Source organism: Lissotriton vulgaris, chromosome 4_1 (assembly GCF_964263255.1).
Source record: "Lissotriton vulgaris chromosome 4_1, aLisVul1.2, whole genome shotgun sequence".
Taxonomy (NCBI): Eukaryota; Metazoa; Chordata; class Amphibia; order Caudata; family Salamandridae; genus Lissotriton; species Lissotriton vulgaris.
This window is the reverse complement of record NC_141691.1, coordinates 887,395,386-887,467,474: the sequence shown is the minus strand read 5'-3', so window position 1 is coordinate 887,467,474 and position 72,089 is coordinate 887,395,386.

The window sequence follows — 72,089 nt, the reverse complement described above, 5'->3', positions numbered from 1 at the left end:
ATGGCTGTAGGCAAGTGTATTGCATCTAACAGAGCCTGAATGAGGGGACCATGCTGTATTTTGGCCCCATGAGAGGTCAGAAAACCTCTCTCCTGCCAGAGGAATCCGAAGTCGTGAACGACTCCGAAGGCATACTGTGAGTCTGTGTATATGTTTACTTTCAAGTTCTTGGCTCGTATGCAGGCTTGGGTCAGAGCGATGAGCTCTGCTGCTTGGGCAGACAATGTGTCAATTCGATGTGTCTCTATGACTTCAGTATCAGTGGTCACTGCATATGCGGCCACTAACTCTCCTGTGCTTGTTCTCATGCATGAACCATCCACATAAAGTGTCAGGTCTGGGTCTGGCAGTGCAATGTCTGTCAAGTCTTGTCTTGGCTTCGTTACGGTATTAACTACTTCCACACAGTCATGTGGTGCGGTGTCTGCTGTGCTTGAGGGCAAGAGTGTAGCAGGGTTCAGGGTGTTGCATCGTCTGATCTCTATGTGTGGCTGGAATAATGTCAGTTCATATCCTGTCAATCTTGCTATAGTCAGGTGTTGTGTCTGAGTCCTGTTCAAGAGAACTTCCACTGAGTGTGGAACCTGTACTGTCAGGGGGTGTCCTAACACTATGGAGTCACTCTGTCTGATTGCTAGGGCTGTTGCTGCAACTGATTTCAGGCACGCAGGTAGAGCCTGGGCCACTGGATCCAATGTACTAGAAAAATAAGCACAAGGCTTGTGTTTTCCTGCTTGATCTTGTGTAAGGACAGATAATGCTGTACCTTCGCGTTCAGTGACAAAAAGTGTAAAAGGCTTGCTGTAACATGGAGTCGCTAAAACTGGTGCTTGACATAGAGCTTGTTTCAATTCATCAAATGCGAGTGTATGTTCTTGAGTCCAGGGGAGGACAGTCGAAGACGCTGCCTCCTGTGTTGTCAACTGTATGAGTGGCTTGGCTAGGTATGCATACTGGGGAATCCATTGTCTGCAGTAAGAAGTGAGGCCAATGAAGGCCCGTACCTCCTTTTGTGTCTTGGGCTGTGGAAGATTTGTAATTAACTGAATGCGGTCTGGTGTCAGCTGTCTACCCCTCTTGGACAGCAAGTGTCCAAGGTACACCACTTGCTGTGCACAGAATTGCAACTTAGAAGGGGACACTTTGTGCCCCTTGTCTGCCAAGAAGTATAAGACTGTCAGTGATGCACGTTCGCAGTCAAGTTCTGTTCGTGCTGTAATCAAGAGATCGTCAATGTATTGGAGTAATGCGGTGTCGGTAGGCATGTGAATACTGTCTAGTTGTCTTTTCAATGCTTGACTGTAAATACTAGGACTTTCTGTGAATCCTTGAGGAGCCCTCGTAAATTTAAAGCTGCATCCATTTAAACAGAATCCAAAGAGGTACTGGCTTTCTGGATGTATTGGGACACTAAAGAAGGCGTTCTTGAGATTGATTACAGTAAAGAACGTCGCTTCGGAATCAATTGCAGTCAGTAATGAAGAAATGTCTGGGACCACTGGGTACTGGGGTATTATGCATTTGTTCAGTTCTCGGAGGTCAATCACTAGTCTGTAGACTGGTGGTGCATTTGGATCAGTTTGTTTAGGAATGGGGATGATCGGAGAATTACATACATTGGAGTCAGTTTCTACAACCACTCCCTGTGCAATGAGTTCGTCAACAATTTTCAGTAATGCTACAACGGCATCAGGTGGTAACTTGTATTGTCGGATTCGTGGCAGTACAACTCCTTGTTTGAGAGTGACACGGTGTGGCGTAATGTGCATGTAACCTACATCAGTCGGACCTTGCGCCCATAAATGCTGTGGTACATTCTGGAGCCTGGGATCAAAATCTCTCAACACATAATGTCCTTTAAAAACACGTAAAAACAATCTCACTCCTTCCGGAGAACAACATATCACTGCTCCTAGTTCTTTCAATGTCTTTATACCAAGCAGATTTTCTGGACATGACTTAGTAAGTAACAAGTCTGTAGTACGGGACAATGGACCGACTCCTAAGGAAACTGGCTTTGACACTTCGTTAACAATAGGCTTTCCTGAAAATCCCAGGGAAATATTCTGTGAGCCTGAGAGGGGTGCCCCTGGAACGTCGTCATGACTGATGGTAGTTCTGATCGCCCCTGTGTCAATCAGAAATTTTCTGTCTTTTCCCAATACACGACTATGTACTTAGGGACCCTCTTGATCTACAGGAACCTCAATAAGGAGCAAGCCAACCTCCCTCTCTAGGCTATTTCATGAGTACTGTTGATATTCGGGGTAGTCTGACTGTGCATACTGGTACATTTGTTGCGTGACATGTTGTGTGGCAGCAATGGGTTGCGGTGTAGCTACTGTCTGTTGTGAGTTCTGTGGCGTTTGTGTGTTGTGCGGTGTGTTATCCTGTCTAGGAGGACGCGGTCTTTCTTTTGTCTTGCCTGTAGCTATATTGTGTTTCAGGACAGCACATTCATTCACATAGTGACCTGGTTGCTTGCAATAATTACAGTTCCCTTTAACAGGTGCCGTGCCCTTTTTATGGCCATCAGCTGGTACTGATTGTGCTACTAGTACTTTCATTTTCGTATCTTTCATGCGTCTCTTTTCGTGTTCCTGTTCCTCTCTAATTCGGTTCTGGTGATATTGTAACATTTGTAACATTTGGGATGGACTGTTTGCTTGCCAGGTACTCTCAACCTTCTGTACCCTATTTTTGATCGGGGGTAGGGAATTCTCTACTAATTTGCTCACAAAAAGATGTGGGTACGATTCACTATTTGTCTTAAGGCCACTATTGATAATAAAACATTTTTCGAATCTAGAATAAAAATCACTGGTGTCTTCATCTGGTTTCTGTTTACAGGCTGAAATAGCATCCCAATCTTCCTTTTTAGTAACCAATAATCTCGGCAAGACCTGTATCAATAGTTCAGGTAGTGCTTTAGCTTTTTCCCCAAGACCAACACCAGGGCCTTGGAGTTTATCCTCATCTTCCAATTCTGTCCAACTGATCTTTTTCTCTCCCACCTCCCAATCTTTTTCTTTAAGCTTTTCGTAAATGCCTGCTGGTAACAGTACTTTTAATAATTTAATGATGACAGCGTATGTGTAATCCCCCATGCGGAGAATGTCTTTTAATTCACGGTGGAACCCCCCCGGGTCTTTATCATGACAGGGCAGTAATTTTTTCATTTCCAGTATCTCTATTTTCGTCAAGGGTGTGTAAACGTATACTCGTTGAAGCTCATTGGCTGAATTTCTAACGGGATGTACCTCTCGTAGGGGGTTCTGTCTGTCTATGTGGAAGGTTTTTCTGTCGCGGTGTGGGGCAGGAATCAAGTGCGTGGTCAGAAAAGTCAAGTACTTATGTCGTTGGTCTAGAATGACATTAATTAATTCGGTACCTAGGCCTCTCCATCTGTCTAAGAGTAAATCGTCCAGTAATTTATACAAGGGACCTGGATCAGAATGCTGGCTCTCGTACAATGTGATTAGATGTTGAACCATGTAAATACCAGCTAAGCGCTGTTCTTCCAGAGGGAGGCTTAAAAACGTTTGCGCCACTACGTCATCATTATATATTTTAGAATTACAAGCCCATTGAACGGCTGACCGGGCTAGTTCCTGTTCATGCATAGTGTGAGGTTCACCGCCCCCTACTCGTCTTTTCAGTGCATTCTCAGTAGCTTGGAATAGGTGTTCGAGGGAATATCTTTCTGGTATGGGAGGGCCATGTTTACTGTAATCTAGGCCCTTTGGCCTGTCAAACTGTCTTGCTCTACCTACGTAATTCCTTTTATCCACTTCCTCTGTTTCTGGCTCATCCTCTCCAGAGGCTAAGTCGTCCTCTTTCTCGTCTTGCTCTTTCCTGTGTAAGTTCAGAATTTCTTTACGAATTTTCCTGTACATACATTCTATCTTTGACATTGTATCATGTTTACCGGCAGCTATGTTGTCACTCCAATCAATCATACCTTTAGTTACTTCTTTATTTGGCTGGTCTTGTTCCCTGATCAGACAATTAATCAAAAAACGTAAAAGCATGCATTGAACCTCCACCTTTCTTTGTGCCATGGCCTCATGTATACTCTCGGGTCCCTCCCCCGTTCTAATGAAGTGATATATTTTGTCTAGATGGCCCTTCATGCCTGGTAATGTGATCAAATAGTCTGCAACGCGTCTTAATCGTACTGAGTACATGAGCATTGAGCCTACACCTGGTACTGGATCATATATACAATATGTAATCGTTACATTTTGTTTAAGTGGTGTTGCTGTCATTTTTGGCGTTCGTTGTAATGCTAATTCATGTAGTGTTCGTGATGGTGGTGGTGTGTGCAGTATGTCTGTGGTGGGCCCCCCCCCCCCCACTGCCCCTTGACTTGAGTTGTCTTTCACTGTCAGTGTCACTACTGGTGTGGGTTGATCCTGTGATACGGGCGGATGGCGAAAAGGATTGTTAGGATTGTTGCCAGGAGGAGGAGGGGGAGGAAAGCTTGCATTAACATAATCTGGAGCGGCGTCTTCCAAATAGGAGGAAAGAAAAATGTCCGCTGCTGTCTGTTTATGACTATGGACTTTGGTCGGGATCAGTGGTGGCGGCAAATTACTGGGTACTTCCGGGGTCTCTTTAGGTAGTCCTTCGGCGAGGACGGGATACATGCCTTTAATAAGGGCATTTCTTTGTCTATCTACTTGTTCTGCCTTAACCCGTTCACCTTCTTCCTTTAGCTCTTTTTCTCTGGCTTTTTCTGCTGTTTCTTTACTCCTCTCTGCTTTGTTGATTTCTTTCTCTGTTCTCCTATGCGCTTCTTTACGCCATAACTCAATGGCATCTTTCTGGGACTGTCTAGCTTTCTTTTACCATAGTGCTTCCTCTACTCTCATAATGCAATCATCATCCCATGTCCCTGAGACAGGCCATCTATATTTCTCGTCTAGATCCTTCGTGTAATCTACCCATAAGTCTAAAAACAGTATGGCATCTAACCCGTGCTTTTGGTACATAAAATGGCCAGGAGTGTCCCTAGGCGGGACAGGAACTGCCTCTTCGAGTATCCCTTTCCTAGTCCCTATCTGACGTAATTTCGAAAACAGTGGCATGTTGGAACTAACTTGAACGAAAACACAATATACACAAGAATAGACTGAAAGCAATCATTCATACCACAGCATTAAAACATTAAAAACAGATACATCCTAACTAGTACATAGAAAAACACAATCCTGAAAAACTTGTTTACTTTATGCACTGCAAAACAGTACAACCATACCGGTCTCGTAAAGAGACACGTCTTTACCGCATCCACCTAAATGGACACGTCTTTACCGGGTCTGTGTACCCAGACCCGTCTTTACCGAGCTCAAATAAATGAACCCGTCTCTATGCGTTCCCAATAACGGTACTCACCGGGAAGCAAAACTGAAGGCCTCGGAAACTCGATACTGGACTGGACTGCTGCTGTTGCTTCTGCTGCACATGCGCCTCGGAACAGGTGGGCCTCGGGATACCTCGGACCTTGCTCTCTCAGCTTGGGCTCTGGTCGGGATGGTCCGCAATCCTCACCGCCTCGTGTGGATGCCTGGTCGCAGTCTCCGTCTCCTCCGTGGACCTAAGGGAGTAGGCAGGAAGTTCCTCTGTCGTGTACACTTGAAGTCCGTCACGGCTGTAGAAAGGGTAGGGGGCTGGACCTACATCGCCGGCGCGTGGGGAAGGGGACTGGTCCCTGTTCGGGCGCCAGATTAATGTGGTAAATAATTAATTACCCTGTCGGAATTTCTATACATTAATAAGGATTGCTCATAAAATGAGAGGCAGAGTCCGTGGTGTCCGATTCAAAAGGGCTTTAATGCAATAGCTCGAGCTACTGGAGAATCGGGTTCCATCACCACTAAGGTTCAGGAAGGATCGTCATCTGAATTCTTTATTCACATAACACATTATATATAGTTAAAACATACATTGAAATGGATAGAGAAGGCGGAGCGCTCTAGGCGGAGCAAGTGAAAGAGAGAGATAAGAACACATGGGCGTGAAAGAAGGCGTGTGAGAAGGCGTACACATGGGTGTTCACTTGATGAGTCATAGGTGTGTCATAGGTGGGTGGATGCATAGAGGGGGTCTGCATGGTCAGCAGGAACCTTTACCCTACTTGTGCGTGCAAAACTTATCATGACGTGGAATTGACGTGTAACTGGGGAGAGCTGGGGGGAGCTGACTTTAGTGCTAGTAGGAGAATCTGGGATGTCAGAACGACCTGCACCTTTGGCATTATCTGATATCTTGCGTTTGGAGGATGTATTGTCTGAAGTAAAGGTCGCTCGAGCAACGGCTGCTCATCCCTAAATGCTAGTGTGTGCATATATTTCTTCGGGCATTGCGTGGGGGCCATGGGCCTTCTATGGAAACGGGTTCAGTAAATCACTTGAATGGAGACAGAATGGAGACAGAAAGGCTAGGCCCTATCTTCTGCAGGCGGAATATGTTTACCCCTTTCACTAGACTGGAATGTGTTTTCTGTGGAGCTGAGCAGATAACTGTATGCAAAATACTGTCTTTGGCAGGCCAGGCTGGGCACCTCTCGGCTGAGCAGGAAGTAAGTGAGAGGTCAGGGACACATAACTAAACTGCAGCTTTCAGAGTATCAGGTGGCTCGGAGCCTGAATTCGGGTCCTGGCTCGGCTGTGCCACAAAATCGTGTGCATCTTGACTTTCAAACGTGTACCATGTAAATGCATTGGCAACATAGGCCTCAGTGCAGAATTAACGTTTCATTCATGGAGGGCCTAATAACTGACATGCTAACATTGGACGGAAATGCAGAGGCATTATTATTACAGTCATGAGAAGGGAATTACATGATGACATGGACATACATGGGACATTAGTATATAGATAGGGTGCAAGTGGGGGACACACTGGCCAAGTAAAATGTCTATTTCCTCAGGTGCGTCAGGTTTTTAATTTGCAAAGTGGACATGTGAGGGGTGCGGGAATATTTACATGAAGTTGGTAAATGGGCAGTGATTTGACAGTCATGGTAGATGAGATGCAAGAGTAGACACCACATGGATGTGGTGACCCAGTCCATCAGACAAGTGCCATTGCCAAGGCAGTGTGGGGAAGACAGTCCAAACAGTCAATGCAGTGGGAAAGAGGGTTGCCATCAGGGCTGGCTCCGTGACTGGCGTGTGGCTGGTGCTTTGCCCCCGTAGACTCCCAGGTTCTTCTTTGGACACCCCCTTGATCTTTTTGGCAGTGGGGGGCCTGCTGAATGGCCAGTGGCGCCTGAGGACTCGCCCCTCTCTGTTGGCGCAGGTGAGGATGGTTGACTGTCATCCTGCGGCACAACAGAAGGGGCGGAGGTGTCGGTTGTGATGCAGGCCTGTCCCTCAGCAACGCCTCTTTCTGGGCCATGAGGTCTACCATTTGACCAATGTGTGTGTCAATGGACCTCATCAGCAGGATGAGCTCATGTAAAAGTTTGACTGGCCGGCCACTTTGTCCCTGGGCCTGTTCATATGCACCGATGACTCTGGTGAAGTGGTCCAGGGATGGTGTGCCAACCTCCTGAGTTCTGGGGGGACCCTGGCCCTCCCACCTGCCCTGCTGCCACAGACCTGTTGCCTCACCACGGTGGGTCCTCGCACTTCTCCCTGCCCCCCACAGTTGGTGTTGTGTCCTGGTCATCCCCTGGGACAGAGAGAGTGCTGGTGGTGGTGATGGCCAAAGTGGCAGCGGTGGAGGCACAGGCCGTGACTGCAGGGGTCTGCTGTGCAGTTGTTGGTGCAGCAGACATGGTGGTGGGGAGGATTGGGTCCTGGGACCTGTTGGGCCTTGGCACACCAGATGGGCCCGCCTGGAGTTCATCGTCCAAACTATCCTGGGAGTCAACATCCGAGAGTCCATGTACCGGGGGGGGGGGGAGACTGGCTCTGCTGGTCGTTGTCATCAGCAGCGAGTTCTTCATCACCTGTGGATTAGATTGTGAATGGTTAGTGTTGGTCTACTTGCAAGTGTTCTGTTAGCTGCATGTAATCAACTGTCTGTACACTACAAAATTGAGAGATCTTCTCTATTATTAGTAATGACATTACTGGTGGTAATTACATGGTGGAGAGGAACATGAATAACTGGTACATGTAATGCATCGATACATTTCATGCAACTGCTGCTGTGTGTTGGGGTACAGGCCTCCATCCCCCAAACAGAACTCTAACGCAAGATGGATACCTACCTGTTAGGTGAGGGTGGACAATGCAATAGTTGGTACATGCTCCTGGGTGGTGTGGGGGGAGGCCTCCATCTTGGTAGGCTGTGAGACAGGGGGCATGGTGGGAGTAGTAGTACAGGCCTCCCTCCCCCAAACAGACCTCCCATGCAAGATGGATACATACCTGTTAGTTTGTTTGGTATGCTGCAATGGCTGCCACTTGCTCCTGGGTGGAGGAGGGCTCCATCTTGATGGGCTGTGGGACAGGGGGCATGGTGGAAGTAGTAGTACAGGCCTCCCTCCCCCAAACAGACCTCCCATGCAAGATGGACACTGCCTGTTAGGTGAGGGTGGACAATGCAATGGCTGACACATGCTCCTGGGTGGTGTGGGGGGAAGGCTCCATCTTGGTAGGCTGTGGGACAGGGGGCATGGTTGGAGTAGTAGTACAGGCCTCCCTCTCCCAAACAGACCTCCCATGCAAGATGGATACCTACCTGTTAGTTTGTTTGGTGTGCTGCAATGGCTGCCACATGCTCCTGGGTGGGGGGGGGATACATCTTGGTAGGCTGTGGGACAGAGGGCATGGTGGGAGTAGTAGTACAGGCCTCCCTCACCCAAACAGAATTCTCATGCAAGATGGATACCTACCTGTTAGGTAAGGGTGGACAATGCAATGATATTTGGGTTGTGCAAGGTAGTACTTGACATTAGTTTGTACTTATCAGCCTCCACTCCCCCGGCTACTCCTGTGAGACTCTCAGAATGCAGTATGGAAAGCACCTTCTCCTCCCATGGTGGGAATGTTTTTGGTGGAATGGGAGGACCACCACCAGTCCTCTCAGCCAGCTCCCGGTTCTTGCTCCTCTTCTCCTTGACAACCCTCTTGAGATCATGCCACTGCTTCATGATCTCCTTCTTGGATCTTGGGGTGGTCCCTACTGCATTGACCCTTTGAACTATCCTTTCCCACATTTGTGTCCTTGTGGCTACTGGTGTCTGTTGGACCAGGCTACCAAACAGTTGTGGTTCCACTCTCACTATCTCATCGACCATGACTCTCAACTCACTCTCTGAATTTGGGCATTTTCTGTGCTGCCATGGTGCATGGTGTATGAAGTGTTTGTGGGTGCAGGTGTGTGTGTGTGGTGGGTGTGGTGTTGAGGTGTGAGGTGTGTTGTGTGGTGGGGTATTGTTGGTGCTGGTGTGTTGGTGGTTGTGATGGTGGTAGTGGTGGTGGTGGTGTTTGTGCTGTGTTCTTTTGCCTCTCTTGTCAGATGTGGTGTATGGCCTTCTCTTCTGGAGTGTTGCAAAGGATTGCAGTCAGTGAAGGGACTGGTTTTATGCTCAGCTGTGTGGTTGTGTCCAAATGATATTTTGATGTCAGGTGTGTTGTGGGTGTAGGCCAATGGATATGTATTATTTTTGGGGGATCTGTTCTTTAATTGTTATGTGTTTTGTGTATTTGTGGGGCATGGCTACTTTACTTTGTGCCAGTTTTGACATGTTTGCGGAGTTTTGGCATCGTCCGCCATGTTTTTCGTGTTTGATCTGCTGCGGTAGCTATGCTGCCGCTCTTCCGCTGTCTCTACCATTCACTCCTTTTTGCGACCGCGGCGGTCGGAAACACCGGATCGTACAGCGGGACCATCGGGGGATATACTAATTTCCTGTGCAGTGTCTCCACTTTGCTTGCTGTGGGTTGTGAGTTTTCCACTGCGTTTCCGACCGTCGCGGTCGGTTTTTGGACGTCTCCGCTCACGTCGAGCGTTTTTTCTTAGCCGGCTACCACCGCAGTCGGTCTTTTTTGGCGGTTGATCCTCATTTGACCGCCGGTTTATCCGCGGGCCCAGCGGGCTGTTGTTTTCCGCCTCCATTGCGGTCGGGGTGATTTTTCGCCCGCTATACTAATGGGGCTCAAAGTGTCTAGAGAGTGAGCATTGCCAAAGAGGAAGCATGACACCTGGTGGTGTGTGAGGACAGTCCTTAACTTTTTGTGAGATGCCAGGTACTCTGCCATGTACCTTTTAACCCTCGTCATTTTACATTCAGGGTAGCTTCTTTTGTGTGTACATGTTTAGTATGAAGGCCAGCTCACCCTGAATACCCTGTGCCTATAGTTCCCTCCCCTGGGACTCTCCAGGGTTAGGGTGTTGCACAATCTCCATTATTAAACATTACAAAGTGTGTATTTCTAAAGTATATATTTGAATTCAGTGTATGTTTATTTGCTCACCTTCGGATAAAGCTAATACACCTGCATTTAAAAAAAAAGAAACTCACTGAATAACAAAGTTTAAAGTGACGTTATAGTTAGAAGTTGAAATATTATCAAATGTTACATTCAAATTTTTTTTAGAAATGTAATGAAAAAAACAATGATTAAAGGATTGCTATTGCTAGGATAAATTGTGAGTATCTCAAGTAACTATAACTTATGTCCGCAAGTAACTATGACTCACATCCTTGCCATGCACTGTTAATTACCTCCCACATTATATCAATCATGATATGTTCTATGATGTTATTGATAACATCACTGCAACATTTGAAATGACATCATTGATAAGAACAATGTGCATGGCAGGGGTGTGAGTTATAGTCACTTTAGGGAAGGAGTTATAGGTAATTGTAACTGGTAAATTTCAGTGGCTTTATTAGAGTAAAGATTTATGTTTTAAATTACATTTTCACCTAACTATACGTTCCCGTTAAACTTGAAGATATATATATACCCCCCACACATAATCCCCCACATACACGCACACATATATATCCATATCCACTGAAGCAACCAAAGGTTGAAGTGACGTTATAGTTAGGCCATGAAATTAATAAAACTTTGATTGTTTTAAAACAAAAAACATACTGACATTTGCTGGTTATAGTTTACTGAATGAACTATAACTTGAGATGTCATGAGTGATGTCATTGAACATGTCATGAATGATGGAATACGTGAGGCCAGAAGCAGTGGTGGTGGCACAAGTTATAGTTGGCTCAGTGCACTACACCTGGGGAATTTCACTGTTTATTGCTTTAAAACAATAGTTTTTATATTACTACAAGGCCTAACTATAACTTAAACATTTTCTTATGTGAATTTCGGAAGTGTTTTTAGATATTTTTGCCAAACCTAACTATAACATCACTTTACCCTTTGATTTTTTATGTGAAGTTTTTTATTTTTTATTTCTCTGTAAGATCTTATTAATTTACCTGAATATGACATCCCTATAGTCTTTGGAGTATATTTACAAGGAAGTGGCGGAGCGCGGCATTAGCCACTTTGGATTAAAGCTGTGCTCCGCCACTTCTAATTTGCAGGGCTGCACTGTATTTACATGAATACACTGCAGCACTGCATTTCCCCCAGGCCTGGCGCTAATGTTAGCTGCATAGCACCGACACAGACACTTTTGTACCATAGTGCAAGGGTCCCTGCGTTGTAGGGGAAGATTGTTTATGTGCAGGAAGGTGTCCCTTCCTGCACATAAACAATCTAAAATGGCATTTTGAAACTTCAATGTGTGCTGCTTATTCCAGCACACATAGATAGTGTAAAACATCATTATTTATGATTAATTCTATGCAGGAAGGGTCACCTTCCTGCACAAAATGGCCTATTTCTGTTTCTATGTGTGCTGCAGAACGCAGCACACATAGAAAAGGCAAATATTAGCACAAATGAATGAAATATTTGTTGTAAATATGGGGCAGCATCAAAATCAATCGGTGTTGTGGTGAAACGCCCACCGCAACGCCCATTGCCCACCCCTTTCATGCTAAGTATAGCCTGAAAGGGGGCCTTATTCACAATTCAGCGTTAAACCACATTAAGTGGCTTATCATTGCTTTGTGAATAAGGGGAAAGCCCCTATCACCACCACAGCTTCAAAAAAAGTGACGTTGTGTTGGGGTTTGGGGCTAGTAAATATACCCCTTTGTTTTTTACAGTAAATTTCTTGTTTTTTTAATCATATTTTTCCAACTCCTTCAGTGAGCATATCTTTTGACTGTGCTCAGTAGAGGGTTGGACACAGGGACTGGATAAACGGTGGTCCAACCCAACCTCCTGTGGGTGGGCAAACCCCACTGTGCATGGTTAACCATTAGATCAGTCGATTGCACAGGACCTTACAGGACCCTTGGGACCTTCTCAGTCTGGTAAAACCAAACAACTGATGAGAAAAAGCACTCACAACCAGTCAGATTGCTCTAATTTTTTAATTGCTGCATTGCAGAATTCCAGCGGGATAAAGTGTCAATAAATTACTAACATTTGAAACTTGCTGTCTAAAATTCTGATTGGAAATTGCTTGGGGAAAACATATTTTGGACCCCCCCCTTTTCTCAGCCCCCTCTTGATGGTTGAAACTTTCCAGGAAGGCCCTAAGAGAGATGAATCATTTTTTTAAAGTTTTTTAAAGATTAGTCAAATGGCGCAATAGTTATTAGCAAAATCAAAAAACCTTCTCCATGGAATCATAACTACACATTGGCAGCTGCCAACATCATCATTGTGACTGTTATTCACATTACTCAATAAGGTCTCAAATAATTATAAAAAAGGAACTTGTTAGTAAAGAGCCTTTAGTCAACTACATCATACAGGTACTGTGCCAGATCCATAAAATGTATTTTGTAGTAGGTAAAATATCACTACAGTAGTAATGCCTACTTACTACTAACTACTAAATGTAATTCACAAACCTATGAGGTTAAACCTCCACATCCACCTGTCCTATATGTACCTTTACTGCTTAGAAGTACATTTGAGAGAGACCAGTAGGAGTGGCTAGAAAAAGGGGCATACATACTACTAAATGGGAGGGGCTTAAGGAGGAGTAAGAGGGGGTTTAGAAAGGATTATGGAGGGGTTCACGGAGCAACATGCATCTACCCGCATACGAGTAAGCCCACAGCTTTTCACAAACTGCACTTCGACACAGCCAAAAAAAAAAAAAGTAGTATATCTCCTATCACTCAGAGCTGAAGTAAGTTGAGCACCACACATGGCCAACCACTGGTACTGCAACACGGGTATAATATAACGGAGGTAGGGGCTGTAAATAAATCCACACAGGAAATAATGTTAAATGAAATGTAATTATTTAAGCAATCTAAAAATAGAAATACATTTATTTTAAGGGTAAACACATTTAAAAATAAAACATATATTATTTATTTTTAAATATATTAATAACTTTTGTAAACTAAAGACTATTTTAATATAATTTGTTTTTAATAAAATCTGACTGAATTACTTTTAACTAATTCTATACATCACTTTTAATAATTTTAATACATAGTTTTTTTTAACTTTGAGTGGGGGTTGTGATTCTAATTTAAACATCAGAAAAATAATTTAAACAATTGAGCTTTAAATGAAAAATAAGTCATCAGTGCTGTAAACATGTTATATTTTATGCTATATTTAAAATAAACATAGAACATCATTTTGCATTAAGATTTAAAGTAAAAATATGTTTTACTATTTGTTTTCAAATGCAATAAAGTGTTTTACTTTTCTCTATATTTTACCATAGGGAGATCTCTGTCACAGGGGAGGAGACCTTCCTATAGCAAAGTATAGAGAAAATATAAGCATCTATTTTTACCTTTGTGAATAGATGTGTACATATGGGGGTCATAAAATGGAAACAGTATAGGTCCTCGAGGCAAATGTGGTTGTCCATATTGAAAGTTTTATGGTAGACCGTTTTCAAACCAGTAAAGTTTGATGTGGAAGCAGTACTCCATGTTAAACAAGTAAATTAAATTAAAAGGAAATGTATAGAGCGCAAAGCATTCACCCAAGGGTATCATGGCGCTGTTTCAACACAGAACGTACTGGACCAACAAAAGCAGTCTCAAAGGTTAAAAAGCCATATCTTTAATGCCTTCCTGAATGACAACAGGTGTGTTTCTTCCTTAAGCCATACAGGTAATGAATTCCAAAGTCTGGCCACACTGACCAGAAAACTCCTGCCACCCAGGAACACTTTTTAAATCTGGGAACTACCAAATTATGAAGGCGCGCTGAGCGAAGCTGGCCGGGACATTTGGCTTCATTTTCTTTTTTTTTAAAATCTATGAGTGGCTTTGAACGCAATGCAGAGAGCCTTAAACTCTATCCGCCTCTTCACTGGCAACCAGGGAAGTTTATTGAGCACTATGGAGGCTGATAGAAGTTTTGGGACATTCATTAAAAAAGACGTGCTGCAGCATTCTGCACAATCTGCAGCTTATTATGGCATCTTTTGCGAAGGTTCGTGAAGAGATCATTGTAATAATCCGCTCTGGACAGAACAAGAGCCGCAAACACTAATTTTCTCAAATCAACTGGAATGAATGGAAGAATCCTTCTTAACATTTTTGAAATATGGAAGGAAGCAGATGTGACCTGATTTACATGGCCCTTTAAAGTGAGCATAGAGTCAAACGTGACCCCCAGGTTTTTAACCTTGTTTTTTGGAATGGGTAGAGAGCCCAACTCTGAAGGCCACAGAGCAGGGGGCCAAAAATTTGAATGATTGTCAAAAAGTAAGACTTCAGTCTTTTTTTTTTTAATTTTCTTTTTCCTCATTCGCCTCAAACCCTCAGCTAACAATAGATCAGAAGGCTGCCACTGCTACTCAAACCAGAGAAGTAGGCTGTGCGATGATCATTTCCGCCCTTCGTCCCACGCCTACCAGTAGCAAAAAACCGACTCCCTCCAGTTGCTGCCCTCCCGTTATTAAGGAGAGGGTGGTTGCACTCTCTTCAGGGTTTAAGACTGAAACCGGTGGTTAGACAGGCTGAAGCCTAAAAGGTTACAGTTCTCTCCAGCACAGTCTGAGAGTTCCACTGAGGCTTAATCATAGGACAAAAAAAACACTCAGACCAAAGTCCAATTTAGCAAGCTGTTCCAAATAGCATGCTTCTTAGAGTTCTTCAGGTGGGCTAGATCTATTTTAGAGGTTTTCTATAGCGAGGATAGCCACTCTGATTGTGTTGGGGGTGTTGTCTCAACCCATCTCTTATATATTTCCCATCTGGCCAACAGCATAGCAAAAAATAAAAAAATTCTATCAGGGCAAGAGAAGTCACTAGATACGCCAAAAATGAAAAGTTTAAGGGAAATTTGCATCGTACGTCCCAAAACAGCAGTTAAACAGTCTCCAACTTCTCTCCAGAATTTCAAAAGAGACGGGCAAGCCCAAAACATAAGCACATCTGGGACACTTTCCAAATTAGTTTTTTTACACCTTGCAGGTGGGCCTTTAGAAATTTTAAAAAGCCTGCCAGGGAAAAATAAGCTCTGTGTGTCGTGAAATAATGATTCCCCCTGAGCCAGGCTGGCTTCACGACTGAGAAGAGAATATTATAAGAGGTCTTCCACAGATCCTCCCAGTCTGTCTCCGGGATGGCATCCCCCATAACTCCTTGGCTATCTTGAGCTTGCCGTCAATAGCCTCTTCAATAGCCCAATGAAAAAAACAGATCTCTTTCTTACCTACAAGCTTATTAACCAGATGTTCTTCAAGGGGATTCTCCCAGCCTAACGGGCTCTTTAAATTCTGAGACAAACCTAATAACTGCAAGTACTCAAACTTTGATATGCCCCCCACCAACTTATCATATAACGTGGCCCAGGGTAAGAGAGATCCATCAACCACAAGATCCCCCCATATCAATAGCCTGCTGTTTTGAGAGGAACTGTCAGCTGATATTTTAGACACCTGGGAGTTCCTGGGCTATCCCACTTAGGAGCTAGCCTTGAGTAATATTCAAGATCAGTTCGTTTTTTGATCCTAGCCTATATTTGAGCTGCGCCACTTAGGACTTTCAGTCTACCTTTTTTGAAAAAAATGTCCCCATACTTGAACAGAAAGCCTTCATGTGAAAACCCCAGTTGTTCCAACATGGCTAAAAACATGTTACCTCTCCCAGAAGAGTCTGGAGATTTTAGCAGCATTCTGGAGTGCGTTAGCTGGAAAACCTAAGCATAATATTGGACATCAGGAAGTGCCAGGCCACCCTTCTCCCTTCTACGTCTTAGATTCCTCCATGATATTCTAGGAGCTGTGGAAGCCCAAACAAAAGAATTAATAGATTGCTGGAATTCATCCAACAATACTTTCTCAAAATTCAAAGGGATGCTGTTAAATAGAAAAGTTACCTTTGGCAAAATTGTCATTTTTATAAGATTTACTCTACCCAGGATAGATAATGGGAGGTGAACTCAAGATTTCATGAGTTCTTGACACTCCTTCAAAATATTAGTAAGATTGACTTTTGCTATTTTATCTATTTCTGGGACAATTTTAATCCCCAAGTAACGCAGCTCTTTTTTGGTTTGGCATCAGCATCCCGGTAGATTCCATGACATAAGCTAGGTTTTATCTGCATTAACATCATAGCAGAAACCCGGCCAAAATCTCTCGGTAGCTCAATCACCCGAGGAAAAGAGGATTCCAGGTCCGATGAAAAAATAAGAATGTCGTCGGCATACAGGGCTACCTTCCTCTCCCATGAGCCGCTCTTAAAAGGTGTAATAGTTGGCTCTTCCCTAAGACACTGGGCAAACAGCTCTATATAGAGATCAAAGAGGAGAGGGTAGAGGGTGCAGCCCTGTCTCGTTCCCCTTTTGATTTTAAATGGTCTAGTTGTTCTGCCGTTTACCACCAGCCTAGCTGAGGGCTCGCTGTATATAAGGCGGATGGTACGGCAACATTTTGGCCCTAGGTTCAGCGTCTCCAAAATTGCTATAAGGTAGTTCCAATCCACCCTATTGAATGCTTTAGTTGCATCCAATGTCATAGCCGCCAATGGAAGAGAAAAGGTGGACACAAAATCTATTGCACCAATAAAATCATGAGTCAGATCAAAAAGATTCTTACCCTTTACAAAGCCCTTTTCATCAGAATGCAAAAGCTTGCCAGCCATGCCCCCTAGTCTGTCCGCCAATATCTTGGAGAAAACCTTATAGTCTGAATTCAACAAAGATATTGGCCTATAGGACCCGCATTTTGTAGGGGGTTTACCTGGTTTTAAAATTAGGGTAATATTTGCTTCCCCCATGTGGTAGGTGGTGGAGCTCCATCTACCAAAATTTAGTTAAACATCTCCACCATGAAGGGAATCATTATTTCATCCAATTTTTTATAAATTTCCGCAGGGAGGCCGTCTGGCCATGCAGCTTTACCCTTTTTACAATCTAAAAGAGCCTTCCTGACATCTTGATGGGTTATTTCTGCCTCCAGGTTTTCCCGATGAGTTGTAGTAAGTGAAGGTAGCTGGATCGTATGTCACCAATCTTGTATCGATAAACTGTCAGTATCACTGTTATCCTCATACAATTCCTCAAAATAATCATGGAAGATTTCTCCCATCTCTTCCTCCCTACTTATTAATGAGTTAGTATGTACATCCTCTATTTCTTTGATGTGATTCCTGACTCTATCCGTTTTGGCCTTCCAAGTGAGTAGCCTACCGGCCCTCTCACCATATTCAAAGTGGGCGAGCTTGCTCGACTCCCACCTATTCAAAATTCTTGTTTGAATTTTATTTTCGAAAAAGGCTTTTACCGAATCTAATTCTACTCCTAGTACCTCTCTTAATTCTTGCTCTTCATCAGTTAAACGGTTAATTCTATCCTCCAACACCTTCATTTGGCGTTCCACAGATGCAATTTACTGCCTATACTGTCTGTTCTTATAAACAGTTTTATTTGTAATAAGCCCCCTCATAAAAGATTTCAGGGCATCCCATACGAAAATGATGTCTGCTGATCCTATATTAATTTCCCATAAGACTTTTACCTCCTGGATCAAATGGCCAGATACAGTATCGTCTAAGAGGAGTGAGCGGTTAAAAGTCCACACCCTCTGTTGTTCACAACCTACTAAATCGAGGTCAATACAAACCGCTGCATGGTCCTACAATTGGGGGGTCAAATATCCAATATTCTTTGTATTACCCCCTAGATCGTTACTAATCAGTATGTATTCTATTCGTGATTTATGTTTGTATTTTTTGTCCTAGAAAGATACGCCCAACTGTGTGCCAGATCGTTCTCTCCATATATCACAAATAGCATGTTGTTTCGTCATCGCTTTTAAGATGCCCCTGGATTTAGAAGAAACTGTAGCTCTACTTTTTGATGATTTATCCAATGTTGAACTCAAAACTATATTGAAATCCCCTGCCAAGATGGTTGAATCAGGGAATTCCATTAGATTAAAAAAGATGGTCTTTAAAGTTGAAGGATCATCCTGATTAGGGCCATAATAACCTACAATTGTAATAGGTACATTCTCTACAGAAATCTTAGTTATCACCCATCTGCCACTTGAATCTGTTCTTACTTCTTGTAGTGTAGCATTTGCTTGTTTTTTTACTAAAATAGCTACACCCCTTCCATTGGCAGTCTGACATGAACAGGCACAATGTTCCACCCACCTGAGCTTCCCACAAATATTGTTCATTTCTTTTCCCAACAGGTGGGTTTCTTGTAGAATAATTACTTGTGCGGGTGAGTCTCTTAAATACTTTAGAATTTTCTCCCTCCTGCTTTTAACTCATACACCATTCACATTCCAGGACAGACAATGCATGGCGAATAGAGACACAGAGATTTACATTTTCCCCATCCTACAGTACACCGGTACCAAACCAAAAACACTAAAACTTCAACTTCAGCTAAAGTAAGAGGCAGATGATTTTTTTCCCCACTGCTCCCTAACCCGTGCCCTCAACCCCACTGTCCAAACTCCCTCCCACCCCTCTCTGGAGAACCCTACCCCCATTTACCTGGAATCATCCAGATTCTGCCTGCTAGCATGCCCTGACTGCTCCAAAAATTATTATATCTACTTTAAGGCTGTCACTATCTACTTCTATCACCAACTACATGCCCAATTATATAGTAAGGAAGGCCTAATCTGTTTGATAAAGTATGTGTACAAAGGACGGGGATGGCTGATTACATTTTTATGTTCTCTAGGAGGTCATCCCCTTCCTGCACTGTTTTGGCAAAATAAATTTTATTGTTAAACATGATCTTTAATTGTGCGGGAAATTTTAATTGGACTGTTGCTCCTCGCTTCCTAAAATCGTCCATTCTTTTCCCCAACTCCCACTGTCTATCCAAAGTGGTGCGCGAGAGATCTGATCTAATTTCAAAGGAAAAAGAAGAGTCTCTAGGTTTTAGATGTCAGTTTAAGGGCTGCTGTTAAAATCTTCTCTTTGAGGGAGAAAGTCAAAAAATTGATCAAGATCTTCCTGAGCTGTGTCCAATTTGGATGTTTCCTAAAAGGATTCCAATTAATTCTCTGGATATTAATCCTTAACTTCTCTTCTGAAGCTTCAATCTGTATTGTGTCTTTGATAAGGGAGACAATAAAGGATTTGAGATCCTCACCCTCTTTCCCTGCGGGTATATTTAATAGCCGCAAGTTGTTGCGCCTGGAATTATTTTCCAACAATTCCACTCTTTCTCGAAGCGCAGCTTCCTCTTTTTTAAGCATGGAGATATCCGTTCCAACTTCTCCCAAACCGTCTTTAAGGATTTCAACCACATTCTCTAAGGCCACCTTTCTTGAACTTAAATTGTTTGGTTTGATTCTGAAACCGCGAACCTCTTTTTAATGTCTGTGACCATTGAAGAAAAAAAAAGTTTCCAGGGAGCTCCCTGAGGAACCAGGATTTCCCAAAGGTACAAAATGACCTGATGCACCCATACAAACCTGTAGTGCTCTCTCTGCCCCTGCATCCAGCTCTCTACTATCCCCCCATGTTTGCAGCAGTTAGCGGGTTACCCCCGGTGCTCGCTAACATTGCAGAATCTTCTCCTGAAATAATTTGTTTGGCTTGTGACTCAATTGGCCGCAAATCAAACCCAGAGGGATCTGAGAGCGACCTTAAAGGGGAGCTTGTGCTAAACAAGGGGTCTAACCCAGGGTCCAACTCAGAAGATGAGGAGGTGTATAGTGGCAGGTGTAGGGCAAGACTTAGCTTTATAGCCGAAGGTGCAGTCATTTTTATTAGCCCGGAGGACTCAGAACCCTCCCTCAGCACCCTCAGCTTCTCCCCCTCTTTCCCTACCTCCAGCACTTGCAGGAGCACTTTAAAATACGATCTCAAAGAGGGGGTTATTCTGATTTTAGCGTCTAATGGGATGCCCCTTTTCTCCGATTTTTTGGTTCCCTTCTTTTTATATTCCCAGTGAGGGGGACTATCACCACAGTGTCCTTCAGTACCTAAAATTAAATTGGCTATGTCCGTAGGTGCTTTATTAGAGACTTCGTTGTCCTCAATACTCTCCTGAATTTTAGGCCCTTGAGATCCAGTATTTTTGCCAGCCTCCCCTTCCTACCTCTCTTTGCACTTTTACTTCTCAATAGTTTAGATGACCCAATACCTCTCCCAAATTCTTTGCCTTTAATCACCTGTGGGCTCTCAATAGGCTGAGTAGGTAGAGAGGGTAATGAAAGCAAAGAGGACCGCTTTGGTAGAGTAAGTTTGGCTGCTATAGAGTCCCCCCTCCAACTTGAATTGCGCAGGGAATATGGGAGAGAAGGTTTAACAGACTTGCGGACCCCCCGGAGCTCTGGTACCTGGCCTCTAGATTTTTCTTCAGGGTCTGTCACCTCTGCCACTTCTCCCACCACCGCTGCCGTCGTCTCTCCCTTTGCATTTGTCACCCGAGTTGGATGGATATGCTCACACGTGAGTCCCATGCTCTCCACTCCGCTGGATTCAAGCAAGCCAGGCTGAAGACGGCTGGAATGCCAGAAACCGGTCCTTGGAAGCTTGTTTCCAGTCCAGGGAAGGTATGGCTTGGCAGTTCGGGCTGGACTGCTCCCATGAGGCTCAGGGTCAGACTGATTTGCATATGGCCATGTCTGAACTGGGGTGGTGTGGAGTCCCAAAAAATGATGGATTTAGGCCCAGATCTCTGTACTGGGGTGAATGTATGACATTGTTCTGCATTCTGCCCATCAACTGTGGTTTTTGCATTTGTCACCCCAAGTGGGATGGGTATGCTCAGACGTGAGTCCCATGCTCTCCACACCACTGGATTCAAGCAAGCCGGGCTGAAGACGGCTGGAATGCCAGAAACCGGTCCTTGGAAGCTTGTTTCCAGTCCAGGGAAGGCATGGCTTGGTAGTTCGGGCTGGACTGTTCCCATGAGGCACAGGGTTAGACTGATTTGGATATGGCCATGTCTGAACTGGGGTGGTGTGGAGTGCAAAAAAACGATGGATTTAGGCCCAGATCTCTGTACTGGGGTGAATGTATGACATTGTTCTGCATTCTGTCTATCAACTGTGGTTTTTGCATTTGTCACCCGAGTGGGGTGGGTATGCTCAGAAGTGAGTCCCATGCTCTCCACACCACTGGATTCAAGCAAGCCGGGCTGAAGACGGCTGGAATGCCAGAAAGCGGTCCTCGGAAGCTTGTTTCCGGTCCAGGGAAGGCATGGCTTGGCAGTTCGAGCTGGACTGTTCCCATGAGGCACAGGGTCAGACTGATTTGCATATGGCCATGTCTGAACTGGGGTGGTGTGGAGTGCAAAAAAACGATGGATTTAGGCCCAGATCTCTGTACTGGGGTGAATGTATGACATTGTTCTGCATTCTGTCCATAAATTGTGGTTTTTGCATTTGTCACCCCGAGTGGGATGGGTATGCTCAGACGTGAGTCCCATGCTCTCCACACCACTGGATTCAAGCAAGCCGGGCTGAAGACGGCTGGAATGCCAGAAAGCGGTCCTCGGAAGCTTGTTTCCGGTCCAGGGAAGGCATGGCTTGGCAGTTCGGGCTGGACAGTTCCCATGTGGCACAGGGTCATACTGATTTGCATATGGCCATGTCTGAACTGGAGTGGTGTGGAGTGCAAAAAAACGATGGATTTAGGCCCAGATCTCTGTACTTGGGTGAATGTATGACATTGTTCTGCATTCTCTCCATCAACTGCGGTTTTTGCATTTGACTTTAAAATGGCGGCATATAAACATTTTATTTGTCCTTTCTGCCCTGTTAATAGTGTGGTTTCTAATGTGACATTGTCCTTTTATTTTAATTGACTCCTGTCATGCCCATCACATTTGCTGAAACTCACTCAGATTCTTGAACTTTCCCCTTGGTCCCTTTTGGTTGGCTTTCAGCAAGGTCTTCTTCAACTTACGTGTGATCTTTTATGCTCCTTCACCTATTCCAGTTGAGAACTCGAGGATAGTCATCGCATTCTTCCTCTCTCTTATTCGAGCACCCTCCTCACAAGGTGCCCTGCTTAAAATGGAGATATGTCCCGATCCTAATGGTAATAACACCTTCATCATCAACTACCCAGCCAACCTTCCCAAGAATGCTGCAAAAAAATTCAAATATCGAATCCTCAAGGCTAGCCCTGAAACTCTAGTTTCCAACCCCCGTACTAACAAGGGTTACCTGGTGAACAACCTTATATTCTATTCTAGAAAAAGGGCCTGCTGGCGCACAGTGCTCTGCTCTAAGCTGCGAATATCAGGATCTAAAAAAACTCCCGACGGTCTCAAGCTTACGTATTCCTCGCCCTTCCTCAAGGCCACCACCACTATCACCCTCTACAATACTGGGATCATTCTTATTCAAGCCTCCCATGACAACCTTGCTAAATTGGCCATGATCTACCCTACCCTTAAGAAACTGGTATACCGTAACTCCACTGACCCCTATACAGCCACCACCTCACCGTTAGGATTAGTAGCTCCCCCCCATTAGCAATTGCGAGTCCCTCCCCCTCACTAAATTCCTCCCTGTCTGGTAAATTTAGAAACGCATCATCCTCGGTTGGCTGGCGACATCCTCCAAGTTCACCACCTCCGCTATCTGACGATCATGTGGTCTCTTTCGCCCCGTTGACTGTCTGCCCAAATCTGGGTGACTATCGTGAGGGGTTGATTCTTCAACCCATTTTATCTCAGCGCTCTTCAGTTGATAACCTTTACTCCTCCCCTATAACACTGCCCCCAGCTAGTCCTGTTTCTGGGCAATGTTCCCCTTTGGTCTCTTTTCAAGCCAACCCTCAGTTGACCTCCCCCCTTCTGCAATATTTATTATCTCACCTCTGAATGGCCCTCTAGTACTCTCCGGCCAAACAACGAGTCATGAATCTCCCTCCGCCCTAGTGGACCCCACAGTTCTTGTCCATGACTCGCTGACATCCTCAGTCTCTCCTGCACTCCCTTCCTCCTCCGACCTTTACTCAGTTCTGACGGCTCGCCTTGATGATATATCTCTACAACTGTTAAAACTCTCCGCAGAGCTACATGATGTGAAGGCTCTCTCAAAAGATCTTCTCACCATGCTCAGTAGTACTAATTGGCCCAGAGTCTCTACAGGTCATGGTGATCACATTGAACAATTTTTAGCCCCCACCATCTCGAAATCTATTTCTGCCCTAAATTCACCACCCCCCACCAGAAGCCCTAAGGCCGACTTAGTGGCTACTGATCCTCCAAACCAACTATCTTCCTGCTCCTCTAGGTCCAATGCTAACCTGACCCCGCCGAGGCAAATACACTCCATCATTCCTAACCCGAATAGAGACCCTTCCCGCAACCTGAGATGTAGCAATTCTGACAACCTCACTAGGGGTACCATCATTCAGACTTCCTCCCCCGCGAATCCGCCTATTCTCAAGTGTGTGCTATTAAATTGCAGATCAGCTAGTAAACACACCTCTGATATCTTTAACCTCTTCCAACACAACGATTTAGATATTATCATCCTCACAGAAACTAGGCAAAATCCAGCTTCTACTCCTATTTTAGACCTCCTAGTACCTCCCACTCATGATATAGTTAGGCTTGACAGAATTCTGAAACTGGGTGGTGGTCTAGCCTGTATTTATAGATATACTCTCTCGAACTCTCAGGTGGAGTCCTCTTGCCCCTCCTCCTGCGAATATCTCTGTCTCAACATTTCAAGTAAGAACCTACCAATCTGCAAACTTCACTCCTTTTACCACCCACCAGGAGATAATCTCCCTTTCATTGAGCACTTAATGGATATCATCTCGAGCAATGTCGACTCAGCAGTATCACAAATCTTCCTAGGGGATTTCAACCTGCACTGGTCCAATCACAATGACCCAGCGGTATCCTGCCTCAAATCATTTCTACATGATAACGATATAATCAAAGCTTTGTGACCAACCCACATGAAAAGGAAAATCCTTGACCTTTTCATCCCCAAGGATCAGACCAACTCCTTAAATTCAATAACTCCTTGTGATTGGTCAGACCATCACAGCATCCTTTTCTATATTAACAGGGAGGTGATATTGAGGAAGCCTCAACCTGGTAAATCAAAGAGTCTGAAGTGAGATCTCAGATCAATTAACCATGACAAACTAGCTACTCATTGTAAATCCGTCCTTGCCTCCCAAGCTGATGTGGTTGAGGTTCAATCTCTCAAAGACCATTACAATTCGAGCATCGCCAAGATCTTGGACGACATTGCCCCACTCAAGCTTAAAAATACCTCATCAAAAATTTCCAAACCATGGTACAACGAAAACTTAAACTCTGAACGTCGCAATCTTGAAGCAGCTGAAAGATGATGGCGTTCCAATCCTTCATCTGATCAACTAAAACTTCTGAGAGATGTCAGAGGCCTTTACAGCAAACAGATCAAGAAAGCTTAACTTGACTACTTCCGATTACAATTAGACCAAGCGGCAAATCGCCTCAAGAAACTGTTCGAACTGGTCAAACAACAATCTGTTACTGCTCCAAGACTCTCTGATTCAAATGGCATCTTACCCTCTTGCAATGAATTTTACGTGTTTTTCTCTGAGAAATCACGACTTATCTCTATTGACCTCGCCTCTAAGAAGGCCCTATTGCCCCCTTCATTAGCTGCCTCGCCCTCCGACTTCCTTGAAAAGCGTTTCCCGACCATCGTCGATGTTAAGAATAATGCCTCTTGGGGCTCCTTTTCCCCTTTTAGTGCAAAAGACATTGGAAAAATTCTCCAGACTATCAACCTGTCTAACCACTTCGGGGACCCGCTGCCTCTGGTCATCTTCAAGGAAATCAAGAGGGCTCTCATCCCCACCTGGACCAGGATTGTAAATGCCTCCTAATCTGAAGGCTTGATCCTCGACTGCCTAAAAGCAGCCCAGGTCTCACCTATTCTAAAAAAAAACAACGCTGACAAATCGGATCTCAATAACTTCCGACCTATCTCCAACATCCCCACCCCTGCGAAACTTCTTGAAAAATGTGTCCAATCCCAGCTCTGTGCTCACATTGAGAATTACCAACTTTTAGACCATCATCAATCAGGTTTCCGGAGGGGTCACAGCACTGAATCGGCCTTTGTACACATTTTTGATGACATTCTGAAAATGCTTGATAAAAACGAATCCAGCCTCCTGATCCTCCTTGACCTTTCCTCTGCATTCGATACAGTCAATCATGACATCCTCCTATCCATCTTACAAAACAGAATGGGTTTCTCAGATCAGGTGCTCCTCTGGTTCTCATCCTTCCTTCTACACTGATCTCAAAGATTCAAGTCAAACCACTCTCTCTCTCAGCCCTCCCCAGTACTTATGGGGGTCCACCAAGGATATGGCCTTTCACCTATCCTCTTCAACCTTTTCTTGGAACCTCTCACTAATTTACTTAACTCAATGAACATTCTCTTCCACATGTATGCTAATGACACTCAACTCTATTTGATTTTCATCCCCGGATAACATAATCGCGCTAAATTCTATCCTCATGTCAACTCAAAATTGGTTAACAGAGAACCATCTCCTGCTCAACGCCTCCAAAACGGAATTCTTGCTATTCACCCCACTGAACCACATCCCCCAAGATCGACCTCTGGATGCCTCACCTCATGGCTCTCAACTGTACTCCGATCATCATAGACTTGGCTAAATCGCTCGAAGTCACAGTGGACAGACACCTGAACACGAAGACTCATATCAGCAACGTTTGTAAGGGAGCGAACCACTTGATGAGGACTCTCAGAATGATCAAACCTTTCTTGCCACAAAAGGATTTCAAGCAGGTTGTACAAGCTCTTGTCTTACCAAGGTTAGACTATGTCAGTGCAACTCTCTGTGGCCTTCCTAAATGTGCCCTGGCTCCACTTAGGGCCTCGCTGAACTCTGCAGCAAGACTGATTAGAGGCTCCAAACGAAATGAGCACATATCTCCAGTCCTTAAATCTCTTAATTGGCTACCCAGTGAAGCATGAATTCAGCTAAAGATTGCAATCCTGATGCACAAAGCCCTCCACTACAATACTCCCACGTACCTAGTGAAAAAACTTGAATTATCATGTGGGGGGAGGGCATCTAGAAGCGCCTCCACTCTCCTCCTGAAAACGTTCATCCTCAGCAAAAAGAGGACGTGTCACCAAGCCTTCTCTGGTGCTGCCCCTCAAATATGGAACTCTCTTCCTCCGGATGTCAGTACACTCTCCTCGACGACAGCCTTCAAAGTTGAAGCCAAAAGATTCATAATGAGCACATTCTTGCCATAAGGGGATGGGGCACCTATAAGGCGTCTATCTCTTTGTTCCTCGCTCCATGGCACAACTAACAGTCACGGATGCATCCTCTGCATAATATTAGACCTTATATTGGGACCATTGTTTACTGTTTAGCATTTTTTTTCCTGTTTTTATCCTTTTCTCAATTACTATGTTTATTTCATGTTGAACTCTCTACCAATTTATTGTAAAGTGCTCTGATATCCTTCGGGATCTTGTTTGCTCTATATAAAACTTTATAAATAAATACCGATGAAAGTCTGAAATAGATTTTGACTAGGTGGAGTATGACAGGTACCAACCAAGTTCACTTGTATAACCCTGTGGCAGCGTCTTGCACATGTACCTCTTGCTTTTAATTCCCCTTTTTTTCTCTTCTTTCTTCTTTCACTTTGGTGTAAGGGTCATTTTCTTCTATTTCCTTTGCTTTGTTAGGGTTTGGGGGTATAAGGGATTACAAAATAAGTTGCTCAGCTCTTGTGCAGTAAGTATCAGAACAATATGGTGTATGCAGGATATACCTGAGAATGTATAGAGACTGTTCTGGCAAATAGCCTGCATGTACGGCACAGATACAGTTGTGATACTGACACCGACAATAATGAGAATATATGGTTGATACTTCTAAAACTTTAATAAAGTATTGACAAAAGAAAAAAGATATCCCGTGCAAAGTGGAAGAAAATTATTTCTCTCAAATAGATAATGAAGCACCGGATCAACAGCTTTAGTGTATATATTGCACTTGTAATAATGCGGAGGGGACATCCATCACGTTTGTGGTTGAATACTCTGTCCACCAAACGCTAAATAAGGCCCTTAACATTCTGTAGCAGTTAAGTTTGTCCTGACCCTTTTTGATATCATTGAACAATTAAAATGTAATCGTTGATTAAGTAACTTGTAAGGTACTCTGATACCAACTAAATTTCTGGCATTGGTAACCAAAATGGGTTTGAGGTTACCTGGATGCTCAGTGTGGAGGGCCATGTTTTAGTTTCTTGTGGACTGCAGTGAAGATATTTGCGAGGTTTCTAAACAAAATGGGGGAATGATCTACCACCAATCTGAATGCCATTTTTTTTTGGGTGGCCTGTAGTCCAGGAAGAACAGGAAGTATTCCAGACTTTAAACAGTATTGACAAGTCCCAATCAGTAGCAACCATCTAAAGAGCAAAACACATCAAAAATAGATGGCAAGGAAAATGCAATCTGACTAACAAACATATCAATGATAGTGTGAGTAACTCATCATTCTCCATCAGATTAGCACTCTGAAAGGCAGAGGTGATACTTGTTGAAATCAAACAACAAAAGCAATTTTTAGTAGAAATTGTACACTTTCACCTCAGAAAAGAAATGTGAACCGAAAATTGAAATCAAAACATAGTCTACAATTCTCATGATCATCAAATGGGAAACATTTAGAACCACTTGAGTACTGGAAGGAAAAAGAATGACCAAGAGTCAAAGTATAACAATGCCCAAGTGCTATATGGTTCCAGCAAATCCTTGTCAGAACACCGCCTGACATAAATATTGTGTCCTAAATGTTATTTACCAAAATATGTAAGAAAATCTACACACAGAGGGACAACAGTTGTGTAAATTATAAGTAGGACACATTATTCCTGTGAATACATTTTTTAGCAAATGACTGACATATAACTACTGCATTTGAATGATATTCATAAATCACACTCCAGTTTACAAACAGCATACACTCGTCTACGACTGAGTTTACAAATGTCCTACCCTTGGCTATGATCCAGCGTAATCAAGATCAGAATAGCTCTTTGACAAGAAGTGACTATGAAAAGTACTTTATTTTCAGCAATTCCGTTGATTTTTCCTTTTCTTTGACTTTTCACTATGATTTTGTTTTGGAGTGGGGTGCGTTCTACCAGAGTGACTTGACTTTACCAGGCTATACTTTGTTGTAGAGTCCTGTGCACTGATATTTGTTGACTAGTAAAGCCATAAATGCAGGGCTTAATTTGAGCCGGAGCTTGTCGGTGCTTAGCACCGGCACCTACCTATTATGGCCAGGTCTATCACGCTGCATTAAGTGCACCTGTCCTATGGTCAGTAATTGATTTATGAGTCATGCAGTGTGCGTGGCACTGGCACTGGGCTGGCACACACAGAGAGCTTGTGCTGTGCTGCTGTGTCACTTAGTTTAAGTTTTACCATACCGACGCGTCGTACTGGTTGTTCACTGTGATGCAGACAGTAAATTGTAAACACTCACTGTCGGTGACGTGGCGTGACTGACGACGATTCTCAATTTCCTCCTCCTCTCTGTCTCAAGAATTCCGGCTGCAGATCAGGCCCAGTGGGTGGGACACTGCAGTAGTTGTGTTGTGTTGGGTTGGGCGGTGCTTTGCTGCCCGGGGCTGGTCGTCTTCTGCAGGGGTTGAGGCAGCGACGCATGCGCAGATTTTGAATGCACGCGCATTCGCTTTAATTTTGCCTCGGCACACCAGCCCCAGCATACCCGGCCCTCTACTCGCCACCGAGTATTCACTGGTGGTGTTGATTACTACTACACCAACGCCGCTTTTTCAAAGTGTCAGGGCTGTGCGCGGCAAGCAGCTTGCGCAGATTTTTTCACATTGTAATGCGCGCCAAGATAGAAGGAGCTACGTCTCCGGCCTTTTTATCTACATTTCATATATTTAAAACAATTGTTTTAAGAAGCAAAAAGAAATGTCCGATGGCATCAGTTTATAAGACAGTGTCCTTAGGATACACATGGACCCCAGCAGCACCTGTTGTTACAGTAGTCACCTGTCGGACACAGAGGCAGACTGCAGCGCTGAAGCATCACACAGTGGTTTTCCCAAGGGTGTGGTCCCCTCCGGGTGGGGTCCCCTCCCAAGCAATCACTCGTGTCTCTCACGGGCACTCAGTCTCTGCAGTGACTCCCTCACATCACCATTATCCCCTGCATCCAGCTACATTTGGAGGATAATTGTGCAAGGGCGGCTGCCTGAGCCTCTGGGAATGACAGGTGGCTTGAAGTTTGCGTCACATGCAGGGTCAGTCTTTCATTTTAGACTGAGTGCTAGGTGTGCTCAGAGGTGAAGGAGGCGCTATTGTGAGCTAGGCGCTTGTTTTTAAAACCATTCCTTCACCTGCGAGTCCTGCCCCAATTTTGGGGGGAAGCGTAAGATTTATTATCGGTGTTCCAGGAGCTGCCAGGATCCAGGCTGGCCGAGACCCTGCAAGACTGATGCCTCCACCCAGCCCGACAGGTTATCACTCCACTTCCTTCCATGTTTGGGCTGCGCTGGTGCTGGGAGGCATGAGTGGGCTCCTTGTCTGTACTCAATCAACCAAAGACAGCCAAGGCCGTTTGCTAAAATGGCCTTTCAGCCAGAGCTCCTGTGTAATCCTGTGTGACTGAGGGTGTAAGGGTGAATGCTTTACAACAGCCTCTTTCACTTACCCTTGCGTTGTCTTATAGCAGCGCATTCACTGCTTTGCGACCACACCCCTGCATACCCGCACTGGCTCCGCCCAGCCTCTGAGGCCCGCTCTCACTGCCGTCCGAGTCATCGTGGCCCCGCCCCGCCGCCAGCTGAGCCAGCTGAGCCAGCCAGCCGCGCCGATCAAAGTAGCGGCTGCGGAAATCGAGCGATAACGGGTGATTTCGTCACTTGTGCACACAGTATGTTCACATGGTCAAGGGCCAGGCTAGTGCACAAGATCAATGCGGTGATGTAAATTTGAAAGTGCAGTCCAAGTTATACTGCATAACACCAAAACCACTGTCTGTCACATATTAAAAAAGAGGTTAAATGTTGCAGTGCTAGTACGGTAAAACCACAATGAAAAGGCTTCCTTCCTGGCTATAAGAAGTGTTACCTCAAATAAAGTGATTGGTAGTAATGCAATACAGGCGGAAGTGTTTTTCCTATGTTTGTTCTAGACTGCTTATAAACTTGCATCTGACCTTTCTACTGTTGAAATAAATGTTGACCCCCTGGCAGTGAGTCAGGTACAGGGCCCAGGGCAGGCCTGGCCGTACTATTGCCAATCCCTCCTGACTGCAGATATCTAAGTGCTGCGGGTGGGAAAAGTGTATTATAGTAACTAAATGAACAAACTCATTTTAAAACTGAGTAATAATTATGGCTCAAACATGCTAAATCACAGGAATTCAACAGATATGGTATCCAATGCACACATTGCCACACCATAACGTTATCCATATTTCAGAAAACACAAACATACCCATTTTAAAATCAAACAAAAAAGAGACTGACTACTTAGAGTAACAAGGAAGGAGACCACAGAGGTGACTGTGAGAGCCGTGGAGAGGGGGGATAAGGGAGGCGCAGTTATATGGAAATGGAAACACGAACAAGAAGGGACGTCAGGGCAATGCAAAAGATGCAGAGCGATTTCAGAAAGGGAGGGAAATGCAATTAGAGGTGAGAGAAAGGCAGAGATGAGCCAGAGCAGGCTGCAACGAGAGGGAAGCGATGGGTGAAGAGACAGTCGGGAACACATGAAGCAGGGGGTGGGTTTGCAGGGGAGAGGGTGGGTGCTTTATGAGGCAGAGAGGTGAGGGGGAAATAACGTGGCTGTGATTCTTCCTGAGGGAGGTGGACAGCTGAGCAGTGATGGGGCAGAGGTGTGAGGTAGAATTAGCCAGAGGTGAGAGGGAGAGGAGAGAGTCAGAGGTCACAGGGCAAGGGAACCTCCTATCAAAAACTTACTAAGAGGAAGGTTCCCTTGCTGAAATTCAGATCAGTGGGGGTGGATAACCCAATATACCCTTGCGGGCTCGGGCAGACAATATGTATTTAAGAGAAGGTACCGGCAAGGGTTTTATTTTGAAAATCAAAACATTCAGCGTGATAGGGTCTATATTACTAAGACTCCTAAGCGTCGGATCACCTTTGACCCGACGTTTGCGGCTGTCTGCTTCCGGTTTCTCCCGATCAAGAACGTATCCGGTTCTAAAACATCGCAAAATAAAATCTGTCTTGAATCACTATTTGGAACGCCATTAAAGGGACAAGTTCTTAAATCCCTAAGGGTATGAATTTACACATTAACCTGCACTTCTGAATGCCCGCAGTGCAATCTGTGTTTTTTAATATAAGGGTCATCCATACTGCACTAAATTCTCCGTCCTGATGATGGTCTTGGGATAAAAACATATAAGACTGAAACGTCGACACACCAGTCCATGTCTACATTCTACATCTGACTTTCTGGTTATTCCAACAAGGAGGTAATTCTTCATTTAGTATACAGACTGGATTAACAATCTTATGTATTGATGGAATGATTTTGCCGCTTCCTTATACTTAAGATTTACTTGCAATTATTTTGATTGTGAACCCTTGTATAATATGAATTTGATTCGAAGATACAAATAATAAGTTTCTTTGAAATGTAATTCCTGTGTTGCTTCTTATTATTCTTCTTCCTTTTGAATTTAATTTGGTGAACAGAATTGTCATTTTTAAATTGTTTGATTTCCTCGGGGCTAGTGTGGTAGCTTTTCTGAGGTTTGAAACTGTACCAATAATGACAACAGTAACTGATTTTTTCAGTTTAGGAGTCTTAGTAATATAGACCCTATCACGCTGAAAGTTTTGATTTTCAAAATAAAACCCTTGCCGGTACCTTCTCTTAAATACAGAAATTCAGATTAGCCAGGTATATATTACCTCTGACTTTTAGCAGTGCCAGTTGAAAATGTGGGTGGAGCTAAAGTAGTAAGTGGGTGGAGCCAGTAGATGAAGTGGGTGGAGCCAGAGAAAAGTAGGTGTGGCCTCCGACAAACATTTGAGCATCTGCACTTCATATTTTACAAATTAAACACTGCATAAATGCCACTGGAAATACAACCTTCATTGTAGCCTGAACATTGAAGTGCATGTGACCCCAGCTGTCTCTCACCTGGGACCATGTTAGTTAAGTACTTGATGTCATTGGAATTGTGAAAGGGAGATATATAGAACATGTGAATATTGTCTCATAGCTTGCTGTAATGGGCTACATCAGCCATTAAGGGCCGGTCAGGTATTAAAGTCAAGAGTCGCAGGCATAAGGGTATCAGAACATTCCTTCCAATGAGAGCAGAGGATCCTAATTAAAAACCACAAAGGCTTGTAGGAGCCGGAGGGGGAGGGGGTAAAAGTTCCTCTGCAGTTCTAAGCCTTTGTTTCACAGTTGTTGGTGTGATTGTTCAATAGATAACAGCATCATGCAGGGCCACTCCTGTAAGCTGCTGAACATTCACAGCAATAGCTGTCAAAGGAGGGAGAAGTCTGACCCTGGTTCTCTCTGGGATCGGATAAACTGCTTTTCATCGTTCAGCCCAGCCAGAGACCCAAGAGCTGAGCAGCATTCCCACCTTCCTGATTCTGAGGCTTCAGTGACACTGTGAGTTACAGGAGGGAGAGGAAGGCTCCTGCGTGCCCTGCTGCACAGGCTCCGCTTGCACTTTCCCCAACCCAATACATAGATTTTGGAGAGGCAGGGAAAAGAGAGAGGCAGAGGCTTTATATTGCATTGTAATGTTAAGCACAGGGCCATATACCAGTTTATACATGCCGCTGCTGTTCCATTGTCTTCAATAGAGCTCTCAAGATTCCAATGTTCTAAGTAACAATGCACCAACAAATTCATCCCACTCCACAGTTTTTTTTAATAGGATCAAATATTTTCCAGAGCATTGTCATTCTAATAACTTTTATTACTGAAAACAAATTATACAAATAGACCATAACAATTGAAGTACATCTAATAATTAGTGAAGTCCCTGAGTTCTTGTGTTTGAAATTCAAAGATCTTTGCTCCTTAATTGAAGCTTATTTGCAGTGAGAACGACAAGTCTCTTAGTGGAAAGACCTGAATGATTTGTCTAACACTAGAGTCCCAACGCAGTGAGCCCTAGATTTTCACTAAGAAATTAGAGAACTTCTAAAAAATAGTCAACGCATTTGAGCCCCAATTTAAATTTCCTAGGCTTCATCAGGACTAGCTCAACGATCAGTAAATATATGTATCTAATATTTAGTATTTTTTTTAGAATGATGATGGGAGCACAGTTGTAAGACAAGGCTGGTGCTCATCGGTGAATGTGGGGTCATTGATCTTGTGGTCGGGCAGTCACCATGCAACAAGACCACATGTGGGCGTGAGTTGTGAATGAGTCCAGTATGCCCAAAGAAGTCACCTAAGGAGCATGTTTATTGAGCATACATGGGATAGGCCAGATCTTTCATACCTGAAGAGTACGGCCGACTGAAACACGCAAACAATATTCTTTACATACAGGGACTCCTCTGTTTAAATTCAATTATGCATACATTCAGGATATACAATGAAAGTGCTGGAAAACTTACAAATAATGGTTGCTGCTGAGAGTCCCTTATTAGGCGTGGACATGGGGCAGATCAGTTAGAATCTTTCCCCATGGGTCTGGGTCGATGTTTGCCACATTGCTGATTTAGAACATCTGTAAGATTGTCCGTGAGGCCGCAAGGCCGGCTCTAGGGTAGTGCGACTGGTGTCACCGCACAGGTGGCAAGTTTATCTTAATTTTAAAAGATCCTGCTGCCACGTTCCTTGCCTCCAGCAATTTCCAGGCAATAATAAAAATGTCAAGATAACTCCAGTAATTAATGTTTTTGCTAGAGAGAGATCTGAGATTTGTCTAGTTGAGGTTTTGACTGATCATAAAACAGCACAGAGGATTAATATGCCTGCTGCAGTGAACGTTTATTATGCAGGTCACAAAAGGCCAGATTTACTCATTTCTCGCGCAGTGCAGCAGCCGCAAATCCTGCGCTGTATGAGATGGAGAGAGCACCAAATTTACTGAAATATGGCACTCTCCTCCCCTTTCCATAGCCCTGGCGCTGAAATGAGCTGCTGTGCTGATCGGAGACACCTTTGCGGCATGGTGCAAGGGTGTCTCCATGAGTCTAGCATAGATTTGTATTGGAAGGTTACCCTCCTAGAACAAAATACAATGCTTAGATTGATTTAAAAAAACATACCACTTTTTACATGTGCTGTACGAATATATTTCGATACACCGCAATGCAACACAAGGCATACTTTTACCACAAAGTTATTAGTTTGTAAGTACCACTGCAAGGCAATTTTTTTCTACGCATACCATTAGATAGCAAGTTCCTGGAAATGCTTTTAAAATGTCATTGCAACAGATCCCTTTACCCCACATACTTTTTCCACACATTTTTTGTATTAAAAAGCACCCTTACACTATGCTAAATTGTACATCCAAATACACTACCCTACACAACACAAACTCAACAACACTACCCTAATCCCTCAAACACTACCCCCACCGCGACACTACCCCTTCCTCCAGATCTGTCCCTACACTAAAACACTACCCACTGCATGACCTTCCTCCACCCCCATTTCTGTCCCTACACTCTAACACTACCTGCATGACGCACCTGAAACTACCCTACACCCTAATACACTACCCTACACTACACAAACACCACAACACTACCCTAATTCCTAAAACACTAACCCCGCATGACCCCCCTTCCCCCACTCCTGTACCTACACACAAACACTACCGTGCATGACCCACGACACTATCCTAAACCCATAAACACTACTTCTCAAATATAACAACACTACCCTTAATCCTAAAAGACCACCCCCTGCACCACCCACCTCTACCCTAAACTCTTTAAAACTACACAGCCCCTCTTACCTCTCTCTCCTCGTGGTTCCTCTCTTCTTCTTACAGCGGCGTCAGAGGGGCGGTGCTCGATGCATGTCATTGTGGGGAAACAGAAGAGCCTCAGTTTCCTCACAACAATGCGGATCACATTACAACGATTGTGTTGTAATAGCGCATGCGATGTAATAACATGCGTAGTAAAGGCTAAGCGTTGTTACAGAGCATGCATTGTTACGCTTGCATTGTAATGGTATGAGGAGTGAAAGTCGCATACCAATGGATATTTACTGTGCTATACAGTGCCGCACATATGCAAAGTCGGAAAATAAAGGATAAAAAAGCATTTCTCTTTCATAACTCCTGCTTGAAGGGTGCGCTATTTTCTGATGCTAAACCCTGTCTACTTTATTTAGTAAATTGTGTTTAACGTCAGAAACCTCTGATGGATGCATGGGAATACCCATGCAGCACCCGTGGTACGACCACTCGGCGCTAAGTAATCCAAAGCAGTGGAAGGAGCTGCTTTGCATTACTTGCTAGCACTGGAAAGTGATTTGGATAAAAAGATTTTGTGCTGATTTGCATCAGTTTTGTGACGCAAACACTGCGTAAAATCTTAGTAAATCTGCCCCAAAGTGCATATAATGTAAATAGGTCAATGGGGTGGTGTTTCTCTAAGAGACATCCTTTTGTTACTTGCAGTATATTAGGTGAAATCCTAATATAGAACAGTAAATTATTAACTGTCATCAAAGAACAGCATGCACACTGCAAAATATGGATTAGAGCATAGATTATTGTTGCAAAAAGGGTTCATTTGGGTAGAAATTGATTCTAATTATTATGGAGAACTCCCCCCAACAACGGTGTTCCATTTTCAATTCTGAGTTTGTGCTTCTCGAGACCAAGCACTCTTTAACTGTACTGCCTACCAGTAGGTATTACATGTAACTCCTACAACTTGTAGTCCTCTGGCTCATGTATCATTCCCTATGTGCTGATTTACACACATATCATTGGTGTCTCTGTATAATGTGTGTGATGCAAAGTTCTCTGACATCCTACTCGGGTATGAGTGGCGGTATAAAACTAAATAAATGCATCTGAAAAAGAGTGGTTATGGAGACTTGAGGGGCACTGTTAAAAGGTGGTGCGGAGGGAATCCGTGGTGGAGGTGATCACTACTTCCACCATGGATGGAGGTGCCAACAAACATTGTCGGACTAGGCACCACCAACACTAAAGCCAGTCCTGTGTGAGGGGCCTTCTTATCTGGGCAAGTTGTTTAATCTACCCATGCCTACAAAATGTAAACTTAAAGAACATATGTATTTCGAAGATGTATCCCCCCACCTATTCTACACAATCTTGTAATATCTCCCACAATGAACAGCGCTCCATTCCTCCATAGCTAGGTTCATGCTATATAAACGTCAATACCTATGTATGCTGAAAACACCCTACTGCGTTTCAATTTTTCCGAAATCCAGAACCAAACCTGCGTTTTTATCTGTAGCAGTTAAGTTTGTTTTTCCTTAACAGTGATATACTACCTAAACAATAATGTAATGCTGCCATCATCTGCAATCACCTAGGAGGCTCAAAGAACAGGACCTCTACATGCGAACTGTACTTTTGTTGTTCATAGGCATGTTCTTTTGTTTCTAGTGAAACATGGTGTTTTTGGTCACATGACATTAAAACAGATCTCTTTTGAATTTATGCTTCCAGACTAGTGTTTACTGTGCATAGTCATATTAAGTATTAGATCTATCTTTTAGGCTTACGGCCTCTGAAAATAGAGGGCCTTATTTATGAAGCACTTGCGCCGCCGATGCGTCACTTTTTCCCATGTTAAAAGTGACGCACCGGCGGCGCAAGTCCTGAAGGACTGGGTTCTTTTGGACCCAGCGGTGCCAGGGCACAACACCTGAAACCTTCGTGGGTAACCTGCTCCGGCGTACAAGTCACAGAGACACGGGACACTTCCTTCGGCGTCAAAGAGTCAAGGTTTATTTACTGCAGGGAACACAGAAGTCACAGGAAGTACATCGAGTGTAGTTCGGGGAGACTGCTTCAAATTGGTTCTGTGGATCGCTCCTTTTATACAGTTTTTACCCATAGGATAACATGAGACACAATAGTTTACAACCCGGTTCCCACATTTAGCTCTCAGAGGGGTCGCTTTGGTCACTTTGGAACACACAAGGTCCGGAACATAAGTGCGGAAACATTTGGCGGTTCCCAACTGTAAAAACCCATCTTCCCACCATTAGCAAATTCCAATCAGCAATAAAGTAGATCGAAATAGGAACGAAGACAGGTGCAGAGGAAGACGGAGACAGTGGGGAGATCGGAAAGGGTGTAAAAGGGGAGGTATCGAGAAGCACGAGATACAGGCATCAAAGGGACGTGCCTAATGAGATGCACGGCTGAGACAATAAGTCCGTGCGGCAAGATGAGCCTCGAGCGGCGCCATCTGCCTTACAGCAGCAACCCCCTCGTCATAAAGACACTTACAAAGAACATGTGTCTTCCGCAAATATCTTGGGAGTCCCAGGGTCGCGAAGCGGACAGCGTCCGTTCGCTGACTACTTGAGGGCAAGAGACAAAATGGATGCCGTATCTAAGATGGAACCCGTGGGTACAGATGAAAAGCCCACATAACAAACGAACGGTTTAAGTTAGCACAGCGAAACTGCGCACACTTACTAAACTCGTCATTTGCGGTTCATAGATACCAGACTCGACCATATTCGTGCGAGTCGAAAACACCACTTACAATTGTCACGGAACCTCAGACGCTCCTTTTGCCCTCATGTAGGCAAGCACTAGTCGGAATCATATTCGACATTCATCAGACCATCAAGATGTCGTTGTAGCATAGCTCTGTCCAACCGAGTCCCCTTGGTAACAGATGGTTGTCTCATACACGTTGTAGCACAGAGGCCACATAAGGCAGGACCACACTGCACACAAAGGCAACACGTGAACAGGAACACTACCACAACCCCGATGATCATCAGAATCTTCCAACCCCAAGTCGATATCAGGCCCCAAAACCATCCAAGTAGCGTCCAATCCCCTACATCCACGTGTATGGATTCGGAGATCTTATGCAACTTCGAGATGGCTTGATAGACAGTAGGAGCATTATCTGGAATGAAAATGCAACAGCTCGAATGGATCACTTTACATACCCCACCGCGATCTGCCAAGACGACATCTAAAACCATACGGTTTTGTAACGTCATAAGTCTCTCCGCCTGAAGTTCTGTGGTGATATTACCAAGGGCACTGGCAGTAATATTAGCTGTCGATTCTACCACTCGAGTCAAATGTCTCAGGTTCCTACTATTAACCATAGGTCCCCAAAACGGGAGGAAACCCTTGAAAAAGTCTCCTGCCTCTTGACCGGCAGTATCCTCTTCGCTAATTACGCCTCGTACAACTCTAGTCTTATGATAATCGGCATCTACAGTGAACGTCGGAGGCAACAGATTTGCAATAAAACATGAGCCCATGAAGTCTGCGGGCAACCATGTATATGCACGATCATGACAGATAAAGTATGTACCCTTGGCAGCCAGAAACACAGGGGACGGGAACATTGGCAGAACGTAACTTTCAATGCAAGCACTTGCTCCAAGTGAGGCGTGCGAACCACGACCCACAAGACAAAGATTACCAGTGTGGGGTACGACCCATATTGGAGGCGAGCTTTTAAGCTGCTTTTCATTAGTGAACATACTATATTCCCCTCTACTTAGGACCCTATAGGCTTGTACCTCTTCTTTAGGGATAAGAAAAGGATCATGGATCTCATCTTCCATATCCTCTATTGCCATCGATAGCAGCCTCTGATACGAGGTAGGACCAGAGTTGGGGGAACGTTGTTCTTGAGTGGGGTGGAAACCCAGTGCGCTTCGAAACATTGTTTGGAATGCTCGAGCTGACCCTTGGGAACTATACGGTAACACCAGATATGGAATTCCCTTACCCGTAGTATGTGGCATCAACCCACACACCCAACAATTAGTAGTGTTAACCACTAACTGATGCTGATGGAGGAGCTGAATAAAGGAATTGTTGCGGAATTCTACACGTCTAGCCTGCTCGTGTTCCGGTAACATATGAAAGGAATGAGGAGAAGCAGTAGAAGTAGTAGAAGTAAGGTTAGGGTAAGGAGTAGGAGTAGGGGTAGCAAGTAAGAAGTAAGACATAGTGTAATACACCCCACCCGCCAAAAATGCAGAAGCAGTCAAAAACAATACAAACAATTGGAATATAAAACATTTGGTACGACTGAGTTTCTGCAGCTTGACTCTGTACGCCTGAGCTCCTTCCAAATCATTCAGCTTCGAAAATGCCATTTCCCTACGACCGTCCGCAACGTTTCTTGACGCACTTCGTTCTGTGCAGCAATAGTCAATCCCCAGGAGTTCCTAGGAACCGACGGCCTTTAACCTAGCGTCAAGACCTACTGTCCAGAAGGAAGTACGCGCGCGGCCCTACGGCCCTCAATACACAATATGTATTTATTTAGCACAATATTTCTCAGCTGTGGAAGGAAAAAGATACAAGGAAGAAGCTTGATATATGTACAAAACAAGTTTCAATGATACGAGTGTTCAAAATTGATCATGGGAAACGAGGATATTGCAGTTATCAATTTCAGCAAAGCAAGAAAATTTTTATTTGTCCTTAGTGTGAGACCGCAAAGAATATCGATGTTTCCCGGGACGTGTCTGCTCGTCGAACAAAGGATCCGTTGAAGAGACAGCGTCCTGCTGATCAGTTGGTTGATCTGGTCTTGAGTCTTTTGCTGACAAGTGTTCAACAGTGGCTTTCTGCTGCGCTGAGGGTTCTCCAACAAGCTGCGCGTCGCTAAAAGGTACAAACGCCGGCAATGTTTCTGTTTCTGTTGACGCAATGCCTTTCCTCACCCACGGGTCTGCCGGCAAAGGAATAGGGACTCGCTTACAATGGGTAGCATGTACCCAATTCTTCCGCCCCTCAAGACGAACGGCAGTCCTCGTGGCCAGGAGCACCTGGTAAGGTCCGGTGAAGCGGGGGTCCAGATTGTTCTTGCGTGAGAAGTTACGGGTAACCACCCAATCCCCAGGCTGGAGCTGGTGGCCTGGACCCTCCGTCTGCGTCGGCAAGGCGTCGTAAACCTGTTGATGAATTAACCTCAGTTTAGCAGTCAAGTCATGTAAGTAGTCAATCAACATCGGATACTCAAGATCAACGAATATTCCTGGCCTAGGAACCCCCCACACATTCGCAGGACGGCCGAACACTATTTCATAGGGACTAAGCCCTATTCGGGAGTGTACAGTCGCCCTAGTTGACAGTAATGCTAGAGGCAAAGCGTCAGGCCACGAAAGTCCAGTCGTAGCCTGAATCTTCGCTAGCTTTAGTTTAAGGGTGCCATTGTACCCTTCAACCAATCCAGCTGACTGAGGATGATTGGCGCTATGGAATTTTTGATTAATTCCAAGGCCCTTACACACACTCTTCATCACACTTCCAACAAACTCACTTCCGTTATCTGACCACACGACTCTAGGCATTCCATACCGAGGAAAGTATTCCTTCAGTAGGATTTTCGCAGTAGACAAAGCAGTATTATCTTTGAGGGGATAGGCCTCGATCCATCGGGAGAATGCGCAAACCACGACCAAAACGTATTTTAGGTTATTGCATCGCTCCATATGGATGAAGTCCAATTGGATCACCTCAAAGGGATACGAAGGAGGAGCAAAACTGCCAGGGGGAGTTGGGGTTCCTTTGCCAGGATTGTACATTATACACACCATACAATTCTTCACCAGACGTTCAGCACATTTCGTAATGCCATCATTCTTCCACACAGCAGCCAACAACTTGCAAATACCTTTCGCGCTAATATGTGCTAACCCGTGTGCCATTGTCACAACGGCCAGTACATACGCATCAGGCAACATCCATCTTTTCTGATCTGACAAATCAATCCAGCAACCATTCACATCCAACTTTCCCGTACTTTCTTTCCACTTCATCTTTTCAGTGTCGGTGGCCTCATTCTGTATTGCTTTCACGCTCTCTATAGTATCTTCACACATATTCGATTCTACAGGCCACCTAACCGAACTCGTCACATACATTTGAGTGCTAAGGTTCCGGGCAGTCTCCTTAGCAATCTCATCTGCAAACGCATTACCACGACCAACATCATCCGTCACTTTACGATGCGCACTACACTTAACAATTGCAACTTGTGCAGGTAAAGTCAATGCATCCAAAAGATCGTTCACAAGCTGGCCATGCTGTATTTTCGTGCCATGCGACGTGAAGAAACCACGCTCTCGCCACAACCGTCCAAAGCTATGCGCTACACCGAAAGCGTACTGGCTATCGGTGTACACATTCACACGTTTCCCTTTTGCTAATACACATGCTCTAGTGAGAGCAATCAGCTCTGCAGCTTGGGCAGAATTCTGATTCAATCTCGCAGTCTCAACAACAGTATTCAACGTTACAACAGCATAAGCAGTAGTCACATCGCCATTCGGCAACTTAAAACATGACCCATCCACATACAGGGTGCCATCCGGGTCTTCCAATGGGGTGTTTTTAAGGTCCACTCGACCTTTTGTTTCCTCTTCTGTCCGCAAGTAACAGTCATGTTCTGCTACTTCATCTGACTCTGCACTAATTGGTAACAAAGTTGCCGGATTTAGGACATTACAACGCTTTATCTGAATGTGGCTTGCCAAGAGCGTCAATTCGTACCCAGATAACCTCGCACTCGTCAAGTGCTGAGTTTTCGTTCGATTCAAAAGAGTATCGACTGCATGCGGAACCATCACCGTAAGCATATTATCCATGACCAATCCTGCTGATTGTCGGATGGAGACCGCAGCTGCCGCAGTTGCTCTCAAACAACTCGGCAATGCTCTAGCTACTGGGTCTAAGGTCGAGGAAAAATATGCACATGGACGTTGCTTACCACCAAAAGGTTGCGTTAAGTCACTCAAAGCACAACCTTCCCTCTCGTGAACATATAACGTGAACGGCTTACTGTAATCAGGGGTACCTAACACAGGAGCCGAACACAATGAATCACGTAATTCAGAAAAACTTTTCTGACATTCTTCCGTCCATGGTAAAGGAGTTGAAACATCCTTGCACGTAAGAGCCACCAATGGTTTCGCTAGCAATGAAAAATTAGGAATCCACTGCCTGCAGTACGACGTGATACCTAGAAAGGCACGCACATCTCTTTGGGTTTGTGGCACAGCCATTCGCGCAATCGCTGCAATTCTCTCTGGGGTCAATCTCCTTCCCTCCTTTGACAATAAGTGACCTAGATAGGTTACTTCTTGACAACAATATTGGAGTTTAGAAGGTGACACCTTGTGATTTAACTCACAGAGATGTTGCAGCAACGATACCGTAGCAATTTTGCAAATGTCCTGAGTATCAGCAGCCACCAATAAGTCGTCGACGTATTGAATTAAAGCCGCACCAACCGGCAACCTAAACGCATCTAGTTGACCCTTCAAAGCTTGACTGTAAATCGATGGACTTTCACAGTAGCCCTGAGGAGCGCGTTTGAACCGGAAGCTACGTCCACCAAGAGAGAAACCGAAAAGGTCCCTGCTCTCTTCGGCAATCGGGATGCTGAAAAACGCATTTTTCAAATCAATCACCGAGAACCACGAAGCAGTAGCTGGAATCAGAGTCAGTAGCGCCGTGATGTCAGGCACAACAGGGAATTGAGGAACTACAATTTTATTTACCTACCGTAAATCGATAACAAAACGATAAACAGGCGGTTTGGTAGGATCAGTACGTTTAAGAATGGGCAGTACAGGGCTGTTGCACACGTTTCCCCGAGTCTCCTCAATAACATCTTTCTCGATCAAATCATAGATGATCGCTAACAAAGCTCGTTCACCATCAAGGGAGATACGGTATTGGGGAATACGTGGCAATCGCACATTCGATTTCAACTGAACAACATAAGGGGAGATATCAAGTAGGCCCACGTCATTTGGACCCGTCGCCCACAAAGACGCAGGAAGAGAATCCAATTCCGGTGGAAGCTTATCGAGAGACAAATACATGGGAGAGACTACTCTCTCTCCTAACGTAAGCTTTACACCCGCAGGAGAACAATACAAAGTTGCATACAAACGTTTAAGCAGATCCAGACCCAAAAGATTTTCGCCACAACCAGTGGTTAAAATCAATGGAGCTTCGAGCTCACGAGGCCCAATTTTAAGGGGCAAAGGGCGCGAAACTGGATTGCTAACGGGGGCGCCAGAGAATCCAACGGAAACATTTGTTAAGCCAGACAAAGGTGCGCCAGGGAGTTTCGAATGCATGATAGAACTTTTCGCTGCACCAGTGTCCAACAGAAAAGGCTCAACGACGCCCGATGTAGCAACTGCGACGTAAGGCCCTCTCTGATCAACCGGAACTGATACCACTCCCTCTCCTTGTCTTTGGCTGTCCTAGTAATTACTATCGTCAGTTCCCTGATCGACGTAATAATCATCTACATTGTACTGCGCAGATCGTCCTTGCGATGATCCACGTTGATCGAAACAGTTATTAGAATTTGATGAATTGTCGGAACGGTCGTTCTGAGCACCACGACCTCTACCACGTGATGCGTGCTGTGAACCACCACGGCCTCCTTTAGATGAATTACCGCTATTACGGTCATTTAAAGCAGGACAATCAAATTTAATGTGTCCCTCCTGTCTACAATAAGCACATTGATTGTACCCTAACGAAGATCTTTGGAAAGAGGAATCATTACGCGGCTGCGATCGATTCGATTGCGATTGTGATCTATTCTGCTGAGGCGCATTCTGATTAGAACGCGGCGGATATGCTTGTTGTAACAACACTTTAGTTTTTAGCTCTTTCGTCTTTTTATCAGCACGGTCAGTTTCCTCTTTTTCTCTATTTTCGTAATATTGTGCCGTAGCCAATATCTGAGCTGAGGTAGAAACGGCCCACGCACTTTCTGAATTCTTCAATTTATTGCTCAAGTCGGGCAATAAGTTTGATACGAATTTATCCACAAACAACCTCTGTCCACCCTCAGTACCCATATCCTGTCCACTATGATCAACGAATGCTTCCTCAAACCTCGTGAAGAAGTCTGATACACTCTCATCTTTCTTTTGTTTACAGGCTGACAACTTGTCCCAATTTACCCTCATAGCTGGCATAAGCGTTTTCATTAATGTAATGATTCGCTGGGGGAGAAGAGCAATCAACTGATCGGGTTTAGTAGCAGCCACTTGTCCAGCGTCTGCCGCTGTAATGGCATTCCAATCACCACCTAATTCATTTGCGTGATCTTGGTGACGAATCTTGGCCCATACCGGTTGCGGTACGACATTGCCAAACAACATGTCGATATCGGCAAGATTCATTATCGTAGCGTCTACGAGCTGCGATAATTCCTTATAATACCCTGCAGGATTCTTACGAGGATCGGGCAAAGATTGTTTCACCTGAAGCACTTCCGATCGTTTCCATGGGAGGTGTATCCACACTCTCTGGAAATGTGCCGGAACTGGCTGGGCAGCATTAGTATTATCAGCTGGTACCCAAACCGGCGGAACTTCACGCATAGGATATTGGCCAGACTCGTCTTGTTGCTCAATGTCCTCAACGAACAATGCATGAGGAATAGGAGCGGGACGAAGAGATAGTAACCGCTCAATAGCACGTCGGACATTAGTATCTACTATCAGTCCAGTGGCGAACTGAAGTCGAAGTTCAGACAGGGCGGTCAGCACCTCGTCAGGCGCATTGGCCACTATCTGATCATGTAAGAACTTGCACATTTCGTCAAACACATATCTCTGAGTTGGTATGTTGAATTGATCAAACGTTTCGAGGACAACACGAGGTGGATTTCTAACAGGGTTTACCATCCAACCCATCGCCATATTATATAGCGCAACACGTTCTCTATCACCAGGAAGCTGGCTACGTCTCTGAGGACCATCAGAACCAACAGACCCAAAAACAGGTCCGAGCGACTGAAAGAAGTTTGTCGCAACGGGAGAATTACGGTTACGAGTAGAGGGAGAAGAGTAAGACACAGGACTAACAAGAGAAGGAGTAGAGACATTAGCAACAACAGGGGTTAACAACACAGGAGCAGTAGCGGGAGCAGGAGTATGTGGAAGCGGAGGAGCAGTAGGAATAGAAACAGGCAAAGGAGCAGGAACAGTCGGAAGAGCGGGTGCAGGTTGAGGAACTGGTGGAGGAATAACAGGTGGAAGAACAGGTACGGCAGGGACCACAGGAGCTGCGGTACCCTGTACGTACGGAGGTGGCGACTTCATAAGATAGGACATTAAAGAATCCTCAACTGCCTCTTCCTTCTTATCCGACTCCGTAGGCAAAGCAGGATAGCATTTATCTATGGACATACGCTGTAGCCTCTCAAACACTTCCTTATCCTTATCCTCCTTATCACGCTGAAACTGCTCAGCTTTCTTCACTATGGTAGCAACAGTATCTCGCTGACTACGTTTATTCTGTCTGATTTCTTTCTGTCGGGCTTCTTTGCGCCACAACCGAAAGGCATCAAACATGGCCGGCCTAGATTTACGTTCGAACAACTTTATTTCCAAATTATCTAAGATCGACGCTTCGAAGCTACCGTGAGGTGGCCAACGAAGATCGCCGTCTTTCTTTGTATATTTTATCCAATAATCGTTAAAAGCAATCGGGCCTAGCCCATGTTTGCTATATAAGTCATAAGTAGGAGTTCCAACCGGAGGTATCGGACACGAGTCCTCCAGCAGGGAATCCGCACCACAAGGTCTAAAACAACTGAACAAAGTACTGCGACCAGGCATCTTGCACACTAGCCGAGTTTCACAAACTTCAAGGGTTACGGGATTTACCAAGTCCCAGCAAGAACAAAACCCTCGGTTTTTGGCGGCTGCAGTCGTCAAACAAATACAACAACAAAGTACGCTAGCAAAGTGTCACCGACAAAAACACTCACACAGCGTGTACAACAAAAACACTCGCTAAAGTGTTTACAACAAAAACACTCGCTAAAGTGTTTACAACAAAAACACTCGCTAAAGTGTTTACAACCAAGAACTCTGGGAGCGACCCACAAATACTTAACTCAAAGATCGATGGCGTCCTCAGGAAGGCCCGTCAATCGTCTCGCTATACCAAGGTCTACGCCAGGCGCCAAAACAGGTCTACAGTCAGGGCAGCAGTCCGTCGCAGCCGTCAGGAGGCGGGAATCTTCGCGGGAAAAGTCTTCGGGCCACTTATTTCGACAACAGGATCGATGAAGCGGGGTGCACCTTCCCTCGGAGATTTCACACGAAGTTCCTCACGATCGTCGGGCTTGGACCGGTACCACTGATGCAGCCCCACGTTGGGCGCCAACTGAAGGACTGGGTTCTTTTGGACCCAGCGGTGCCAGGGCACAACACCTGAAACCTTCGTGGGTAACCTGCTCCGGCGTACAAGTCACAGAGACACGGGACACTTCCTTCGGCGTCAAAGAGTCAAGGTTTATTTACTGCAGGGAACACAGAAGTCACAGGAAGTACATCGAGTGTAGTTCGGGGAGACTGCTTCAAATTGGTTCTGTGGATCGCTCCTTTTATACAGTTTTTACCCATAGGATAACATGAGACACAATAGTTTACAACCCGGTTCCCACATTTAGCTCTCAGAGGGGTCGCTTTGGTCACTTTGGAACACACAAGGTCCGGAACATAAGTGCGGAAACATTTGGCGGTTCCCAACTGTAAAAACCCATCTTCCCACCATTAGCAAATTCCAATCAGCAATAAAGTAGATCGAAATAGGAACGAAGACAGGTGCAGAGGAAGACGGAGACAGTGGGGAGATCGGAAAGGGTGTAAAAGGGGAGGTATCGAGAAGCACGAGATACAGGCATCAAAGGGACGTGCCTAATGAGATGCACGGCTGAGACAATAAGTCCGTGCGGCAAGATGAGCCTCGAGCGGCGCCATCTGCCTTACAGCAGCAACCCCCTCGTCATAAAGACACTTACAAAGAACATGTGTCTTCCGCAAATATCTTGGGAGTCCCAGGGTCGCGAAGCGGACAGCGTCCGTTCGCTGACTACTTGAGGGCAAGAGACAAAATGGATGCCGTATCTAAGATGGAACCCGTGGGTACAGATGAAAAGCCCACATAACAAACGAACGGTTTAAGTTAGCACAGCGAAACTGCGCACACTTACTAAACTCGTCATTTGCGGTTCATAGATACCAGACTCGACCATATTCGTGCGAGTCGAAAACACCACTTACAATTGTCACGGAACCTCAGTCCTTCATAAATAAGGCCCAGAAAGTTTAACTTTGAGAGTGTCGAGGTACAATCTTTTCTGTTTATTAGTACAATATGGGGGTTCGGCTGAACTGCCGTTAGGTGACATCCTGGGTAGTGGGGTGTTATATTTGTTACCTTGAGGGGCACCATCACATTTACTATCCTTAGGATCGAGTTGCTACAGCTTTGTCCACCACTACCTTGTACATTTATTGTAAAAAATAACGTACCTTAGCACTAAGCTAAGGGAGGCCATTCTTATTTAGTTTTCTCTAAAGTAGAGAATTTGAAGACTTAGGTTTCATTCATAAGGACCCTTGCGCTGTCGGAACGTCACTTTTTGTGATGTTCCGTGGCACAGGTGCCTGCTCCTTATTTACGAGGCAGCACTAAGTGACTTTTTTGGGCTTAATGCTGCCTCCTAAATATTGTTCATTGTAACACAGTTTTCTGTGTTGAAGGGGAATGCAATGGGTGCTGCTGGGGGCATTCCCAGCAACATCCATGACTTTTTGACACAGCACTAGATTTAAGAGAAATCGTAAATCTAAGGCAGCGCTAAAAACCTTAGCCTGGCGTAAGGGAGGCACAACGAGGAAATATATCTTTATTTCTCCTAGTTTTTCCTTTTTCTTTGTGTGCTTCATTCTGCAGCACACATAGAAAGAGGAAAATCCCTCTTGTGATTGTTTTTGTGCTGGAAGGATTGCCTTCCTGCACAAAAACAATCATCTCCGCAGGCACCCTTGCACCATGGTGCAAAGGTGCCTGCGTTGGTGCACTGCAGCCCATTGTGGGACGGCGCAGGGGAAAAGGACAGGAATGCCCCGCATCTGATAGATACAGCGCATTCCTGCTGTTTCTTTTGCCATAAGGCAGCACAACATGAAGTCCTGTGGCACTGCCCTATGGCAAAACCTCATAAATGAGTCCATGAGTGATTGTCTCCAAAGCATGGTATGCAAAGCAATCAAAATTTCATTAAAACCAGGTTGTTCCAAAAGAGATGATGAAATATGGATTGGCACTACTTTAGAAAATCATGTAATTTATACCAAGCTGAACATCAATCGTGTACAAGCCCAAATCAGATTTTTAAATACATTTGTGGTGATTAAAATTGAACTAATATGCACAGTGCGTATGGCGCAATCATAATGACAGCTCGTTTATCACACACTTTACCTTGCTCTTCTTGATTAAGGATTCTTCTTTAAAAAAGCACTCAGCAGTAAAATTGCATGTTTAAAAGTGCCAATCTACCATGTTCATTTGAAGGAGCGAATTTTTGTATATTATTCTTAATTTCTCCCGCCATGTATAGCTTTGAACTGTTTTATCAACGGGTTTACAATGACATTGGAAATGTGGTATAGGAGAACACAAAAAAGATAAAAGAAAAAGTGACACTTTTAGGTCTGCTTACGGACCTTCCCAAGTTTTTGTTCCTGATGCAGTGAGATTTTGAAAATCATAATACATGACACATTTATACATAGGGAACACGGAAAGCTAAAAGTATACGTTGCCGACAACAGATATAGTGATACATGAAACATAGTCAAGTGGAGTGCTTTTAAAAAGCAAGATGAAGAAAACATACATAGAATCATATTAATACATATAAACCAGGCTGCACTAAAGAAACTTACCCTTATTAATGGAAGTTGTGCTAAAATGAAGTGGCTTAGTAATATGGTGCCTATTGCCATTAGAAAAATCGATGCAGAAATGTGTTAGAAATGACATTTAAACTTGCTATTTTACAGAATGAAGTTAGGGTTATTATAAAATGAGAAAACATTCAAAGGAGATTAGTTGAAAAACATGCATTTATGAGCTAAATGGCAAAAATATGTGGTTGTAGGATATGTCTAGCGTTAGACATTTTGTGTAATAATACTTATGAAAGTGTATAAATTATATGTGAATTGATTTAAATTCATTACAATTAAAGAAGAGTCAATGTTTATTTCATTTAACTGAGCTATGCTAACTTAAAAGCCTTCTTTCCAGGTGTTTTTTTTCTGGTGTTGGCCTGTCCCCTGAATTAATACAATGAATAGGTAAATATTTTAATACTTCTTCGAATGTTCGATTCAAAATGTTCCTGTGAGAATATAAATTTAGCTATGACTATAAGCTGCAACTCAGTATTTCTTTTTAGCAACCTTAGGCCTATGTGGACTTGCAAAATGTTGCTTCTCATGAAAGGCAAGGGAAACCAACTCGATGTTTTAATCACATTATGTGATATGACATGAGCATATCCAGGTGACGGTCTTTCAGTGTTAGTGTGATGACACACCACTAGGACTTTACCAAACAACTTATAAAATAAGAAGCCACTAAGGAGGGGCAACACAGATGCACGCAGACATCCATTGCCCTTTCATGCAGACATCTTACACACTTTTCCTTTTTGAGATTTTTTTGGAGCATCCTACATTGCATTGCAGACTTGGATGCTATTTGATTTTTTGAACTCTTTACTAGCTTTGGCAAGCTTGGTTTATACTACAGTCAGTGGCATCCAGACTGAGCTTTTATGCCGAACCTTTCTTAGATCTTATTCATGCTTTGCTCATGGACTCACTCTTAATGGACTCTAACTATTATCAAGAACAGCGTTAGAATTATCGCCGCTTTAGCTGCAGGAAACTGCCACTGAAGCAGAGATAATGAGCTTGATAATAGGCCCTTGTGAATTCCCATAGAAGCCCATGTTCTGGTGTGAACCTGGGCTTCTATGGGAATTCACAAGGGCATATTATCAAGTCCATTATCGCCATTATCGCCGCTTTAGCGTGGCATTGTTTTAAAGCTGTTATATTTCTAAATGAGCTACTTAAGTAATTGCTGATTATGATGAACTTTACATCTCTAATACTATTATCAATTTATTTCAAATCTGCCTGAGTCTATTATTGAATCTTGCTGATTCGTCATTTGAGTGTTATTATTATTTTTTTTTTTGGGAACCTTTATTATCACTTCAAGCGAATACAAGCACGGGCCTACATCCACCCCGGCCGGCCGCTAGTCAAATCGTAAGTACAGCAAAGCAATGTGGGAAAATATAGCAGCCCAAAGACCGGGGTCAAACTAGTGTCCAAGATATGACTTGTATTCAAGTGTACTGGCCAAAGTTCAGGATTCACGAAGTTTCATTTTACAATAAAGAAAAATTAAGAATCAATGCCATACGTTCATACATGGTCCTACAATAACAAGCATAAATCAGAAAATCCGCAAGTATTGCAAATACAATTGAAGTATTGGGGGTAAGGTATACGAATCAGGATGAGTGTAAACACAAACTCGTTACGTAGCAAGGCTACACCCCACCGCTCAAAATGAAACATACTGCAGGAAACATGAGAAACGACAACACCAAAAAGAAGGAAAGACAAAAGGGCCATAGAAACAAATAACGGACAAATTAGCAAAGCCCATCCCCCTACCCCCCACCCTGCACCCCTGCAGAAGGCCACGGCCTACCCCCCCAGCAGCGTGCCTGTCGCCCTAAATAAGAGACCCGAAATATAGAAGAAGAGGAGAAAGAAGAAAGGAATGAAAAAATGGAGAAGGGCCCTCGATCTTGCTACCCGCCCCCCCCCCCCACGCCCGCGCCCCATAAACATCTTAAATCAAGATCAGAATAGCCATGGAAAACATTCATCACTGAGAGCACCGTCAAGAAAATCCCCGCCGATTGTCCCCCAAATCTCCGTCAGCCAACAATAAGTCCACTGGATCCTAGATGGTATCACCCCTGGCCTTGTCTATCAGTAGTACCAACATAGTCCACTTATCAATCAGCATACAGAGCGGCGTGGAGGGTCCAAGTGGTCCAAGCGGACCGGGCCGTGTTATTACTCCATAGGACTTCAGCAACCAAAACCCTGCCGAATATGCGTGGCGGAAATCCGTCTGTGTCAATATCGACCCGATAACATCATTAAGTCCGAACACAGTCTCACCATCCAGGGAGAGAGAGTCACACCATCCGGCAAGCGCTGAGACGTCACCGGGGCCCCCCAAAACATAGATTGGCGTTGTTTCACCAGCCGCTGATTAAACATGGGCCCCAATGAGACACTCACAAGTACTACAGATCTGTCCAAGGCGATCTCATGATCCGGTTCCTCCAGCGTCTTCACGAACCTAGGCATAGCTGGAGCACTCTTAATTGACATAGAGGCGGGCACATCAGAACTTCCTTGAGATCGAGCTGTGCCTGTGTGGAACGGCGGGACAACAATGGCAGCCATCCTTCTTCCCAGGTCCCGGGCGTTATGGATCAGGGTCGCATGCAGGGCCGTTAGAGCAGCCAATACATCTTTGGATGTGGGCTCTTTCTCGTGCCGCCAGACCCCTGAACTCTCCCGCACAGCAGCTTTTCTACCCGGATGTGTTCTGCGTAATAGGGTGTCAGCCGCCATCTTAGCTGTTCCGGCCTCGTCCTTCTTCACCGCACCTCGGGACCGGGCCCCACACCAGGGCGCAACAGGATTCGCAGCGAGGACTCAGAAAGTCAAGGCGGGGGTCCCGGGGAAGCCACCAAAGGGCTAAACAAAATTTCTGCCGCTCCCCGGGAGCCGCCCGCCAAATCCGGGGGAAGTCTATTGTTATGCCCGGACACAACACCAGGAAGGGGGCCAAGTATCGTGCCCTCCCCTCGACACTGCTTTGCCACGCACACCCACGAGGCACTCCGCTAGATGGACCGGGTCATCACCATCGCCATCGGCCCATCAAATCTCCGGAGCCCTCCGGCCGACTCCTCGCATCCGCCAATGGCCGCTGTTGTCACAGTCGCGGCCGGCTGCTCCTCTCACTCGACACCCCGGTCTCAGCTCTGTGAGGGCCGCAAAACAGTCGGGGACATTTCTTCGGGCCTGCCGCACGTAGAAGCCTCAGGAGCAAACGGTCAGTGAAAGTTTTCCTTCGCCTACTTAAATAAGCCGTTACGGCTCAGGATAATTGCCAGGATGTATTCGCGGGGTGAGAGGGCTCATGGAGCCGAGCGTCTATGCGGCCATCTCGGTCGCTGGCTTGGCTCCTCCTCCCATTTGAGTGTTATTGATGGTTTAAATGTATTGTAGGAAGAATCAGCACGCTCTGATAGAACATTAGTTGTTGCTTCTGCTTTTCTATGTAGCGACTGCAGAGTTATTGGTATGCATAATCAATACTCATCTTAACTTTTATTTTGGGAGGTTTAGATTTCCAGTTACAATTCCTAATATATATAGTATGGTCTTTAAATTGGTGTATCTAAATTTGATTTTTAAACTGTGAATTGGCTGTTAAATAATGGTTATCATTGGACAGCTAATACAAGAGCTTTAGTCACCTTAATTTCCACCCTTCCTATCAATGGAGAAAGATGTATCAGAGGATCATTGCTTTTGTAGTACATGACTTAGATTTGATTGTCTAATCGTAAAGGGCACAGAGCATCTTGAGGATTAATATGAGAGTAGATTAAGAAAATTATTATATGAAATACATTGTCTGAGAAGAAAGACAAAAACACACTTCTGCTGGATTATTACAAAAACCTAAAGTTAATCAGAGTGCGTCCAAGAGAGCATTCTTCCCTCCACTTATGCTATTGGTTATTTGGTGTTTCATTCTCTCTTTTATGGAGTGGTTGTTTTGCAATACACTAAGAACTATTTACATCTAAAATGTATACTCAACCATAACACTTTTTGTCATACTGTTTTTTTTTATCTCATCCATGCAGTAACACTGCTAAACCACTACTATAGACACTATTCTCCACAAGAGTTCCACCACCAACCATACCAGCAATACAAATACCCCCAATATCACTATTAATACCTCACACCAATACCATCACCACTATACCTCCATCAGCACCAGTATGGCTAATATCAGTGCCACCACAACCAATACCAATAGCCCCCATACCACCACCAGTGCCACTACCAATGCCACAATTCAGTGGCATTGCTTGAGGGGGTCAGATGGAGCACCTGCCCCAGATCTATTTGTCCTGTCCCTTCCTGTGCCCCAGTATTAAAGCAGTTGAACACTCCAAGAGGCAACGCAGAAAAAAAAGATGCTACATCGTGCCACACACATTTATTTGTTGTAAGTCATTGGGTTATTGGGGTAGAGGTGTGGAAGCACCACTCAAATAATAAGCACTATCCTTGTCAGGGTGAAGCACAAAATCAATAAGCAAACCTATGCTTATCTCCCTGCTAGTTTTATTAAAAAGCAGTCGGGCTTGTCTTACAGGCAATGTGTGAAGTATTTATGCAGCACTCAAACAGTTATCAAGTGGAACACGACACCGGAAATATCCCAAACCAATTTTGACAAATAGAGTAACATTTAATTAATAAAATGACACCAAACTGACAAAAATCCAATCAGTAGATTCATGATTAGGAATTTATTTTTTAAAGTTTCTAGTGAAAATAGCACAAAAAAACCACAAAGCACTAATTGAAGTTAACCAGTCAGAATGGATCAGTTGAAAGTCACAAGTTCTGGCCGACCACAATAGAGCGTAGTTTGGATACAAGGACCTGGTTTATCCCTCTGAAGGGGTACCTAGCAAGTCTGCGTGAGGAGCTGTTGTTTGTGAGAGCCACAAGGAGTTAGTTGTTGCATGAGAGGCAGGTCAGGCCTAGTGGGCGGTTGCTGAAGCTTTTATGCTGGCGGTCACCGCAAGTTATTGATGCAAAGTGCAGATCTCGCTGGAGCTTCAGCTTGGACTGATGTAGTTCTGCGCAAAGCGTCCACTTTGCTTTCACAGACATGAGGTCAGTCCTTCTTCTGAATCTTCCACTGGTCCATTAGTGTTCTGATAAGAGGTTCCGAAAGTGCCTTTTTCAACCCAGTTCCAGCCTGTAGGCGGGGTATGCCCCCTTAGTTTAACCAACCCCTTTCCTGGGTTTGGCTTCAAACTGTCTAGGGCAGCAAAAGGCAGGCAGGCGTAGGTGTGAGCTGTATTTGTCAGTGGAAAGACAGGCAGTCCTTAGAAGGCTGGAAGGGGGAGTACACGCCCTAAGGCTACCCTTTGAAGATCTGGAACAGCTAAGTAGACCCCAGGACATCCTGCTCAGGAGAGCAACACCCTGCTCCACACCGAAGCCCATTTGTCCCCATGGCTTGAAGGAATACAAACAACACCACAGGAGAGCCATTAACCATCATGTGATCCTGGACACTGGATTAAAGGGGCTTTCTAAAAGTGGCATTTTCAGAATAGCATCTTAAAATCCAACTTTGCCATCGAAGAAGATTTTAAATTGCAATTCATTTGAGTGAAGGAAGCATTTCTCTATCTGTTCTTAAACAGAAGTTTTCTTCATAGCCCATGGGAGAGATAGCCTCATAACAGTGAAAATGATCTTGGGAGTTTTTCACTGTCAGGACGTGTAAAACACACTTGTTCTACTTTTTAAATCTTATGCACCCTGCCATAACAGTGGTTAGGACCTACATTAGGGGTGACTTATAAGTATTTAAAAGGACGTTTTAGGCCTGACAAAAGGTTTATTTTGCGAGGTCAAAATGGCTGTTTTGAACTGCATTACAGTCTGCAGACAGGTTTTAAAAGCTGCTCACTCATCACATTTAATTTACAGGCCCCGGGTACAGGTAGCACCATTTACTGGGGACTTACAAGTATATTAAATGTAGTCAGGTGTATGCCAATTTTACTATTTTTTCAAGGAAAAGCACAACCACTTTACATCTGATTAGCCGGGGGAAAGTGTACAGAGTCCTAAAAGCCAACAAAAGCAGATTCTACAAAGGAAGGCAAAGGGGTGACCCTGAGAGAGAGCCAGGTCCAACATATGCATTTCATTGCAAAAAGCAGTGTGTGTTTAAGGCAATACATAAGCCTACATGTTTGCTTAAAATGTTTAAATCTAACTTTCTACATATGTGTCTATATGTGTTTATATATAGCAGCTGGATCTTCAATACCGGAGCGAAGCAGGCGGAACGCGGATATCGGGTCAGAGGTATTGGGGTCCCTTGCAGCTGCGAGCAAGGTAGGAGAGCTGCGGTATACTTGGTGAAGGAGTGATCTGGGCAGGCTGGAACAGGACGGGAGTGCCGGTACCTACAGCAGCACGTTAAGTGCAATTTCAACAACAAGCACACAAACATACACAGCACCATGACCGCCGACAGGCTTAGAAGGCGAGAGGAAGCGGCAAAAGATATGTTTGACGATACGCCGAGTGGAAAGCAGGCACCAGGCGCACAAGCTAAAGTCATCACGCAGGAGGCTATGGGCGCAAGGGAACATTTTAAGAAACTGGAAAAGCTGATGATACGAGAGCAGGTGAAGTGGTGGGAGAATAAATCATTAACTCGCTATCTGGGGGTGGGCAGGATTCCTAGGGGCCTCAGGATTATGTTGGCCCTAGTTACGAGAATTCGGACCCTGCTATGCTGACAGAGTGGTACAAAAGGGGGTGTGATGGACAGAGCATCCGAACCAATCAAAAACTCACACCCAGTCAACAGATCTGGGTTTAATCCATCACCGTTCTTTAGCCCACTCTGCCACCCTACTTCAGACATGGCCATATGCAAATCAGTCTGACCCTGTGCCTCATGGGAACAGTCCAGCCCGAACTGCCAAGCCATGCCTTCCCTGGACCGGAAACAAGCTTCCTAGGACCGGTTTCTGGCCTTACAGCCATCTTCAGCCAGGCTTGCTTAAATCCAGTGGCAAGGTGAGCAAGGGACTCACGTCTGAGCATACCCTGCCAACTTATGGCGAACAAAGCAGTACAAAAGGGGGTGGTGATAGACAGAGCATCCGAACCAATCAAACACTCACACCCAGTCAACAGATCTTGGTTTAATCCATCACCGTTCTTTAGCCCACTTTGCCACCCCAGTTCAGACATGGCCATTTGCAAATAAGTCTGACCCTGTGCCTCATGGGAACAGTCTAACCCGAAATGCCATGCCATGCCTTCCCTGGACCGGAAACAAGCTTCCTAGGACCGGTTTCTGGCATTACAGCCATCTTCAGCCAGGCTTGCTTGAATCCAGTGGCAAAGTGAGCAAGGGACTCACGTCTGAACATACCCTGCCAACTTATTGCGAACAAAGTGGTACAAAAGGAGGTGGTGATGGACAAAGCATCTGAACCAATTAAACACTCACACCCAGTCTACAGATCTGGGTTTAATCCATCACTGTTCTTTAGCCCACTCTGCCACCCCAGTTCAGACATGGCCGTATGCAAATCAGTCTGACCCTGTGCCTCATGGGAACAGTCCAGCCCGAACTGCCAAGCCATGCCTTCCCTGGACCGGAAACAAGCTTCCTAGGACCGGTTTCAGGCATTACAGCCGTCTTCAGACAGGCTTGCTTGAATCCAGTGGCAAAGTGAGCAAGGGACTCACGTCTGAGCATACCCTGCCAACTTATGGCGAACAAAGCGGTACAAAAGGGGGTGGTGATGGACAGAGTATCCAAACCAATAAAACACTCACACCCCGTCAACATATCTGGGTTTATTCCATCACCGCTCTTTAGCCCACTCTGGCACCCAAGTTCAGACATGGCCATATGCAAATCATTCTGACCCTGTGCCTCATGGGAAATGTCCAGCCCGAACTGCCAAGCCATGCCTTCCCTGGACCGGAAACAAGCTTCCTAGGACCGGTTTCTGGCATTACAGCCGTCTTCAGCAAGGCTTGCTTGAATCCAGTGGCAAAGTGAGCAAGGGACTCACCTCTGAGCATACCCTGCCAGCTTATGGCGAACAAAGCGGTACAAAAGGGGGTGGTGATGGACAGAGCATCTGAACCAATCAAACACTCACACCAAGTCAACAGATCTGCGTTTAATCCATCACCATTCTTTAGCCCACTCTGCCACCCCAGTTCAGACATGGCCATATACAAATCAGTCCGACGTGAGTCCCTTGCTCACTTTCCCACTGGATTCAAGCAAGCCGTGCTGAAGACGGCTGAAATGCCAAAACAGGCCCTTGGAAGCTTGTTTCCGATCCAGGGAAGGCATGGTTTGGCAGTTCGGGCTGGATTGTTCCCATGAGGCACAGGGTTATACTGATTTGCAAATGGCCATGTCTGAACTGGGGTGGCAGACTGGGCTAAAGAACGGTGATGGATTAAACCCAGATCTATTGACTGCGTGTTTGATTGATCCAGATGCTCTGTACATCACCACCCCCTTTTGTACCACTTTGTTTGCCATAAGTTGGCTGGGTATGCTCAGACGTGAGTCTCTTGCTCACTTTGCCACTAGATTCAAGCAAGCTGGGCTGAAGACGGCTGAAATGCCGGATACCAGTCCTTGGAAGCTTGTTTCCGGTCCAGGGAAGGCATGGCTTGGCAGTTCGGGCTGGACTGTTCCCATGAGGCACAGGGTCAGACTGATTTGCATAAGGCCATGTCTGAACTGGATTAAACCCAGATCTGTTGACTGGGTGTGAGTGTTTGATTGATTCAGATGCTCCGTCCATCCCCCCCCCTTTTTGTACCACTTTGTTTGCCATAAGGTGGCAGGGTATGCTCCGACGTGAGTCCCTTGCTCACTTTGCCACTGGATTCAAGCAAGCCGTGCTGAAGACGGCTGAAATGCCAAAAACAGGTCCTTGGAAGCTTGTTTCCGATCCAGGGAAGGCATGGCTTGGCAGTTCGGGCTGGACTGTTCCCATGAGGCACAGCGTCAGACTCATTTGCAAATGGCCATGTCTGAACTCGGGTGGCAGAGTTGGCTAAAGACCGATGATGGATTAAACCCAGATCTGTTGACTGGGTGTGAGTGTTTGATTGATTCAGATGCTCCGTCCATAACCACCCCCTTTTGTACCACTTTTTCCCCTTAAATTGGCAGGGTATGCTCAGACTTGAGTCCCTTGCTCACTTTGCCACGGGATTCAAGCAAGCCGGGCTGAAGACGGCTGAAATACCAGAAACCGGTCCTTGGAAGGTTGTTTCCGGTCCAGGGAAGGCATGGCTTGGCAGTTCGGGCTGGACTGTTCCCATGAGGCACAGGGTCAGACTGATTTGCATATGGCCATGTCTGAACTGGGTTTAATCCATCATCGTTCTTTAGCACACTCTGCCACCCCAGTTCAGACATGGCCATTTGCAATCAGTCTGACCCTGTGCCTCATGGGAACAGTCCAGCCTGAACTGCCAAGCCATGCCTTCCCTGGCCAGGAAACAAGCTTCCAAGGACCGGTATCTGGCATTTCAGCCGTCTTCAGCCCGGCTTGCTTTAATCTAGTGGCAAAGTAAGCAAGGGACTCATGTCTGAGCATACCCTGCCAACTTATGGCGAACAAAGTGGTACAAAAGGGGGTGGTGATGAACGGAGCATCTGGATCAATCAAACACGCAGTCAATAGATCTGGGTTTAATCCATTACCGTTCTTTAGCCCAGTCTGCCCCCCAAGTTCAGACATGGCCATATGCAAATCAGTCTGACCCTGTGCCTCTTGGGAACAATCCAGCCCGAACTGCGAAGCCATGCCTTCCCTGGACCGGAAACAAGCTTCCAAGGACCTGTTTTTGGCATTTCAGCCGTCTTCAGTACGGCTTGCTTGAATCCAGTGGCAAAGTGAGCAAGGGTCTCACGTCGGTGCATACCCTACCAACCTATGGCAAACAAAGTGGTACAAAAGGGGGTGGGGATGGACGGAGCATCTGAATCAATCAAACACTCACACCCAGTCAACAGATCTGGGTTTAATCCATCACCGTTCTTTAGCACACACTGCCACCCCAGTTCAGACATGGCCATATGCAAATCAGTCTGACCATGTTTCTCATGGGAAAAGTCCAGCTGGAACTGCCAAGCCATGCCTTCCCTGGACTGGAAACAAGCTTCCCAGGACTGGTTTCTGGCATTTCAGCCGTTTTCAGCCCGGCTTGCTTGAATCTACTGGCAAAGTGAGCAAGGGACTTACGTCTGAGCATACCCTGCCAACTTATGGCGAACAAAGTGGTACAAAAGGGGGTCGTGATGGATTAAACCCAGACCTATTGACTGGGTGTGAGTGTTTGATTGGTTCGGATGCTCTGTCCATCACCACCCCCTTTTGTACCACTTTGTTTGCCATAAGTTGGCAGGGTATACTCAGACGTGAGTCCCTTGCTCCCTTTGCCACTGGATTCAAGCAAGCCTGCCTGAAATCGGCTGTAATGCCAAAAAACGGTCCTGGGAAGCTTTGTTCCGGTCCAGGGAAGGCATGGCTTGGCAGTTCGGGCTGGACTGTTCCCATGGGGCACAGGGTCACACTGATTTGCATATGGCCATGTCTGGACTGGGTTTAATCCATCATCGTTCGTTAGCACACTCTGCCACCCCAGTTCAGACATGGCCATTTGCAATCAGTCTGACCCTGTGCCTCATGGGAACAGTCCAGCCTGAACTGTCAAGCCATGCCTTCCCTGGCCAGGAAACAAGCTTCCAAGGACCGGTATCTGGCATTTCAGCCGTCTTCAGCCCGGCTTGCTTTAATCTAGTGGCAAAGTAAGCAAGGGACTCACGTCTGAGCATACCCTGCCAACTTATGGTGAACAAAGTGGTACAAAAGGGGGTGGTGATGAACGGAGCATCTGGATCAATCAAACATGCAGTCAATAGATCTGGGTTTAATCCGTCACCGTTCTTTAGCCCAGTCTGCCACCCCAGTTCAGACATGGCCATATGCAAATCAGTCTGACCCTGTGCCTCATGGGAACAATCCAGCTCGAACTGCCAAGCCATGCCTTCCCTGGACCGGAAACAAGCTTCCAAGGACCTGTTTTTGGCATTTCAGCCGTCTTCAGCACGGCTTGCTTGAATCCAGTGGCAAAGTGAGCAAGGGACTCACGCCGGTGCATACCCTACCAACTTATGGCAAACAAAGTAGTACAAAAGGGGGTGGGGATGGACGGAGCATCTGAATCAATCAAACACTCACACCCAGTCAACAGATCTAGGTTTAATCCATCACCGTTCTTTAGCCCACACTGCCACCCCAGTTCAGACATGGCCATATGCAAATCAGTCTGACCATGTTTCTCATGGGAACAGTCCAGCTGGAACTGCCAAGCCATGCCTTCCCTGAACCGGAAACAAGCTTCCCAGGACTGGTTTCTGGCATTTCAGCCGTTTTCAGCCCGGCTTGCTTGAATCTAGTGGCAAAGTGAGCAAGGGACTCACGTCTGAGCATACCCTGCCAACTTATGGCGAACAAAGTGGTACAAAAGGGGGTTGTGATGGATTAAACCCAGACCTATTGACTGGGTGTGAGTGTTTGATTGGTTCGGATGCTCTGTCCATCACCACCCCCAGTCAAAAGATCTGCCTTTAATCTATCACCGTTCTTTAGCCCACTCTGCCACCCCAGTTCAGACATGGCCGTATGCAAATCAGTCTGAACCTGTGCATCATGGGAACAGTCCAGCCCGGACTGCGAAGCAATGCCTTTCCTGGACCGGAAAAAAGCTTCCCAGGACCGTTTTTTGGCATTACAGCCGATTTCAGGCAGGCTTGCTTGAACCCAGTGGCAAAGGGAGCAAGGGACTCACGTCTGAGTATACCCTGCCAACTTATGGCAAACAAAGTGGTACAAAAGGAGTGGTGATGGACGGAGCATCTGGATCAATCAAGCATGCAGTCAATAGATCTGGGTTTAATCCATCACCGTTCTTTAGCCCAGTCTGCCACCCCAGTTTAGACATGGCCATATGCAAGTCAGTCTGACCCTGTGCCTCATGAGAACAATCCCGCCCGAATTGCCAAGCCATGCCTTCCCTGGACCGGAAACAAGGTTCCAAGGACCTGTTTTTGGCATTTCACCCGTCTTCAGCACGGCTTGCTTGAATCCAGTGGCAAAGTGAGCAAGGGACTCACGTCGGAGCATACCCTGCCAACTTATGGCAAACAAAGTGGTACAAAAGGAGTGATGATGGACGGAGCATCTGGATCTATCAAACACTCACACCCAGTCAAAAGATCTGCCTTTAATCTATCACCGTTCTTTAGCCCACTCTGCCACCCCAGTTCAGTCATGGCCATATGCAAATCAGTCTGACCCTGTGCATCATGGGAACAGTCTAGCTCGAACTGCGAAGCAATGCCTTCCCTGGACCGGTAAAAAGCTTCCCAGGACCGTATTTTGGCATTACAGCCGATTTCAGGCAGGCTTGCTTCAACCCAGTGGCAAAGGGAGCAAGGGACTCACGTCTGAGTATACCCTGCCAACTTATGGCAAACAAAGTGGTAAAGTGGCTGAAAGACCAGAAACCAGTCCTTGGAAGCTTGTTTCCGGTCCTGGGAAGGCATCGCTTGGCAGTTCTGGCTGGACTGTTCCCATAAGGCACAGGCTCAGACTGATTTGCATATGGAACTGGGGTGGCAGAGTGGGCTAAAGAACGGTGATGGATTAAACCCAGATCTGTTGACTGGGTGTGAGTGTTTAATTGATTCAGATGCTCCGTCCATCACCACCCCCTTTTGTACCACTTTCTTCGCCATAAGTTGGCAGGGTATGCTCAGACGTGAGTCCCTTGCTCACTTTGCCACTGGATTCAAGCAAGCCGGGCTGAAGACGGCTGAAATGAAAGAAACAGGTCATTGGAAGGTTGTTTCCAGTCCAGGGAAGGCATGGCTTGGCAGTTCGGGCTGGACTGTTCCCATGAGGCACAGGGTCAGACTGATTTGCATATGGCCATGTCTGAACTGGGGTGGCAGAGTGGGCTAAAGAACGGTGATGGATTAAACCCAGATCTGTTGACTGGGTGTGAGTGTTTGATTGATTCAGATGCTCTGTCCATCACCACCCCCTTTTGTACCACTTTGTTCGCCATAAGTTGGCCGGGTATGCTCAGACCTGAGTCCCTTGATCACTTTGCCACTGGATTCAAGCAAGCCGGGCTGAAGACGGCTGAAAGGCCAGAAACCAGTCCTTGGAAGCTTGTTTCCGGTCCAGGGAAGGCATGGCTTGGCAGTTCTGGCTGGACTGTTCCCATAAGGCACAGGCTCAGACTGATTTGCATATGGAACTGGGGTGGCAGAGTGGGCTAAAGAACGGTGATGGATTAAACCCAGATCTGTTGACTTGGTGTGAGTGTTTAATTGATTCAGATGCTCCGTCCATCACCACCCCCTTTTGTACCACTTTGCTTGCCATAAGTTGGCAGGGTATGCTCAGACGTGAGTCCCTTGCTCACATTTCCACTGGATTCAAGCAAGCCGGGCTGAAGACAGCTGAAATGAAAGAAACTGGTCCTTGGAAGCTTGTTTCAGGTCCAGGAAAGGCATGGCTTGGCAGTTCGGGCTGGACTGTTCCCATGAGGCACAGGGTCAGGCTGATTTGCATATGGCCATATCTGAACTGGGGTGGCAGAGTGGGCTAAAGAACGATGATGGATTAAACCCAGACCTGTTGACTGGGTGTGAGTTTTTGATTGATTCAGATGCTCCGTCCATAACCACCCCCTTTTGTACCACTTTTTTCGCCATAAGTTGTTAGGGTATGCTCCGACGTGAGTCCCTTTCTCACTTTGCCACTGGATTCAAGCAAGCCGTGCTGAAGACGGCTGAAATTCTAAAAAAGGTCCTTGGAAGCTTGTTTCCGATCCAGGGAAGGCATGGTTTTGCAGTTCGGGCTGGATTGTTCCCATGAGGCACAGGATAAGACTGATTTGCAAATGGCCATGTCTGAACTGGGGTGCTAGACTGGGCTAAAGAACGGTGATGGATTAAACCCAGATCTATTGACTGCGTGTTTGAATGATCCGGATGCTCTGTCCATCACCACCCCCTTTTGTACCACTTTGTTCACCATACGTTGGCAGGGTATGCTCCGACGTGAGTCCCTTGCTCACTTTGCCACTAGATTCAAGCAAGCTGGGCTGAAGACGGCTGAAATGCCGGATACCAGTCCTTGGAAGCTTGTTTCAGGTCCAGGGAAGGCATGGCTTGGCAGTTCGGGCTGGACTGTTCCCATGAGGCACAGGGTCAGACTGATTTGCATAAGGCCATGTCTGAACTGGATTAAACCCAGATCTGTTGACTGGGTGTGAGTGTTTGATTGATTCAGATGCTCCGTCCATCCCCACCCCTTTTGTACCACTTTGTTCGCCATAAGGTGGCAGGGTATGCTCCGACGTGAGTCCCTTGCTCACTTTGCCACTGGATTCAAGCAAGCTGTGCTGAAGACGGCTGAAATGCCAAAACAGGTCCTTGGAAGCTTGTTTCCGATCCAGGGAAGGCATGGCTTGGCAGTTCGGGCTGGACTGTTCCCATGAGGCACAGGGTCAGACTCATTTGAAAATGGCCATGTCTGAACTGGGGTTGCAGAGTTGGCTAAAGACGGATGATGGATTAAACCCAGATCTGTTGACTGGGTGTGAGTGTTTGATTGATTCAGATGCTCCGTCCATAACCACCCCCTTTTGTACCACTTTTTCCCCTTAAGTTGGCAGGGTATGCTCAGACTTGAGTCCCTTGCTCACTTTGCCACTGGATTCAAGCAAGCCGGGCTGAAGACGGCTGAAATACCAGAAACCGGTCCTCGGAAGGTTGTTTCCGGTCCAGGGAAGGCATGGCTTGGCAGTTCGGGCTGGACTGTTCCCATGGGGCACAGGGTCACACTGATTTGCATATGGCCATGTCTGGACTGGGTTTAATCCATCATCGTTCGTTAGCACACTCTGCCACCCCAGTTCAGACATGGCCATTTGCAATCAGTCTGACCCTGTGCCTCATGGGAACAGTCCAGCCTGAACTGCCAAGCCATGCCTTCCCTGGCCAGGAAACAAGCTTCCAAGGACCGGTATCTGGCATTTCAGCCGTCTTCAGCCCGGCTTGCTTTAATCTAGTGGCAAAGTAAGCAAGGGACTCACGTCTGAGCATACCCTGCCAACTTATGGCGAACAAAGTGGTACAAAAGGGGGTGGTGATGAACGGAGCATCTGGATCAATCAAACATGCAGTCAATAGATCTGGGTTTAATCCATCACCGTTCTTTAGCCCAGTCTGCCACCCCAGTTCAGACATGGCCATATGCAAATCAGTCTGACCCTGTGCCTCATGGGAACAATCCAGCTCGAACTGCCAAGCCATGCCTTCCCTGGACCGGAAACAAGCTTCCAAGGACCTGTTTTTGGCATTTCAGCCGTCTTCAGCACGGCTTGCTTGAATCCAGTGGCAAAGTGAGCAAGGGACTCACGTCGGTGCATACCATACCAACTTATGGCAAACAAAGTAGTACAAAAGGGGGTGGGGATGGACGGAGCATCTGAATCAATCAAACACTCACACCCAGTCAACAGATCTGGGTTTAATCCATCACCGTTCTTTAGCCCACACTGCCACCCCAGTTCAGACATGGCCATATGCAAATCAGTCTGACCATGTTTCTCATGGGAACAGTCCAGCTGGAACTGCCAAGCCATGCCTTCCCTGAACCGGAAACAAGCTTCCCAGGACTGGTTTCTGGCATTTCAGCCATTTTCAGCCCGGCTTGCTTGAATCTAGTGGCAAAGTGAGCAAGGGACTCACGTCTGAGCATACCCTGCCAACTTATGGCGAACAAAGTGGTACAAAAGGGGGTTGTGATGGATTAAACCCAGACCTATTGACTGGGTGTGAGTGTTTGATTGGTTCGGATGCTCTGTCCATCACCACCCCCAGTCAAAAGATCTGCCTTTAATCTATCACCGTTCTTTAGCCCACTCTGCCACCCCAGTTCAGACATGGCCATATGCAAATCAGTCTGAACCTGTGCATCATGGGAACAGTCCAGCCCGAACTGCGAAGCAATGCCTTTCCTGGACCGGAAAAAAGCTTCCCAGGACCGTTTTTTGGCATTACAGCCGATTTCAGGCAGGCTTGCTTGAACCCAGTGGCAAAGGGAGCAAGGGACTCACGTCTGAGTATACCCTGCCAACTTATGGCAAACAAAGTGGTACAAAAGGAGTGGTGATGGACGGAGCATCTGGATCAATCAAGCATGCAGTCAATAGATCTGGGTTTAATCCATCACCGTTCTTTAGCCCAGTCTGCCACCCCAGTTTAGACATGGCCATATGCAAGTCAGTCTGACCCTGTGCCTCATGAGAACAATCCCGCCCGAATTGCCAAGCCATGCCTTCCCTGGACCGGAAACAAGGTTCCAAGGACCTGTTTTTGGCATTTCACCCGTCTTCAGCACGGCTTGCTTGAATCCAGTGGCAAAGTGAGCAAGGGACTCACGTCGGAGCATACCCTGCCAACTTATGGCAAACAAAGTGGTACAAAAGGAGTGATGATGGACGGAGCATCTGGATCTATCAAACACTCACACCCAGTCAAAAGATCTGCCTTTAATCTATCACCGTTCTTTAGCCCACTCTGCCACCCCAGTTCATTCATGGCCATATGCAAATCAGTCTGACCCTGTGCATCATGGGAACAGTCTAGCCCGAACTGCGAAGCAATGCCTTCCCTGGACCGGTAAAAAGCTTCCCAGGACCGTATTTTGGCATTACAGCCGATTTCAGGCAGGCTTGCTTCAACCCAGTGGCAAAGGGAGCAAGGGACTCACGTCTGAGTATACCCTGCCAACTTATGGCAAACAAAGTGGTAAAGTGGCTGAAAGACCAGAAACCAGTCCTTGGAAGCTTGTTTCCGGTCCTGGGAAGGCATCGCTTGGCAGTTCTGGCTGGACTGTTCCCATAAGGCACAGGCTCAGACTGATTTGCATATGGAACTGGGGTGGCAGAGTGGGCTAAAGAACGGTGATGGATTAAACCCAGATCTGTTGACTGGGTGTGAGTGTTTAATTGATTCAGATGCTCCGTCCATCACCACCCCCTTTTGTACCACTTTCTTCGCCATAAGTTGGCAGGGTATGCTCAGACGTGAGTCCCTTGCTCACTTTGCCACTGGATTCAAGCAAGCCGGGCTGAAGACGGCTGAAATGAAAGAAACTGGTCCTTGGAAGCTTGTTTCTGGTCCAGGGAAGGCATGGCTTGGCAGTTCGGGCTGGACTGTTCCCATGAGGCACAGGGTCAGGCTGATTTGCATATGGCCATGTCTGAACTGGGGTGGCAGAGTGGGCTAAAGAACGATGATTGATTAAACCCAGACCTGTTGACTGGGTGTGAGTTTTTGATTGATTCAGATGCTCCGTCCATAACCACCCCCTTTTGTACCACTTTTTTGCCATAAGTTGTTAGATTATGCTCAGACTTGAGTCCCTTGCTCACTTTGCCACTGGATTCAAGCAAGCCAGTCTGAAGACGGCTGAAATGCCAGAAACACGTCCTTGGAAGGTTGTTTCAGGTCCAGGGAAGGCATGGCTTGGCAGTTCGGGCTGGACTGTTCCCATGAGGCACAGGGTCAGACTGATTTGCATATGGCCATGTCTGAACTGGTGTGGCAGAGTGGGCTAAAGAACGGTGATGGATTAAACCCACATCTGTTGACCGGGTGTGAGTGTTTGATTGATTCAGATGCTCCATCCATCACCACCCCCTTTTGTACCATGCTGACAGAGTGGGCTAACTGCAACTTGTATTCCTCCCGTAAATTGGTAGAGATTTTGGTGAAATATGCCATAAGTGATAAAGAGAAGCTGCAAAAACAAATAGATTATTTGGAATCCATGATTGAAAAACTGGGAAAGGGACAGAAGTGAAAAAATATATAGAAGATATGATGGCAAGGCTGCACAGGGAGGAAGAGATTATCAAAAAAGAAAAATCTTTAAATTCCAAAGGGATAAACTTGATTATGAGCAGGGGCGAGTATTTACGTTTGCCAAAAGATTTGATGCAGTCAAAGCAGACAATAATAATACTAAAAAAGCAATGGAAATAAACAACAAGTCTCTGGATAATGAGGTCGCTTACAACTCGGGCTCAGCCACGGATATGAGTTCTCTTGTGAATAGTGAATCAGAGGGTGAGCAGCAACCTGGATTGGGGTTTCCAAAGCCATCCATGGGGCAGGAACTAAATTACACGAGGCAAGACAGGAAACAAACACTAAGGCCTCGTGTACAAGTCTCAAAACCCCCAGTAGAAGGACCCAAAAGTGGCGGGAAAGGTGCCGAGGCAGGCGGAGACAGCAACGTATACAACAAAAAAACAAACCGGGAATGGAAACGCTGATAGATACCAGCAGCCAGAAACCTGATGCCAATTCAGTGGTGAACTTAACGGACATGAAACTTAATGAGGATGAAAGCAGAATTTTAAGTTTGGGTCTATCTTATAGTCCAAAAACCAGATTTAATTATGCGCAAACCAGTATAGACATGTTCAAATTTGTACGCAAGCTCAAGTTACGAAAGCATCACACAATACAAGGGGGGCATAATCGTACCATCACAGAGATACAGGGATCTGATATCACTTTAAGCCCATCTTTGATGGCTGCAAACGAGGGCCTATTAATGGACGTAATGGAACTACGAATGGAGCATGGGCAAGACAGTCCAGAGGCAGTTTCTGGGTCCCCTGCTGAGGTGATTATTCATACCCCATTTAAAGCTAAATCAACCTTTTGTCCACTTATGCTCCAGGACATCCTAGACATGTTTAGTGAGAAAGTAACTGTTGAGCTTCAGAAATTACAAACAGCATACAAAAAGAAGAACTACAGCGAGCATGATAATAAAGATTTCCAACTGATCCAAAAATTGAAAGGGCATAAGAACATCATCATAAGACAGTCTGACAAAGGGGGCAACGTGCTCCTATGGCCACAGTCCTTATACATGGAGGAAGCAATGAAGCATCTTAACAGAGATTGCTATAACAAAAGCTCATTATCTACTGTTAAGGAAACATGGAATGACTGCCAAGGCAAATTGTTAGCTTGGAAATCTGCAGGATTAATCACAAAGGATGAATTTAAATATCTAAAAGACGATTATCCTATTCTGCGGGTGATCTATTTCATTCCTAAGGTCCACAAAGACATTCTCAAGCCACCCGGCCGACCTATTATATCGGCCAGAGGGAGTACATTGGAGAATGTCTCTAAATATGGGGATTTTTTCCTCCAGGACCTTGTTAAGTCTTTGAAGTCATATGTCCAGGACATAGGTGACTTTTTGCGCAAACTGTCCGGTGTTACATGGGATAAGAATTACCTATTGATTGCACTAGACGTTAGCGCACTATACACCAGCATACACCACCAGGATGGGATCAGGGCTACGGAGTACTTTTTAAACAATAGATCTACAAGAAGGGTGGCACATAACAACATGTTACTGATGATGATATCCATGTGTTTGGAGAATAATTTCTTCCTGTTTCAAAACCAGATATATCAGCAGGTGAGGGGTGTTGCCATGGGGGCCTGTTTTTCTCCCAGTTACGCCTGTTTGCATATGAGGTACTGGGAGGAACAGTCCTCATGGCACAACATGCGGACACCTTTAAGGAACACATAATATGTTGGTATCATTTTATTGATGATTTATTCTTGATCTGGAAAGGTGATGAGAGTTCTGCCATCAGATTCATTGACAAAATTAACGTGAACACATTGCACTTGGAATTCACATCACAGATGAGCAAAAGTACAGTGGTGTTCTTGTATGTGGAAATATTTATCCGGAACCAGCAAATTCAAACCAGGTTACATAGAAAGGACACATTAGGGAACACCATTCTCCATGCGCACAGTCACCATCCTCAGCATTTAATTAACAGTATTCCGTTTGGGGAAATGTTGCATATCCGTAGAATCAGCAGCACAGACTCTGAGTTTGTACTAGCCCCTGATGAGTGCAGGAAGAGATTCCTTGCCTGGGGATATACAGAAAATATTCTGGATACAGCGATAGCCAGGACAAATGCCATAAGTCAGGCCAAGGCATTAGCGGAAAAGACGGCTAATGAAACAATCTTGCAGCAGGGAACAAATCAGGAAACACGATTAATCCTGGCCTTCAATCAACAGCACAAAGAATTGAGGTAGATAGTTAATAAGAATTAGCCACTGGTCACTGCAGACACAGTTATAGGCAATCAGCTCCCCAAGAAACCCATTATTATATTCAGGAAAGCTCAGTCTAAGAGCAACATGTTGGTCAGTAGTAGCCCGGAGGTTATATCATCTGGCTCCTGGCTCTCAGCTAGAAAAGGGTTCTTTCGCTGTACCACATGTAAGGCCTGTAGATATGGGGTTAATCATTGGTCTTACAGCAGCCCTTTCTCACCCAAACCCACATGCATGTCACAACACCTCACCTGCAAAACGGAGTTTGCCATTTATGTGCTGGAGTGTTCCTGTGGCCTGCGTTACGTGGGCAGCACCAAGCTGCAGGTCCACAAGTGAATACTCCAGCACATGAGGGCAATCACCAATTGTGACATGACATATCCGATGGCACAGCACTTTTAAGAATGCCATGGGAGCAAGCTGGAAGATTTCAGCTATTGGGTGATTGATGCAATACCGGTTGAGAGAAGGGGTGGCAATAGAGAAGCCAAGTTGAGGAGAATGGAAACTAGCTACATCCTCAATTTGGATAGTAAGACCCCGAAAGGGATGAACTCCAGTGAGGATTTCTATACTCATTTGTAGAATCAGTATCCCTTTGTGCCCATAGAAGTGCCATGCGAAGTGAATTGGAGGTGAATTGTCTCTTAGCATTTTTTTGCAGACTGCAGTGCAGTATATGTATTTATACACTTTAGCTGCAGTTACCCATTAGGGGATAATTGTCGCCTTCATTCCAGCGTGAATTTTTGTAAATATTATTTTTATAAACATCTATATCTGCACTTATTTTTTAACACATATATATATACACCTGATTGCACTATCCATTTTATAGCTATTTTGATAATAATGATTTTTAGAGTAATTTTATTTCACAGGTTTTTACCGCTGTAGAACCAGGTATTAAAATTGCTAAAGTTTGCACATTTGCTCTAATGCACTTTACGTGACACATATTTGAGGAGGTGGAGACTAAGCCCACTAGGGCATTATTATTTACTTAGATTTGGAAAGGGATCCATTTGTACAACCGAGGATATTGTGGTCAATATAATATGATATGGGGTTTGAAAAAAATAAAATGTTTTTATTTAAACATGATAAATATTTATGTATTTATATATTTATTTTTATGATTATGTATTTATACTATCATACAATCCTACATAGATGATGTGAATTGTATATTCTATTTTTCATACCATGAAAAAACAGCCTGAGTACTATTAAGGTTTAAACTGGAAGAAAACAGACTGCGTTGTGGTTAACGAATGTGCACATTTCTTCCATGTCCATGCCTCAATTTCAATATTGTGTAGACGTAGCAGCAAGGGTGACTATTAAGGGTTAAAAAAATTTACCAATCCTGTCATGTGATCAAGCCCTGGGATCAGGGTGAAACGCGTTATGGCGGAGGTGCGGGCAAAATAAAACAGCTTCAGCACTAATTTTGGGTCTGCATCCTTTCTTGCTGGAAAAGCGGATTTGGAAACGGAGTTCAGAATATATATATATATATCAAGGAAGAATATCACCGAAGACTATGTAAGTGGCGATCAGCCAAACTCATTACTGACAATGAATTTGATTACCTAAAGGTTGAGCACCCTGTAACACCGATATTGTATTTTCTACCCAAAATACATAAAGACCCGATCCATCCACCAGGAAGGCCAATAATATCAGCAAGGGGGAGCCTTCTTGAACACACCTCTATCTATATAGATTACTTTTTACAAGGTTATGTTCAAAAATTGGGGTCTTACATAAGTGATACAGGGGACTTCCTAAACAAAATCAAGGAAGTACAGATACAGGAAGGGGATTGGCTGATAGCCCTAGATGTAACGGCGCTATATACCAGTATAAAGCATAGTGATGGTCTTGAGGCAATACGATATTACCTAGCAAGAAGAGAACCAGGCAATGAGAAACACAGTAAAATGCTGTTGGACATGTTAGATTTCTGTTTGTCAAACAACGTGTTTCTATATAATTTCCAACTGTACCGCCAGAAACAGGGGGTGGCAATGGGGGCCAGTTTCTCCCCAAGCTACGCATGTCTGCACATGGGGGCTTGGGAGGAACTGGTCCTGGGGCTAGGTTTCCAACACATCATTAGGAACAACCTGGTAGCATGGTTCCGCTTCATTGACGATTTATTCGTCATTTGGAGAGGCAGCCAGGAAGAGGCCCTTAAATTCATTGAGAACATCAATGACAACCCCCTGAATCTCAGATTTACCGCAACACTCAGTCAAGAAGCTATCACTTTCTTAGACTCTGAGCTCTATGTCAATGG